We start from the raw sequence: 71,541 nt of genomic DNA, 5'->3' as shown, positions 1-71,541 counted from the left end.
TTACTCTGTATCTAACCTGTGCTGTACCTGCCCTGGGAGTGTTTGATGGGACAGTGTGGAATGTGCTGTATATCTATTATCGGTAGTGTAACTGTTAATGGTTATGTTTTAATAAAAATAATTCTGTATATATTGATTGAAACTGTAGGCAGTGGGAGTTTTAAAATGGAGGATTAGCTACTGATTGCAATGATTTTCTTGCCATTTTGTCTCAGAGCTTGGCGGCAGAGAGGATATATTGTTCAATCTGGAGGCATCAGATGCCAATTGGACTGCTTGATGATGGGGATGTCTTGCTGATGTCTGATGTGTAATGTTTCACAAGAGTAGCCCTGCTCCCAGACAGGAGATTCAATATTAGTCTGGAGCCCAATATAATGAGCAGTGCACCAGGCAGCCGGAGCACTTGTTTATCTGCTGCTATCCACACTGATAGAAGTCATCAATATTGTTTACTGGGCTGTTGAGGAAGAGTTTGTGTTTTCGTCTCAGACACTAGGCTGTTGTGTCAGGACTCAAGCCTGTGATAGGCTGGATCACGGCATTCTTTCCTTATATTTCGAGCTCGTGTTGCTGCACTGGAATTATGTCCTAACAGCAGGCCCATGGATCAGGAGTGCCCATGTTGTGTCGGTCAAATATGCAGATAACGAACTCTTAAGAATTCCAAAACATTTTGTTATCTTGGTTTCAGAGAATGGTTTAAAATATTGGTAAAAGTTAAGTAATATACTGCTCTTCATCAGCTAGTTTTATTTTTTTTCTTCTGTATAAATTTACACTTGGCAATAAACCTACTCTATAGTTTAGCCTGATTATATATTGCCAGTTAACCAGTTTTATCACCTATTGGAGCTATGGGCACACAATATGGGCAGCTGGTCCATCTCTCTAGTGTTTAACTCCAGGGAAGGGTCATTGATAGTCCTGTGACTGGCTGAGATATTAACTCCATGAGCTGTACCGATTGGAGGATGCGATGTCTGCAAGGAGTCAGCAGAAGAGGGAGGGGATCATTTTAAAGGGGGTGGAGAGGGCAGAGAGAGGCTAGTTTTGCTGTGGTTAGTTCTTGTTATCTGTGGCATCACTACAAGCTCGTGGACAGGTACACTAAATCATTCAAAAGGCTAATGGAATGTTGGAATTTATCTCCAGGGGCTGGAATACAAAGGGCAGGAAGTGCTACTCCAGTTGTGTAAAGCTCGGCTCAGACCCCATCTGGGCAGTGCACCTCCGGAAGGATATATTGGTCTTGGCGAGGGAGCAGCGCAGATTCACCAGAATGATACCGGGGCTAAAAGGGTTACATTATGAGGACAGGCTGCATAGAAAATAGGTGCAGGAGTAGGCCATTCGGCCCTTCGAGCCTGCACCGCCATTCAATGAGTTCATGGCTGAACATGCAACTTCAGTACCCCATTCCTGCTTTCTCTCCATACCCCTTGATCCCCCGAGTAGTAAGGACTACATCTAACTCCTTTTTGAATATATTTAGTGAATTGGCTTCAACTACTTTCTGTGATAGAGAATTCCACAGGTTCACCACTCTCTGGGTGAAGAAGTTCCTCCTCATCTCGATCCTAAATGGCTTACCCCTTATCCTTAGACTGTGACCCCTGGTTCTGGACATCCCCAACATCGGGAACATTCTTCCTGCATCTAACCTGTCCCGTCCCGTCAGAAGCATGGACTAGTCTTGTGTTTCCTTGAGTTTAGAAGATTAATCAGCATTCAAGATGATAAAGGAGTTAATGGGGTTGATAGAGAGAAACTAGCTCCTCTGGTGGGAGAGTCCAGAACATAGAAACATAGAAACATAGAAAATAGGTGCAGGAGCAGGCCATTCAGCCCTTCTAGCCTGCACCGCCATTCAATGAGTTCATGGCTGAACATGAAACTTCAGTACCCCCTTCCTGCTTTCTCGCCATAACCCTTGATCCCCCGAGTAGTAAGGACTTCATCTAACTCCCTTTTGAATATATTTAGTGAATTGGCCTCAACTACTTTCTGTGGTAGAGAATTCCACAGGTTCACCACTCTCTGGGTGAAGAAGTTTCTCCTCATCTCGGTCCTAAATGGCTTACCCCTTATCCTCAGACTGTGACCCCTGGTTCTGGACTTCCCCAACATTGGGAACATTCTTTCTGCATCTAACCTGTCTAAACCCGTCAGAATTTTAAACGTTTCTATGAGGTCCCCTCTCATTCTTCTGAACTCCAGTGAATACAAGGGGACATAACCTTAAAATTAGAGCCAGGCCGTTCAGGGGTGATGTCAGGAAGCACTTCCTCTCTGGAACACTCTCTCCCCCAAAAAGCTGTTAAGGCCGGAGGTCAGTTGGTAATTTCAAGACTGAGATTGATCAATTTTTGGGGGTAAGGGTATCGAGGGATGTGGTGCATAGATGGGTAGATCGGATTGAGGTGCGGATCAGCCACGATCAAGGGGTATGGGGAAAAAACGGGAATATGCTGTTGAGATAGAGGATCAGCCATGATCATATTGAATGGTGGTGCAGACTCGAAGGGCCGAATGGCCTACTCCTGTTATTTTCTATGTTTCTATGATCTGATTGAATGGTGGCAGAGTTACGATGGACCGAATGGCCTCGTTCTGTGCTGTCGTACCGAGCCATTTATTAGGGAGGGCTGCAGAGGAGGGAGGGCTGATTGTAAAATGGGGGAGGGAGGTTTTGCTGTGCTGGATTCCTGGTATCTTGTCGTATAAACTAACTTTGCGTCCCGGTGTTGGTGTGCAGATTTTGCAGGCTCTCGGGAAGTCCTATCACCCGGGCTGCTTCCGCTGTGTGGTGTGCAACGAGTGCTTGGATGGTGTGCCCTTCACCGTGGATGTGGACAATAACATTTACTGCGTCAAAGATTACCACACGTGAGGGTCTCACTCGCGCGCTCTCGCTCTCTCTCTCGTCCACCCTCTCCCCCTCCCCCTCCAGCGTTTCGGGCCCACGGTTTCACGGGCTTGGCACCTTGTACAAGTGATTGTGCTTCATACAGTGAGTGCTAGCTGGCTATTCTACCACGGGGGGTGGCAGGAGCCTGTTCCCGCTCTCTCCCGCAATCCGACCCGACGCGCACTTTCCAGCAGGTTTGCGATCAGGAACCATAGAATCTTACAGCACAGGAGCCCATTGTTCCTGTACAAGGTCCTTGAATGGGTGATCGGATTAGTCCCACTCCCCCGCTCTTTCCCCATAGCCCTGCAAATTTACCCCCTTTAAGTATTTATCCAATTCCAGTGCATTCCAGATCATCATAACTCGCTGCGTTAAAAAAAATTCTCCTCATTCCCCCCTCCCCCTCTTTCCCCCCCCCCCCCCCCCCCGGTTCTTTTGCCGATTATCGTCAATCTGTGTCCCTTTGGTTACCGACCCTCCTGCCCCTGGAAACAGTTTTTCCTTAGTAACTCCATTGAAAAGCCTTCATGGTTTTGAACAGCTCTGTTGAATCTCCCCTGATCCGTCTCTGCTCAAAGGAGAACAATGGCAACTTCTCCAACAGGAATAGTCACCTGGCAGGTTTGGTTTGACCTCTCGGGTTCTCTTCTCTCCGACGTCAGTTGGTGCAGCCCACGCAAAGCGAAGATTTGTGTTTGTATTGCACGTTATCTGATCCTCAGAGACCCACCGCCCCCCAAAGTGCCTCACACGCAATGAACAACAGTGCCCGCTGGCCACACACAGCAGGAAGGTGAATGGCCCGTGTACTATTGGTTGAAAGACTTACATTTCTATAACACCTTTCACGACTCCCCAGTTGATGACCCCCCCCCCCCCCATTCATCAAGATCCACGGTGCGGCCCTGGACAATGTGGATCATTTCCCGTACCTCGGGAGCCTCCTATCAACAAAAGCAGACATTGATGTGGAGGTTCAACACCGCCTCCAGTGCGTTAGTGCAGCCTTCGGCTGCCTGAGGAAAAGTGTGTTTGAAGACCAGGCCCTCAAATCTGCCACCAAGCTCATGGTCTACAGGGCTGTAGTGATACCCGCCCTCCTGTATGGCTCAGAGACATGGACCATGTACAGTAGACACCTCAAGTCGCTGGAAAAATATCACCAACGATGTCTCCGCAAGATCCTACAAATCCCCTGGGAGGACAGACGCACCAACATTAGCGTCCTCGTCCAGGCTAACATCCCCAGCATTGAAGCACTGACCACACTCGATCAACTCCGCTGGGCAGGGCCACATTGTCCACATGCCCAACACGAGACTCCCAAAGCAAGCGCTCTACTCGGAGCTCCTACACGGCAAGCAAGCCAAAGGTGGGCAGAGGAAACGTTACAAGGACACCCTCAAAGCCTCCCTGATAAAGTGCAACATCCCCACTGACACCTGGGAGTCCCTGGCCAAAGACCACCCTAAGTGGAGGAAGTACATCCGGGAGGGCGCTGAGCACCTCGAGTCTCATCGCCGAGAGCGTGCAGAAAACAAGCGCAGGCAGCGGAAGGAGCATGCGGAAAACCTCCCCTTCCCTCAACCACTATCTGTCCCACCTGTGACAGAGACTGTGGCTCTCGGATTGGACTGTTCAGCCACCTAAGGACTCATTCTAAGAGTGGAAGCAAGTCTTCCTCGATTCCGAGGGACTGCCTCTGATGATTGGTTGAAAGACTTACATTTCTATAGCACCTTTCACGACCACCGGATGTCACAAAGCACTTTACAGCCAATGAAGTATTTAGAAATGTAGTCTCTATTCTAATGTGGGAAACTCGACAGCCAATTTGCTCACAAACAGCAATGTGATAATGACCAGATAATCTGTTTCTGTTATGTTGATTGAGGGATTAATATTGGCCAGGACACCGGGGATAACTCCCAGCAAAATAGTGCCGTAGGATCTTTTATGTCCATCTGAGAGAGCAGACAAGGCCTCAGTTTAACGTCTTATCCGAAAGACAGCACCTCCGACAGTGCAGCACTCCCTCAGTACTAATCTGGAGTGTGAGGCTAGATTTTTTTTGCTCAAGTCACTGGAGTGGGACTTGAGCCCACAATCTTCTGACTCCGAGGTGTGAGTGCTACCCACTTAGCCACAGCTGAGGGAGGAATGTGGGCGAGGACATGAGGAGACCGCTCTTCTCTTCAAACCATGTCCTGTTATCTTTTACAGCCACCAGAGAGATCAGACGGGACCTCGGTTTAACGTCTTATCCGAAAGACGGCGCCTCCAGCAGTACTCCCTCGGCGCTGCCCCTCCGGCGGTGCGGCGCCCCCTCGGCGCTGCCCCTCCGGCGGTGCGGCGCTCCCTCGGCGCTGTCCCTCCGGTGCGGCCCTCCCTCGGCGCTGTCCCTCCGGTGCTGCGCTCCCTCGGCGCTGTCCCTCCGGCGGTGCTGCGCTCCCTCGGCGCTGTCCCTCCGGCGGTGCGGTGCTCCCTCGGCGCTGCCCCTCCGGCGGTGCTGCGCTCCCTCGGCGCTGTCCCTCCGGCGGTGCGCCGCTCCCTCGGCGCTGTCCCTCCGGCGGTGCGGCGCTCCCTCGGCGCTGTCCCTCCGGCGGTGCGGCCCTCCCTCGGCGCTGTCCCTCCGGCGGTGCGCCGCTCCCTCGGCGCTGTCCCTCCGGCGGTGCGGTGCTCCCTCGGCGCTGTCCCTCCGGCGGTGCGGTGCTCCCTCGGCGCTGTCCCTCCGGCGGTGCGCCGCTCCCTCGGCGCTGTCCCTCCGGCGGTGCGGTGCTCCCTCGGCACTGCACTGAATGTGTCAGACTGAATCAATAAGCCCCCCCCCGCTTCAAGCCCAGCCTAAAATGAAACTCGGGAGATAAACGGCACAGATCCATACTGCGTGATCCAAACCCCTCGATTAGATTCCAGCCTGTAACCCACTCCCGGGTATCTGTCACTGTGTGATCTGATTCTATTGTTGTGTGTATATTTTACTTGTGTCTAATTTGTGGCAAATCTTTTCCTGTTCCAGGGTATTTGCACCAAAATGTGCATCCTGTGGACATCCCATTCTCCCAGCACAGGTACCAACTCTGCCTCCCTCTCCCTCCCACTCTGTCTCCCATCCCCGCCTCCCTCCTTCTCTCCACACTCTCCATCTCTCTCTCTCTACCTCTCTCAATCTTTCTCTCTGTTTGTGTCTCCCTCTCTCCGTTTTCTTTCATCTCTCTCCGACTCCCTCTCTCTCACTATGTTTGTGTGTCTCTCTCTCTCTCTCTGCCTCCCCGTCTCACTCTCTCTCTCCCTCTCTCTCTCTCTCTCTCTCTCTCTCCATTTTTCTCTTTCTCTCTCTCTCTCCTCGTATCTCACTCCGTCTGTCCCATTTTCTCTCCCCCCTCCCACTCTCTCTCCCCAGCCTCTCTTTCCTTTTCCCTTTTATGATGTTTATTTCAGAGTCATTGTATAAGTCAGTGTTTTGAAGAGAACATTAATGAACAGGGAGGAGGTGGGACTAATGGAGGGGAGAGGCGGGAGAGGGGACTGCTGCACCCGTGGGAGGATTTACCTGAATGTGTTTCATTTTTATTTGCAGGGTTCTGAGGAGACTATACGAGTGGTGTCGATGGACAAGGATTATCACGTGGAATGTTATCACTGCGAGGTGAGGCCCTGACACTGGCTCAGTTCAAAGGCTTTAATTTCCCTCCATGCTGGAGGGAAAAGGGGAGGGGGGTGAGGGAGGAGTGTGGGGGGGGGTGAGGGAGGGAGGAGTGGGGGGGGGGGTGAGGGAGGAGTGGGGGGGGTGAGGGAGGAGTGTGGGGGGGGTGAGGGAGGAGTGTGGGGGGGGGAGGGAGGGAGAAGGGTGGGGGGAGGGAGGGAGGAAGGAGTGTGGGGGAGGGAGGGAATAGTGGGGGGGGGGAGGGAGGGAGGAGTGTGGGGGGGGGGAAGGGAGGGAGGAGTGTGGGGGGGGAAGGGAGGGAGGAGTGTGGGGGGGGAAGGGAGGGAGGAGTGTGGGGGGGGAAGGGAGGGAGGAGTGTGGGGGGGGAAGGGAGGGAGGAGTGGGGGGGGTGTGTGGGGGGGGGGTGAGGGAGGAGAAGGGGGGGTGAGGGAGGATTGTGGGGGGAGGAGGGGGGAGGGTGGGGTGGAGGGGGGATGGGAGGGGAGTGTGGGGTGGAGGGGGATAGGAGGTGAGGGGAGTGTGGGGACAGAAGAGGTGGGGTGGGAGGGAAGAGTGTGGGGGGGGAGGAGGAGGGATGAAGGAGATGGGGAGGGGGAGGGGGGGGAAAGGCGTGAAGTGGAGGGAGGGAGGTGGGGATGGCGGGGTGGGGAGGGGAGGCTGAGGTTGGCCCACCCTGTCCGCGATGCCCCAAGGCCCGGCTAACCCTTGCCTTGTTGTCCCCAGGACTGTGGGCTCCAGTTGAATGACGAGGAAGGCCAGCGCTGTTACCCGCTGGAGGGGCATCTCCTGTGCCACAGTTGTCACATCCGGCGGATCAACATCCCCCTGTCGCCACACCCGCTGCCCGGTTACCAGCTGCACGTCACCGAGCTGTGACGGCTGGACTCTTGCGTTGAAGACCAGAGCAGCGAGCGAGAGGTTAATGGCCCGAGCGGTGGCAGCTCCGCCCCCCTCACCCCTCTGGTGTAGTCACCTGAATCTAGAAGCTTCCTGGCGTTTCTTCCGACGATGAGGGGGGAAAGGGGGGGAGTGTCCACGCTTACCATGAGGAGCCAGTCTGTCGGCCAAAGCCCTGGTGATCTTCAGGAAAAAAAGACTTGCATTTCTATAGCGCCTTTCACGACCTGCGGACGTCTCAAAGCGCTTCACAGCTTTGGAGTGTGGTCGCTGTTGCGATGTGGGAGGGAGAGGAGACTGCCTCGGGGAGGGGAGCTCGAGTGACCGATCCTCAGCAGGCCAGGCCTCCCAGTGGCGACTGACCAACCCTCGAACCGGCGTGTCTCCATCTCACTCCGGCCAAAGCGGACGTTCAACACCAGCCTCGATGTGACGCCCATCCAACCCTCCAACAGAACTTCCAAGATGACGGCTCACCCAACACTAATCACGGTTGCTTTTCTGTCAACCTTCACTAAATCGGCAGATATTTCTGGCTCAAGACCCTTTTCTTTTTTTATTACATCGTTCTTGAGTGACCAAAGCCTGGCTGCCCCTCTCAAAAAAAAAAAGGGCTTCTCTCCGATACTTTAAAGCACACAGTGGGACGGTGTCGCCCTCCTAGAGTTTGTAGGCCGAGGTGCGCTCTCATGTAACCAATAGCAACCGTTGAAACTCGACCAAGGCCACTGCTCAATGGGTAATTCAGCACTTATTAACATCCACTTGTTCTAATTAACCTTTTCTGTACAAGTTACGATACACACAGGCATATCGACTATGCAAGGAAACGCAACCATTTTATATGAAACTCTTTGTCGGTTGCAGTGGACAGTGGGCCCAACTCTGTAATTTTTTTAATAGCTTTTTTTTAAATGTACATTTTGTTTTCTAATTGAATAACGCAGTACATATTTTTTTGTACTGATTATTCAACAGACTCCTCGCCCTGACCCGATCCCATACGTTTTCTAATTTTCCGGGAAGATAATGGAAAGGTTCATGTTGCTGATGGCTGATGGACGCTCGGGTTAGTGAGCATTGAGTGGATCTTGAGTACACAGGGTTCTCCTTGCCTTGTGAGGGGCCCTCTCGCCCTTCTGAAGGGGGAGCGGGAAGGCTCTTCCGAATGGGAAGCGTTCCCTTTAGTAACTTGGGCCGTCCTTTCCCAGTTGGTGCATGGTTGCCGGTGGTTGAACTGCACATTCTAGGCTTGGTCAACAGCGTTGGTTCACTTTGGACTGGAGACCTTGAAAGCTTGGCAGATGATGTCCACTCCACTCTTCTCCCCCCTCCTCCCAACTTATTTATTTTCCAAAATGTTCCCGTCCCTCCCCGCCACCCCTTCTGCGCCCCCACCCCACCCCACCCTCCCTTCACCTTCTCTGTCTGTGACTGGGTTCTCCCACAGCCGGGGATCGCTGGGGCCTCAGGTTCCCATTGACTGGCTTCTTTCAAACACCCCCCTGCCACCAAACGCAGCCCTTTTGCTGCTCATTGTGTCAATGCTCCTCGCGAGCAAAGGCGCAAGTGCCTTCCTTCCTGCTGCCCCTGGAGGTAGACTGTGTCCATCATTGGGCAAAAGTGTCTTCCTGTTGCCTTGGGCTCCACTTGATGGAGAGTATGTGACACCAACGCCCCGGTGGAATGTTCTAGCATTGGCACACTCGTCGTTGTTTGGCTACCCTGGGAGGCTCCTCCTTTGGCCCTCGACCGAGAGGCAGAAATTACTTCCCTAATGAAGACTGGCCATCTGGGTGGCCATCTAGGCAGTGTCCAGCACCCGTGGAACCAGCAAGAGGTGGCACCTTTGGGGGAGGGGAGGGGGGGTCGAGGTGATAAGTAACAGAGAGGAAGAAAAAGTTTTCCCTAAAACCCGGGGTTGCGACCTGTCGATCTCTCTCTGTGGGGTTGAAAGATTCCTTGATTCTGTTGAGGCAAATGAAAGTCATGCAGATCTATTTATCTTTTTAAAAAAAAAAAGCCACATAATATCAACCTAAATTATTAAACGTGTAAATGTCGAAGGTGTCATTTAACCGTAGATATAATCTGCCTTTTGTTTTCAAATAAAAAAAAGTTTTTGTAGTTAACTTTGACTTTTGTGCTCTGTCTGTGATTGGGCGGGAGGAAGTGATGTTGTGGGGCTGAGGGATCGTGGGAAGTACTGGACAACATGCAAGAAATAATTGAGTGAAACGAGGCTTGATGTTTTAGATTTGGGAGTAGGAGGAGGCCATTCAGCCCCTCGAGCCTGTAGTGCCATTCAGTGAGATCGTGGCTGACCTGTACCTTACTAACATCTTGCACACTTTATTTATCTGTAACTAGTGGAGGAGAGTTGGCCAACCCAGTTCATCCAAGGCCAAGCGGAGGTGCGTTTGCATCTCCCATCAGCCTTGGCTCCACACCGCTCGGTTTAACATCTCGTGCAGCTGTCAGATTGTCGTAAAAACCCAACTGGTTCACGAGTGCCCTTTAGGGAAGGAAACCTGCCAGCCTTACCCGGTCTGGGCCTAAATGTGGCCCCAGTCCCACACCAACATGGTTGACTTAATTGCCCTCTATGGTGGCCCAGCAACACACTCCATTGTACCAAACTGCTACTTGTGCTTCAATAAGACCCGGCACCCCCTCCTCGGGGGAACCGAGCCCAGCAATCTCCACCCCGAGAATTAAATAAACTCCAGGTTGAGTTGAAGGTTTCACTTGGGCTGTGTGTGTGGGACGGAGTCAGTGGCAATGGAACAGGCTGCAAACAATGTCCAGTGCGAGGATATTTTTAACTTGTCCACTTCTAGTCCAATAACTTGAAGTACGAAGGTAGTCTTGGGGTCAACACCATTGAGGACAAAGCAGCCCGCTTGATCGGCTCCCCATCCACCACCTTCAACACTCACTCCCTCCACCACCGGCGAACCGTGGCTGCAGTGTGTACCATCTACAAGATGCACTGCAGCAACTCGCCAAGGCTTCTTCGGCAGCTCCTCCAAACCCGCGACCTCTACCACCTAGAAGGACAAGGGCAGCAGGTACATGGGAACACCCCCACCTCCACGTTCCCCTCCCAGTCACACACCATCCTGACTTGGAAATATATCGGCCGTTCCTTCATCGTCGCTGGGTCACAATCCTGGAACTCCCTCCCTAACAGCACTGTGGGAGCACCTTCACCACACGGACTGCAGCGGTTCAAGTGGGTAATTAAGGATGGGCAATAAATGCCAGTTTTGCCAGGGACGAACACACCCCGTGAATGAATACATTTTTTTAAAAAGGTAGCCATCAGGGGAGTTCTCCCCGGTGTCTTGCCAATAGTTAATCCCTCAATCAACATCAAAAAAACATTATCTGGTCATTATCACATTATTGTTTGTGGGAGCTTGCTGTGCGCAAATTGGAGCACCCTGAACACTGTCCCTCCGACAGTGCAGCGCTCCCTCAGTACTGCCCCTCTGACAGTGCAGCGCTCCCTCAGTACTGCCCCTCTGACAGTGCAGCGCTCCCTCAATGATGCACTGGGAGCATCGGCCTAGATTTTTGTGCTCAAATCTCTGGGGTGGGACTTGAACCCACAACCTTCTGATGGCCGACACATACACATGTACGTCCAACATCCCATGAACAGGAATGAGATGAATCACCAGCTAATGTGGAGTTATTGGAGGGTGGAAGCCTGGCCCAGGACACCAGGGGTGGGGCCATGGAATCTTCCGCACCCACCAAACCCACAGCAACCCAGCCTGGGGTTTAACCGCTTTACCCTCCAGCTCTGCAGAAAATTCCCTCATTATGACGGGGCGGGGGGGGGAAGAGTGAGGGGGAGGGAGGGGAGTGTGGGTGAGGGGGAGGGAGGGGAGTGTGGGTGAGGGGGAGGGAGGGGAGTGAGGGGGGGGAATGGATGAGACCTCAAGAATCCCGGCAGTACTGGTGCCCATGTCCCAGGAACCAAAACCCATTTCTCCCACACCGATCTTTGAGCCACGTGTTTAACTCTCTGACCTTATTGACCCGATGCAAATTTGCTCGTGGCTCAGGAAGTAATCCAGAGATTATTACCTTTGTGGTTCTGCTTTTTAATTTGGCCCCTAATCCCTCATAATCCCTCAGCAGAACCTCTTTCTTTGTCCTATCTATGTCATTGGTACCCACGTGGACCACGACAACTGGATCTCCCCCCTCCCACTCCAAGTTCCTCTCCAGCCAAGCGGAGATGTCCATAATCCTGGCACCAGGCAGGGAACACAGCCTTCGAGACTCACGCTTCCGGCTGCAGAGAACTGTATCTATTCCCCTAATGATACTTTCCCTTACCACTACAATGTTTCCTTTTACTCCACCTGCTGGAATGGCCCCCTGTACCACGGTGCTGTGGTCAGTTTGCTCATCCTCCCTGCAGTCCCTGCTCTCGTCCACACGGAGCAAGAGCCTCGAACCTGTTGGTCAAGAGCAAGGGCCGAGGCTCCTCCATCATTACCTCCTGGTACCCCATACCTGCCTCACTCGTAGTCACACCCTCCCGTCCCTGACCACGGATCGAATTTGAATTAATTAATCTAATTGGTGTGACTAACTCCTGGATCGCAACGTCCAGGTAACTCTCCCCCTCCCCGATGTGTCGCAGTGTCTGCAGCTCGGACTCCAGCTCATCAACACGGAGCCCAAGTCCCTCGAGCTGCAGACACTTGCTGCAGTTGTGGTCACCGTGGACCTCAATGGGATCAACCAGCTCCCACATGTTGCAGCAGAAACACATCGCCCGCCCTGCCACCTCTAATATATTTAAATAATTAGATTTTGTTTTTAGTCCCGGCTCTTAACTCAAGCAAGAAAAGAGAGAGAAACTCACCAACCAATCACTTCCCTGCTTTCCTGTGATCGAATGTAATCGCCCTGTTCTCCTCTGTCGCCCTCTCTGACTGGTTCACTGCTCCCTGTGGAGGTGGAAGGGCTCCCTGTGTGCGGGGGGGAAGGGGGGCTGCTTCCTGTGGGGGGGGGGAGCTCGCTCTGTTATCCCCGCTGCTGCCGTTGGTATTGTTCCCTCACAGGCCCGGGGGGTGGGCGTCTTGCAGAGGGGAGGGTCTGGGTGCAGCAATGTGGGTGCAGACCCCACCACCTGAAACATCCACGCTTACAAGAGGTAGTCGCTTATATCGGACTAAATGCGGAACAAAAGGGGCTTCGCTTTTTTAAGTTATATTTTTGGATGAGAATTCTTCACCAAAACCTGCAGGAAATTTCACCCCCCCCCCCGCGCCAGCCACAGCTTACCCTCACACCCTCCACCCCCTGCACACAATCCCCCATCCACCCACAGCCCACCAGCCTCCTGTCACAGCCCCCACATAAACCCCCATGGTCTACCGACCCCCGCACACAATCCCACACCCCTCATCCTCAACCTCACCCCACACCCTCATACATCCCTCCGCCACACACACCCCTCACCGCCGTAGCTCCCCACCCCACCCCACCCCACCCCTGGCCCCGCTCGCACCCTCCTAATGTCCGCCGTTCCCTCCTGCTCTCGGCGTGCCTGCAGTGTCACAGAGCTCTGGGCCAATGAATGGAGGGAGCCTGTCGACGTGTCCCGGCTCAGGGGAATTAACCAGCGATTCAATGAGTTCAGCTCCCTGTCCACGAGCTGCAGAATGCCGTGACTCTTCCCAAGGGTTTGGGAGTGGGGTTACTGGGCGGTCCCTGCCCACTGGTGCACTGACTCACACACACACACGGGTCTCTAATCATATCCCAGGCCCTCAATCAGGCCCACTGACCTCCATTGTAAAACTACTCCCTGAACTATGATTTTTAAAATGTCTTACTTTTCATTTAAAAGCTGCTGTTGCTGAGTTTTTAGGTTATTAAATACAGAGCGTTTGTGAGGGAGCGTTGTTGGGAATGTGGCAAGTTTCACTGTGAGGTGATGACTGATCCCAGTGCAGCAAAAAAATCACCAATTATTCTCCCTGACCCTGCCCGAGGTCACAGCAGAACAAGGCCATTTGGCCCCTTGAGCCCCCCCCTGTGCCAGACGAGCTCTTCGATAGAAGCTATCCACTCGCGTTCCATTTCCCGGCCCTTTCCCCCTCTCCTGTTACATTTTTCCTTCTTTCAGGCATCGGCTGTGGCTCACTGGGCAGCACTCTCGCCTCTGAGTCAGAAAGTTGTGGGTTCGAGCCCCACTCCGGAGACTTGAGCACAAAAGTCTACACTAACACTCTCAGTGCGGTATTGAGGGAGCACCTTGCTGTCGGAGAGGCAATAATGAGGGAGTGCTGCACTGTCGGAGGGGCAGTACTGAGGGAGTACTGCACTGTCGGAGGGGCAGTACTGAGGAAGTGCTGCACTGTCGGAGGGGCAGTACTGAGGGAGTACTGCACTGTCGGAGGGGCAGTACTGAGGGAGCGCTGCACTGTCGGAGGGGCAGTACTGAGGGAGCGCTGTACTGTCGGAGGGGCAGTACTGAGGGAGCGCTGTACTGTCGGAGGTGCCATCTTTCAGATGAGATAGAAACGTAGAAACATAGAAAATAGGTGCAGGAGTAGGCCATTCGGCCCTTCGAGTCTGCACCACCATTCAATAAGATCATGGCTGATCATTCACCTCAGTACCCCTTTCCTGCTTTCTCTCCATACCCCTTGATCCCTTTAGCCGTAAGGGCCATATCTAACTCCCTCTTGAATATATCCAATGAACTGGCATCAACAACTCTCTGCGGTGGGGAATTCCACAGGTTCACAACTCTCTGAGTGAAGAAGTTTCTCCTCATCTCAGTCCTAAATGGCCGAACCCTTATCCTAAGACTGTGTCCCCTGGTTCTGGACTTCCCCAACATCGGGAACATTCTTCCCGCATCTAACCTGTCCAGTCCCATCAGAATCTTATGTTTCTATGAGATCCCCTCTCATCCTTCTAAACTCCAGTGTATAAAGGCCCAGTTGATCCAGTCTCTCCTCTTATGTCAGTCCCGTCATCCCGGGAATCAGTCTGGTGAACCTTCGCTGCACTCCCTCAATAGCAAGAATGTCCTTCCTCAGATTAGAAGACCAAAACGGAACACAATATTCCAGGTGAGGCCTCACCAAGGCCCTATACAACTGCATTAAGACTTCCCTGCTCCTGTACTCATATCCCCTAGCTATGAAGACAAACATACCATTTGCCTTCTTCACCGCCTGCTGTACCTGCATGCCAACTTTCAATGACTGATGAACCATGACACCCAGATCTCGTTGCACCTCCCCTTTTCCTAATCTGTCACCATTCAGATAATATTCTGCCTTCGTGTTTTTGCCCCCAAAGTGGATAACCTCACATTTATCCACATTATACTGCATCTGCCATGTATTTGCCCACTCACCTAACCTGTCCAAGTCACCCTGTAGCCTCTTAGCATCCTCCTCACAGCTCACACCGCCACCCAGTTTAATGTCATCTGCAAACTTGGAGATATTACACTCAATTCCTTCATCTAAATCATTAATAAGAACATAAGAATTAGGAACAGGAGTAGGCCATCTAGCCCCTCGAGCCTGCTCCGCCATTCAATAAGATCATGGCTGATCTGGTCGTGGACTCAGCTCCACTTACCCGCCCTCTCCCCGTAACCCTTAATTCCCTTATTGGTTACAATTCTATCTATCTGTGACTTGAAAACATTCAATGAGCTAGCCTCAACTGCTTCCTTGGGCAGAGAATTCCACAGATTCATAATCCTCTGGGAGAAGAAATTCCTTCTCAACTCGGTTTTAAATTGGCTCCTCCGTATTTTGAGGCTGTGCCCCCTAGTTCTAGTCTCCCCTACCAATGGAAACAACCTCTCTGCCTCTATCTTGTCTACCCCTTTCATGATTTTAAATGTTTCTATAAGATCACCCCTCATCTTTCTGAACTCCAACGAGTAAAGACCCAGTCTACTCAATCTATCATCATAAGGTAACCCCCTCATCTCCGGAATCAGCCTAGTGAATCGTTTCTGTACCCCCTCCAAAGCTAGTATATCCTTCCTTAAGTAAGGTGACCAAAACTGCACGCAGTACTCCAGGTGTGGCCTTACCAATACCCTATACAGTTGCAGCAACACCTCCCTGCTTTTGTACTCCATCCCTCTCGCAATGAAGGCCAACATTCCATTTGCCTTCCTGATTACCTGCTGCACCTGCAAACTAACTTTTTGGGATTCATGCACAAGGACCCCCAGGTCCCTCTGCACCGCAGCATGTTGTAATTTCTCCCCATTCAAATAATATTCCCTTTTACTGTTTTTTTTCCCAAGGTGGATGACCTCACACTTTCCGACATTGTATTCCATCTGCCAAACCTTCGCCCATTCGCTTAACCTATCCAAATCTCCTTGCAGCCTCTCTGTGTCCTCGACACAACCCGCTTTCCCACTAATTTTAGTGTCATCTGCAAATTTTGTTGAACTACACTCTGTCCCCTCTTCTAGGTCATCTATGTATATTGTAAAGAGCTGGGGTCCCAGCACTGAGCCCTGCGGCACTCCATTAGTCACTGCCTGCCATTCTGAAAAGGATCCGTTTATCCTGACTCACTGCTTCCTATCTGCCAACCAGTTCTCTATCCACGTCAGTACATTACCCCCAATACCATGTGCTTTGATTTTGCACACCAATCTCTTGTGTGGGACCTTGTCAAAAGCTTTGTGAAAGTCCAAATACACCACATCCACTGGTTCTCCCTTGTCCACTCTACTAGTTACATCCTCAAAAAATTCCAGAAGATTTGTCAAGCATGATTTCCCCTTCATAAATCCATGCTGACTTGGACTGATCCTGTCACTGATTTCCAAATGCGCTGTTATGTCATCCTTAATGATTGATTCCAACATTTTCCCCACTATCAATGTCAGAGTAACCGGTCTATAATTCCCTGTTTTCTCTCTCCCTCCTTTTTAAAAAAGTGGTGTTACATTAGCAACCCTCCAGTCCATAGGGACTGATCCAGAGTCAATAGACTGTTGTTAAACCCTGTCTGCTCTCGCAGCTGGACGTAAAAGATCCCACGACACTATTTCGAAGAAGAGCAGGGGAATTATCCCCGATGCCCTGGCCAATATTTATCCCTTAATTACTATCTCTAAAACAGATTATCTGGTCATTATCACATTACTGTTTGTGGGAGCTTGCTGTGTGAAAATTAGTTGCGCGTTTCCCACATTACAACAGTAACTACACTTCAAATGTACTTCATTGGCTGTAACGTCCTGAGGTTGTGAAAGGCGCTATAGAAATGCACATAAGAGTTAGGAGCAGGAGTGGGCCATACGGTCCTGCTCCGTCATTCAACAAGATCATGGCTGATTTTCTACCTCAACTCCATGTTCTCGCCCTATCCCCATATCCTTCGATTCCCTCAGTACTCAACGACTGAACCTGCACAGCTCTCTGGGGCAGAGAATTCCAAAGATTCACCACTCTGAGTGAAGAAATTCCTCCTCCTCCTCCTCCTCTCAGTCCTAAATGGCCAACCTCTTATCCTGTGGCTATGTCCCCACCCCCCACCCCGCTCTTTCTAGACTCTCGCCAAGGGAAAACATCCTCCTACCCTGTAAATCCCCTTAGGAATTTTTATACGTGTTACTGAGATGAATTAGAGTTGTGTGTGTGTGTGTGTGAGATGGGGGCGAGTGTGCAACTATTAGCCTCAGTACCCCTGGAATAGAGATGGGGGGGGGGGGGAACCCAGCTCTGCTCACTAGTGATTGGCTGTCTGGTGAAGACAGGATTGGGTTGCACTGTGATGCCCCTCTTGCTGTCAGCCTGCTGACCCTCAGTGGCTGTGCTCACACAAGAGGAATGGCCATGAGGATCTGATGGGAGAGTCACCGGGAAGGAGTCATTCCCCTCGGGGCAGAAAAATAATAATAATTCCATAGTCCTGTTACCTTGCCCAATGTTTAAAGCCCGATTGCTGGCTCTGCTCTCGTACACCCCCTGTTGGCTGGTTATGGGACTGCACAGGCCCAGAGCAGGGTTTAATCCCATTGCAAATCACTTCTTTTAACAGATTGAAACCTCGAGTCCTGCAAAAATCCCAGAGTAGAGGAATGAGATTAAAGCAGAGCCCAGGGAGAGGTTGGGGGCTCTATACAGAAATGACGTTTGCTGAACTCACCCCTGCTCTGACCTCTCACTGACCCCCAAGGTCAAGCCCTCAGATCCTGCTCCACTTTTATTAAAAAGTTCCTAATCTGTTGCTTTGATCTTTTCATGGCCCATCTTCAAAGAACCTCGAACTCAGCCAAAATGAGATTAGGGAGTCAGGGTCAATTTTAACCATTGCCGCTGTCAATCATTGGCCCACAGTGGATATTTTAGATTTTCTCTTCTCCCCCCCAGCACATTGAACACACCGAGCATCACAAGCCATTCTTTGCTGCCCAATATTTATCCCTCAATCAACATAACTAAAACAGATTACCCGGTCATTATCACATTGCTGTTTGTGGGAGCTTGCTGTGCGCAAATTGGCTGCTGCATTTCCCACATTACATGTGACTACACTTCAAAAGTACTTCATTGGCTGTAAAGTGCTTTGAGATGTCCGGTGGTCGTGAAAGGCGCTACATAAATGCAAGTCTTTCTTTTGTTAAAGACTGTTCTCCGAGTGATTACCCTCACCCCGTTTCCTCACTCCTATTCTGGGTAGCTCCCCCCCTCTCCTCGAAGGGCCGAATGGCCTACTCCTGCACCTATTTCTATGCCTCATGAAGCTCCAAACCCCCTCCGGCTCCCCGCATTCTTTCGGGGCTGAATTTGTGAGCCATCGCCCCCGGGTCCAGCTCTGGCTCCCCCCGCCCTGCCGCCCCCCACCAAACCCCACCCACAGATGGTTCGAGGGCAGGGAAGGGTTAAATGGAAGATTCCCAGACTTGATCGAGGAGTCGATGGGTAAATACGGAGGGATTATTTCCTCTGGTGGAAGAAATCAAGAGCGAACGGGGCGGTGTTTAAAATTTAGCACCAGGTCGTTCAGGAGTGAATTAAATCAGCAAGGGTTGGTGCTGTCGCCCCCTGCCAGCACACGAGGGAATGGCAGGTGGGGGCAGCACTGGCTCCAGTGTGATGCCTCCTCCGGTACAACAGTCCTGCCGACTAACTGAAGGCATAGTTGGTGTCAAAATGAGGGCTGGGGGCTCCTGCAAAAATTTGCTACAATGACTGACAGTGAGCAGAGGATAAAACAAGACTGCACTTGAAGAGCAACTCATCTCTCACTCCACCTCACACAGGATCCAACCTTCCCCTGCACCCAAACACGGACTCCGCTTCCCACCAGCAAGCAGCATCATGCAATTTCACCAACCTGTGGCAGCTCAGTGGGCAGCACTCTCGCCTTTGAGTCAGAAGGTCGAAGGTTCAAGCCGCACTGTCGGAGGGGCGGCTCTGAGGGGAAGGGGAGTGGGAGAGTGATGCAAAGAGAAAAGAACTACACAAGATTTATGATGAGGTTTTATTTTAAATTTGCTCCAGTTTCTAGATTTTCTCTGTGCGTGAAGGGTGCAGGACCCTGGCACTAAACAATAAAACAATATGAGCTACAGTGCAGACACTCCCGAGACAGAGACACACCGAGACCCAGACACACAGACACACACCCACAGACAAACAGAGACCCAGACACACCACCCCTCCCCTCACCCCAAAGAGACACCAAGACACACACCACGACACCCCCCCCACACCAACAGAGGGACAGAGACACACACCCTCACACTCCCATACCGGCAGAGGGACACTGAAACACTGACACACACCCCCACACTGACACAGACCGACAGAGACACACACCGAGACACAGACGGACTTGATGGCTGTAACTTCACTGTGACCGACGGACTTGCAGTTTGAACAGACGAGTCACTGGTGTCATTTACAACATGAAACGGGCTTCAGCCACGACGAGGAAGTGACCTCTGGCGTTACGGAGAAGATAAAACAAGGGTGCCCGCACAGGACAAGCTCCCGTCACACGGCTACGGTGTGGCTCCTACAAGCGGGATGTGAGTGGGGAAGATCCGGTGCATCCCTCCTTCGGGTGGGGACAGCTTGGGGTTCAGGCGCTGTTCTTCTTGATGAAGTTGATCAGCCCATTGGTGGAGCTGTCGTGAGAGGTCACGAGGTCAGAGGTGGCCAGTTCCGGCTCGATTGCCTTGGCCAGTTGTTTGCCCAGCTCCACTCTGCAATCAACCAGAGACCGTGAGGCACAGCATCACATCAACGGAAACTCTAAATACAGATCACACCCTTCTCCCCAAACCCATTCTCATTCCACAACAGTCTTAAAAGGGTTAAATTATGAGGGCAGGTTGCGTAAACTATTTTTAAAATTCATTCACGGGATGTGGATGTCACTGACAAGGCCAGGATTTATTGCCCAAACTTCAGTTACACGGATAGACTGGAGAGCTCGGCTTGTTCTCCTTAGAGCAGCGAAGGTTATGGGGAGATTTAATAGAGGTATTGAAAATTATGAAGGATTCTAATCGAATAAATAAGGAGAAACTGTTTCCAGCGTCAGGAGGGTGGGTAACCAGAGGACACAGATTCAAGGCGATTGGCAAAAGAACCAGAGGAAAGTTCAGGATAAAGAAATTTACGCAGCGAGTTGTTGTGATTGGGAACGCGCTGCCTGAAAGGGCGGTGGGAGCAGATTCAATAGTAACTTTCAAAAGGGAATTTGATAAATACTTTTTAAAAATTTGTTCTCGGGGATGTGGTCATTGCTGGCAAGCCCAGCATTTATCACCTATCCTGAACAGCCCTTGGTGAGCTGCCATTTCAGGGGGCAGTTAAGAGAGTCAACCACATTGCTGCGAGTCTGGAGTCACATATTGGCCCAGACTGGGTAAGGGCGACAGATTTCCTTCCCTAAAAAAGGACATTAGTGGACCAGATAGTTTTTTTACAGCAATCCGGTAGTTTCATGGTCACCATTACTGATACTAGCTTTTTATTCCAGATTTATTTAATTAACCGAATTTAAATTCCCCAGCTGCCGTGGTGGGATTTGAACTCAGCTCTGGATCATTAGCCCCGGTCTATGGATTATTAGTCCGGTAACATAACCACTGTGCTAGCATAGCCCCCTTGGAGGGGAAAAATTTGCAGGGTGCTGGGGAAAGAGCAGGGGGAGTGGGATTATTGGATCGCTCTTTCACAGAGCTGGCACAGGCACGATGGGCCGAATGGCCTCCCCCTGTACGATTCTAACTAGGCTTGTATTCCCTTGAGTTTAGAAGGTTAAGGGGTGATGTAACTGAGGTGTTTAAGTGATAAAGGGTAGAAACAGAGAAACAATTTCCTCTGGTGGGATGGGGTCCAGGAAAGGGGGCATAATCTTAAAATGAGAGCCAGGCTGTTCAGAGATGATGTCAGGAAGCACTGCTTCACACAAAGGGCAAAGGGAATCTGGAACTCTCCCCCAAAAGCTGTTGAGGCTGGGGGTCAACTGAACTTTAAAGACACAGACTGATTGATGTTTTGTTGGGAAAGGGTATTAAGAGATACGGAACCAAGGCAGATAGGTGGAGTTTAAGATACGCCATGATCTAAGTGAATGACGGAACAGGATCAAGGGGATGAACAGCCTCCTTTTCTTCTGGTGTTGAAGTGAATTGAGCAGCTGCAGGACATTTGGAAAAGCAAAATTCAGTCAGGCAGAGTCAGCATGGATTTATGAAGGGGAAGTCATGTTTGACAAATTTGCTGGAAATTTTTGAGGATGTAACAAACAAGGTGGATAAAGGGGAACCAGTGGATGTGGTGTATTTGGATTTCCAGAAGGCATTTGACAAGGTGCCACATAAGGTTACTGCACAAGATAAAAATTCACGGGGTTGGGGGTAATATATTAGTTAGCCAATCCTCTATCCATGCTAACAGAAAACAGAGTCAGGATAAATGGTTCATTCTCGGGTTGGCAACCAGTAACTAGTGCCGCAGGGATCAGTGCTGGGACCCCAGCTATTTACAATCTATATTAATGACTTGGAATAAGAGACTGAGTGTAACGTAGCCAAGTTTGCTGACGATACAAAGATAGGAGGAAAAGCAATGTGTGAGGAGGACACAAAAAATCTGCAAAAGGACATAGACAGGCTAAATGAGTGGGAAAAAACTTGACAGATGGAGTATAATGTTGGAAAGTGTGAGGTCATGCACTTTGGCAGAAAAAAAACAAAGAGCAAGTTATTATTTAAATGGAGAAAGATTGCAAAGTGCCGCAGTACAGCAGGACCTGGGGGTACTTGTGCATGAAACACAAAAGGATAGTATGCAGGTACAGCAAGTGATCAGGAAGGCCAATGGAATCTCGGCCTTTATTGCAAAGGGGATGGAGTATAAAAGCAGGGAAGTCTTGCTGCAGCTATACAAGATATTGGTGAGGCCACACCTGCAATACTGCGTGCAGTTTTGGTTTCCATATTTACAAAAGGATATACTTGCTTTGGAGGCAGTTCAGAGAAGGTTCACAAGTTTGATTCCAGAGATGAGAGGGTTGACTTGAGGAAAGGTTGAGGAGGTTGGGCCTCTACTCTTTGGAATTCAGAAGAATGAGAGGTGATCTTATCGAAACGTATAAGATAATGAGGGGGCTTGGCAAGGTGGATGCAGAGAGGATGTTTCCACTGATAGGGGAGACTAGAACTAGGGGCACAGTCTCAGATAAGGAGCCGGCCCTTTAAAACTGAGATGTGGAGGAATTTCTTCTCTCAGAGGGTTGTAAATCTGTGGAATTCTCTGCCCCAGAGAGCTGTGGAGGCTGGGTCATTGAATATATAGACAGATTTTTGAGCAAGGGAATAAAGGTTATGGGGAGCGGACAGGGAAGTGGAGTTGAGTCCATGATCAGATCAGCCATGATCTTATTAAATGGCGGAGCAGGCTCGAGGGGCCAAATGGCCAACTCCTGCTCCTATTTCTTATGTTCTCACCCCCATTGGTCGTAGCTGTTGACGTCCCACATGACTCCTTGCACAAAGATCTTGTGTTCATACATAGCTGCCGAGATAAAAGAGTAATGACTTTAGAGCAAAGACTGCCCAATAGGGATCCCGCCCCCCTCTCTCCTCCCTCTCCACCCTGGAGACAGGTCAGTGCGTATATGCAGTGAGGGTCTGGAGTGGAGCCAGACTGGGTCTGTAACACCCGCCCACCACCCCCCCCACCCCCAACCTCTGCACACGATGTTTTGAGCGGGGGCTGGGGGGAGGGGAAGAGAGCAAGTTCCGGGGCTATAAATAGCATCACACCCTTTCGCTAGGAAGGAGGGGGAAATTGAGCACTTTACTCACAACAGTACCCCCAGGGCACACTGCAGCCCTAAATCTAATTGTAGGCAAACTGTCAGCACTCAGAGGCCCGCTGACCCCACCCATGTCTACATTTTTGACCCATTCACAGGATGTGGGCGTCGCTGGCAAGGCCGCCATTTATTACCCATCCCGAAATCACCCTCAAGAAGGTGGTGGTGAGCCGCCTTCTTGAACCGCTGCAGTCCGTGTGGTGAAGGTGCTCCCACAGTGCTGTTAGGGAGGGAGTTCCAGGATTGTGACCCAGCGACGATGAAGGAACGATATTTATACGTGCCCCCTCCCCCCTCCCAGTCAGAGACGTCACTCACCGATCAGAACTCCCAGGATGTACGGAGTCAGCTTCTTGAAGATGATGGAGTTGGTTGGTCGATTCCCCTCAAAGACCTGCGAGGTAAACAGAGACAGACAGAGAGAGAGACACAGAGTTAATCTCCGGAGGAGAGGTGGGGAAGCCTCGGGATCGATTCCCAATCATCGAGACCTCGGCTGGAAAGGGTGCGGGGGGAGGGGGTGCTGAAGAGAGGTTCAAAAAATGATTTAAAAGAATGTTGGCCTTTATCTCGAAGGGCCAAAGGGGAGGAAGTGACACTTCAGTTGTCCAGAGCCTCAATCTGTAGTAACTGCGTTCAGTTCTGGGCTCGACACCTCAGGAAGGATAAGGACATAAGAAATAGGAGCAGGAGTCGGCCATTCGGCCCCTCGAGCCTGCTCCGCCATTTAATAAGATCATGGCTGATCTGATCATGGACTCAGCTCCACTTCCCTGCCTGCTCCCCATAACCCTTGACTCCCTTATTGTTCAAAAATCTGTCTATCTTCACCGTAACTATATTCAATGACCCAGCCTCCACAGCTCTCTGAGGCAGAGAATTTCACAGATTTACAACCAAAAGAAGAAATTCCTGAAAAAAAATTCCTCCTCATCTCAGTTCTAAATGAGCGGCCACTTATTCTTAAACTATGTCCCCTAGTTCTAAATTTCCCCATGAGGGGAAACATCCTCTCTGCATCTACCTTGTCGAGACCCTCATTATCTTTTATGTTTCAATAAAATCACCTCATATTCTTCTAAACTCTAATGAGTATAGGCCCAACCTTTCTTCATAAGTTAACCCCGTCATCTCAGGAATCAACCTCGTGAACCTTCTCTGAACTGTCTCCAATGCAAGTATATCCCTCCTTAAATACGGAGACAAAAACTGTACGCAGTACTCCAGGTGTGGCCTCACCAATACCCTGTACAGTTGTAGCAGGACTGCTCTGCTTTTATATTCTCTCCCCCTTGCAATAAAGGCCAACATTCCATTTGCCTTCCTGATCACTTGCTGTACCTGCATGCTAACTTTTTGTGTTTCATGCACAAGGACCCCCAGGTCTCTCTGTACTGCAGCACTTTATAATTTCACTCCATTCAAATAATAATTTGCTTTTTTATTTTTCCTGCCAAAGTGGATAACCTCACATTTTCCCACATTATACTCATCTGCCAAATGTTTGTCCACTCACTTAGCCTGTCTGTATCCCTTTGCAATTTTGTGTACTCCTCACAATTTGCTTTCCCACCCATCTTTGTATCATCAGCAAACTTGGCTACATTACACTCGGTCCCTTCATCCAAGTCATTAATATAGATTGTAAATAGTTGAGGCCCCAGCACCGATCCCTGCAGCACCCCACTAGTCACTGTTTGCCAACCGGAAAATTACCAATTTATCCCAACTCTCTGTTTTCTGTTAGCCAGCCAATCCTCTATCTATGCTAATATATTACCCCCAACCCAGTGAGCTTTTATCTTGTGCAGTAACCTTTTATGTGGCACCTTATCGAATGCCTTCTGGAAATCCAAATACACCACATCCACTGGTTCCCCCTTATCCATCCTGATATAATGATCGTGGAGGGAGAGCATTGCAGATTTACCAGAATGATACCGGGGGCTAAAAGGGGTGAATAATGATGGCAGATTGCATAGACTAGGCTTATATTCCTTTGAATATAGAAGATTAGGTGGCGATCTGATCGAGGTGTTTAAGATAGTTAAAAGGAGTCGATGGGGTAGAGAGAGAGAAATTTCCTCTGGTGGGGGGAGTCCAGAACAAGGGGGCGTCACCTTAAAATGAGAGCCAGGCCATTCAGGGGTGATATCAGGAAGCACTTCTTCACACAAAGGGCAGTGGGAATCTGGAACTCTCCCCCGGCCTCAACAGCTTTTTGGGGGAGTCAATTGAAAGTTTCAAAATGGAGATTGATGAATGTGTGTTGGGTAAGGGTATTAAGGGTAGGTGGAGTTAGGATAGAGATCCTAACTGAATGGTGGGACAGGCTGGTGGGCAGAATGGCCTCCTCCTGTTGCTACGAGAAAGACAAGAGAACACAAAGTGACGTCAGTCTCTCTCGCTTGCTGTGCCAGTGGGTGTGGTTGAATCCGGAGACCCGAATGCACGCGACGAAGCCCAGCTTACCTTGTGAGGAACCAACTTTTCCAGAGCCTCCTTGCTCAGACCGCTAGACTGCAGGTCCTTGCAAGCCTCTTCCTCCGTCTTCCCCTTCATCAGCGCCTCAGTCTGAGCCAGGAAGTTGGACAGGAGAATCTGAGAAAGAAAAAGTGAAAAAGTTAGGAGAAAGAACTTGCATTTATACGGTGCCTTTCTCATCCTCAGGAGGACCCAAAGTTCTTTACAGCCAATGTTATAGACCTATAACCCCTCCCCCTGCCCCCCACTCTCTTCTCCAAGCCAACCCCTCCCCACCAACCCCTACCCAATGTCACCTCACCAACCTGTTCCACCCCACCCCATCCCCTTCTCCCAGCCAACCCCTCCCCACCAATCTCGGGAAATCCTCCAGTCCCGGACCAGTTGCTATTTCTCACTCACTAGTTTGAACCCGCTTTGAAGCCAGTGGCCCTGCAGGTTTGGACGGAGCGGTCCCAGGCGTGGATGGGATCAGTAACCAGGAGGTCTGATCATTTCTTTCCTGGGATTTTGCTCCTGGAGATTAATTGCGGGAGACTCCAGGGCCTTCCTGGAATGTTGCCCACAACACAAGGAGCAGGTCGTCCGGGAGAAAACCCGTCCTCCTCCGCAAGGAGGGGCTGAGTGCCGACCCCCCCCCCCCAGTCTGGGTCAATGTCCGGAGTCAACCCAACACCGAGGGCAGGGACGTCCAATCCAGGCGATTGAACCGAGTCGCACAATAAAAAAGTGACAAGCTATTTGCTCCCTTAAAAGGAAGTTACAGGAACTGCTCAGCAAACAGTGCCCGCCAGAGGGGGTCCAATTTTGGAATGGAGGTTTATTTTTTTTCTTGCACAGGATCAGACCTCAGTCTGTCCTGAGCCCCTCCCACCATCGTTCCCTCGGAGCTGCACAGTCCGGGACCGACTGTTCCGCGCACGCGTGAAGTTTCACACGGGAACGGTGAATGGGCCGCGCACACCCAAAAATAAAGAATTGCCCCCCCCCACACCATCGCTCCCGGCAGCCAATCAATGCTCTCGTACCTTGTGATGCAGTCCTTTACGGATCGGGTTCTGGGTCTGGACCGGGATGAGAAAGTCGGCAGGAATCATGCGGGTTCCTGTGAGAGGTCAGAGATCAGTTACCGAGCCCAGACCCTGCATTAAACAATCCTCGGCACTCAAACCAATTACCACAGCCTGCTTCAAGACGGCAAATTTATCATCCCCTGCTCACGCCCCCCCCCCCCCTCCAATTATTATCCCCCCCTTCATCTCTCCTGATTTACTTGCTGGGGTGCAGTTTTAAGAGTGTTGCGAGAACAGTTTAGAAGTAAATTACATTTATATAGCACCTTGCACATCCTTGGTGCTTCACATCCAACAACAACTTGCATTTATATAGTGCCTTTAACGTAGTGAAATGTCCCAAGGCGCTTCAGGAGGAGCATTTTCAAACAAAATTTGACACAGAGTCACATTAGGACAGGAAAAAGATAGATTTTAACAAGAGTCTTGAAGGAGGAAAGAGAGGGAGAGAGGCAGAGAGGTTTAGGGAGGGAGTTCCAGAGCTTGGGGCCCAGGCAGCTGAAGGCACGGCCACCAATGGTGGAGCGATTATATTCAGGGATGCTCAAGAGGGCAGAATTGGAGGAGCGCAGAGATCTCGGGGGGTTGTGGGGCTGGAGGAGATTACAGAGATAGGGAGGGGGCAGGGATTTGAAAACAAAGATGAGAATTTAAAAATGAATCCAATGAATTACCATAGAAGTGCAGTCACTGTTGTTACATAGTCACAGAGACGGCAATTGGCACACAGCAAGATCCCACAGGAAAACAAACGAACGATTGAGAAGAGAAGCTGTTATTGGGGTTGACCAGCCCGCCACCACTCCACATAACCCAGAGATCAGTTAACTGCGGCCAAGGCCGGGGACCGCCCTCCTGATTCCGCAACTCACCAGGCAAAGCCCAGAGAGCCATTGGCACAGAGCCCTTGTGAACCTTCGAATGCCAGCACAGTGGGTGGAAGAACCAAAATAGCTACATCTCCTCTCGGTTCCACAGAAAGGCAGGAGCCCAGCCTCCCCCAGCCCCCCAAACCTTGTACAACACCCAACACCCCCCCCCCCCCCCCCATGGAACCCCAACCCCAGCTCCAACAGGAGGAGGGGGCAATTGCGGTTAAAACTCCCACATTTCATCGAATGATACAGCACAGAAGATGGCCACTGGGCCCACCGTGCCTGTGCGAAAGAGTGATCCAATTTGTCCCACTCCCCCGCTCTTTCCCTATAGCCCCGCAAATTTCTCCATTATAAGTATTTATCCAATTCCCTTTTGAAAGTTACTATTGAATCTGCTCCCACCGCCCCTTCAGGCAGCGCGTTCCCGATCACAACTCGCTGCGTAAAATAAATTCTCATGTCACCTTTCGCCAAACACCTTAAATCTGTGCCCTCTGGTTACCGACCCACCTGCCACTGGAAACAGTTTCTCCTTATTCACTCTCTCTCTCATCCCCCTCTCTTCTCCTTTCCCTCCCTCCCTCCCTCTCCACCACCCCCCCCGATGGTACAGTTCCTGGGTCTGGGCTGGGCACCTTATCCGATGACTATGTGCCAGCATGGTGGTGCCCGTGTTGAGACTCACCCTGGTGTATCAGCTGGTAGAAGGCATGTTGCCCATTGGTGCCAGGCTCTCCCCACACGATGGGGCCAGTGTTGTAGTCCACCCGTGTCCCTTTGCTGGTGATGTACTTGCCGTTGGATTCCATGTCACCCTGAAAAAAAAGAGACAGACAGTTAGATTATCCGATTGTTCAACTTTCCACCCGAGGCAGGAACAAGTACGACAACCTGCCTGTATCGAGCCCTACACACAATACCACATGGCCCCGGCCACTCGCCGGGGTAAGACACGGTATTGCCGATGCCCCGCTCCAGGTTTTACCGGCATTTATCGACGCTGCTAAAACTGCCTCAGATCTGCTCCATGCCAACCAACCTCTACCTGACCTCCCTATTGGACAACTACCCTGTCAATCAAACATGGAACACAAGGTTATTATGAGCAGCAGGAGTCAGCCATTCGGCCCCTCGAGCCTGCTCCGCCATTCTCTCAGATCATGGCTGATCTTTGACTTCAACTTCACTTTCCTGCCCGATCCCTAGATCGCTTGATTCCCCGAAGAGTCCAAAAATCTATCGATCTCAGCCTTGAATAAACTCAACAACTGAGCATCCACAGCCCTCTGGGGCAGAGAATTCCAAAGATCCATAACTCTCCAAGTGAAGAAATTTCTCCTCATCTCAGTCCTAAATGTCCGACCCCCTTATCCCGAGACTGTGCCCCTGGTTCTAGATTCCCCATGTCTCGATCCTGTCAATCAATACCGGCCTTGCCAGCGACACCCACACCCAGAGAATGAAATCTAAAGGAAGCCTGGGATCTTTGTGGCTCCGCTGGTCCCTGGGTAAATAAAGACTTGAAGGAATAAAGCACCTAGTGACTTGTCCCCGAGCTCACCCATCACCCGTGCTCGCTCACGCACATTGGCTCCCGGTCTGGTTTTCAAATTCTCCATCTCAGTCCTAAATGGCCGACCCGTTATCCCGAGGCAGATGACCCCAAACACTGGATTGGGCACCAATGAGATTGCTCAAAATCAATCTTACCACAGGTGTGCATCCTGCAGCGAGGGATGAAAGGAGTCTCCTTCGCAAGACCAGCGGTGGTTTAGTCTGATGTACATGCAGCGACCCCACCCCGCTGTCCCCTCAATATCTCCCACCCTCACAACAGGAAACATTCTTAAAAACCCACACGTGACAAAATGGCCGCCGGTATTCGCGAGACATTGGAAAACATTCACGGAAATCAGTCGAATTATTGTTAACATTTCGGCCTTCAGCCAGCCAACAGAGTCTGGATATCAACAGACGCAGACCCTCACGGGTGACATTTAGCGCCAGAGGTGCCAGACACCGAATCACGGCGAGGCTCAACTCACCAAATCTGCCAGACGGAAGGCCAGAGCGAAACCGAGAGGGAGTGTAACGGACCCCACGGGCAGAGGCCGACACACTCGGGGCAACACTCGCGCGCAGAGACACAGTTTGTGAAGAGGTTACCGGGTACCTGTTGGAAGTACGCTGCGAAGCGGTGCATGTACTGATCGTAGGGCAGTAGTGCGTGGGTCTCCACATTGTAGAAGTTGACGTACCAAACCCCCAGCAGAGCCAGCAGGACAGGAGCGTTCTGTTCCAGCGGGGTGCAGTGGAAATGGTGGTCCTTTAAAATAGGAGAGACCGTGAGCAGAGGGAGACAACAACTTGCATTGATATAGCGCCTTTAACACAGTAAAACATCCCTAGGCGCTTCACAGGAACGTTATCAAACACAATTAGACACCGAGCCACATAAGGAGATATTGGGGTAGGTGACCAAAAGCTTGGCCAAAGAGGGAGGTTTTAAGGAGCATCTTAAAAGGAGGAGCGAGGAGGATAGAGGGGTTCAGGGAGGGAGCTCCAGAGCTTGGGGCCCAGGCAACAGAAGGCACGGCCACCGACGGTGGAACGATGGAAATCGGGGATTCTCCAGAGGGCAGAGTTAGAGGAGCGCAGATATCTCGGGGGGGGGGGGGGGGGGGGAGGGGCTGGAGGAGATTTCAGAAATAGGGAGGGGCGAGGCCATGGAGGGATTTGAAAACAAGGATGAGAATTTGAAAATGGAGGCATTGGCGGACCGAGAGGCAGAAAGGCCAGCTGGTGAGCTCAGGGACAAGTCACCATGTGCTTTATTCCTTTCTTTACCCAGGGACCAGCGGAGCCACAAAGGTCCCAGGCTTCCTTTAGATTTCATTCCCGGGATGTGGGCATCGCTGGCAAGGCCGATATTGATCGACAGGGTCGAGGCCGAGGATGTTTCCCCGGGCTGGAGAATCTAGAACCCGGGGTCACAGTCCCGGGATAAGGGGTCGGCCATTTAGGACTGAGATGAGGAGGAATTTCTTCACTCAGAGGGTGGTGAATCTTTGGAATTTTCTACCCGAGAGCGCTGTGGAGGCTGAATCGCATCCGCCGTAGTTCTCAACTCTCCAACGGCTTGATAGAACAGAGCAGCTTGCCAGGGGCACAAGCGCGCCCATCAAACCCGCGCACCGCATCGCACCGACCCCGTGGGCTGGTGTAAAGGAGCATTCACCGAGTGGCCCGACAGGCTGTGGATCGGCGCGCCAATCCTCGCGCTGCGTCACATCGTGCTCCGGCGGAAGAGGGCAAGGACACGCGAGCGAGAGACGGGCAGCGTGGGGGGGGGGGGGGGGGGGGGAAGGGGATCGAGAATCAAACTCTGCGTCCTGCGACACTCACCATCCAGTGCGCTCCCTTCAGCAGCTGTTCAAAGTTCTCAAATCCTGAAACAAGAAACAAGAGTTTACTGTCGGATTCGGGGCCGGGGCCTCCATCATTGGGATGAGAAGAGGAGGAAGCGGGGGAAGATATTTCAGGATGAGGTCGGGGGGGAAGGAGAAGAATAAATTTCAGTCTAGTGCAGAAAGCCTTGGCTTGAACCCCCACCAGCGCCCGTCGTGTTACAGGGCAGGGCCTCAGGCCGGGCCCAGCCTGCCGAGCGATACGTACCCACGTGAAGAGCGATCGAAAGCCCGATGGCCGACCACAGAGAGTAACGTCCTCCGACCCACTGCGGACAACAGAGGGGCAAACGTTAGAGACAGAGACACCGGCAAACGATGTCCCCGCCCTCCCTCTCCACACTGACCCCCGCCCGGGTACTTCTCCTCCTCCCTCTCTCCCCCCCCCACTCCATTGCCTGTGGACGTTAATCCCAGTAAGGGGCCAGGGGAGGGTGCAGTCGAGAGAGGGAGAGGGCGAGAGGGGGGGAGGGGGCGAGATACAACTATCTGAAGTAACCCAATCATTCACCCTGCCGCAATGACCTTCAGCCGTGCCCTTTGAGGAAAGGTCGCAGCCTGAAATAACCCTCGCTCCCAGCAACCCGAGAGCAGCTGCCGGGACATCCTGCACCACAGACACAGCGAGAGCCCCAGCCACTTCGATCCACCCCCGGATCAGATTCACAAACCGGGACAGACACTCAGTGGTGAAGTTTACAAAGACCTGAATCAGCACAGTCTCCGTACGGTGAGCGAGGGGCAGCGAGCGAGCCTGAGGGGGGGGGGGGGAGAAAGAGAGGGGCCACGAGTGAGCAGTGGAGGGAGGGGAGCCTGGACACCACTGGCGGGATACCTGCACAACCAATGCATTTTAGAACGACATTCCCACCAATGCCATTCCTCTTCCCCGCTCGGGCACAGCGCGATCCCGGTGACTGAGCTAAAAACCGAGACAGCCCCTCCCCATCCCCCCAGCAATGATTTTACCTCGGGACGTGCCATCACCGAAGCCTTAAACCCACCCAGCATGAGCCCCTAAAATGTGTAACACTCCACCTGCATGCTGACCCCACCCCCGGCACGCCCCCCCCATCGCGCCCTCTCGCGCCCTTATGGAAACATAGAAACATAGAAAATAGGTGCAGGAGTAGGCCATTCGGCCCTTCTGGCGTGCACCGCCATTCAATGAGTTCATGGCTGAACATGCAACTTCAGTACCCCATTCCTGCTTTCTCGCCATACCCCTTGATCCCCCGAGTAGTAAGGACTTCATCTAACTCCTTTTTGAATATATTCAGTGAATTGGCCTCAACAACTTTCTGTGGTAGAGAATTCCACAGGTTCACCACTCTCTGGGTGAAGAAGTTCCTCCGCATCTCGGTTCTAAATGGCTTACCCCTTATCCTTAGACTGTGTCCCCTGGTTCTGGACTTCCCCAACATTGGGAACATTCTTCCTGCATCTAACCTGTCTAAACCCGTCAGAATTTTAAACGTTTCTATGAGGTCCCCTCTCATTCTTCTGAACTCCAGTGAATACAAGCCCAGTTGATCCAGTCTTTCTTGATATGTCAGTCCCGCCATCCTGGGAATCAGTCTGGTGAACCTTCGCTGCACTCCCTCAATAGCAAGAATGTCCTTCCTCAGGTTAGGAGACCAAAACTGTACACAGTACTCCAGGTGTGGCCTCACCAAGGCCCTGTACAACTGTAGCAACACCTCCCTGCCCCTGTACTCAAATCCCCTCGCCCTTCCCCCACCACTGCCCCTCCATCGGAGGCCTGGAACGGGGGAACAAGCACAATATAGTTTCCTTCTGTCTGTCTGTCCCTGTACATTCGAAAGCTTCTTGTTCTAGAGGGACAGAACTGAAAGGCAGGTTATGTTAAACTTGTGTCGAACCTCGGCTAGATCACACTGAACAGTTCTGGTCTCCATATTAGAAAAAGGATATAGAGGCACTAGAGAGGGTGCAAAACAGATTACAAGGATGATACCAGAACATAAGAAATAGGAGTAGGCCATACAGCCCCTCGAGCCCGCTCCCCAGGTGGGTGGAGTGGAGGGGGAGGACGGAGGTTATACCCAGCAGGAAAGACTGAACCAGTTGGGGCTCTTTTCTCTAGAGAAGAGAGGCTGAGGGGTGACCCGATCATTCTTTAATGATATGATGGGGTTTCAATAAGTTAAACAAGGAGGTGTTTCCACTTGTGGGGGAGACCAGAACTAGGGGCTACCAATATAGGAGAGTTTCTAATAAATCCAATGGGGAAATTAAGAGAAAATTATTTTTCCAGAGTGGTGAGAATGTGGAGCTCGCTGCCACAAGGAGGGGTTGAGGCGAATAGTATCGATGCATTTAAGGGGAAGCTGGATAAACACATGAGGAAGAAAAGGAATAGGATGTGTTGATGGGGGTGAGATGAAGAGGGGTAGGCAGAGGCTGGCGTGGGGCATAAGGCCCAGTATGGACCCATTGGGCCCAATGACCTGTTTCTGTGCTGTACGTTCTCTATATGTAAACATGCAGACATCAGGCGTTACCAGATTCCATGTACTTACGTCCCAGAATCCAAACATATTGTTAGGGTCGATACCGAAGGCCTCCACTTTGGGCTGTAGGTCAGAGAGCAAAGGTCCCATTAAAAACATTTGCCGGTCATCACACACACACACCCCACACATTTATACTCGCAAGGTTTCATAGAGTTGATTTAGAGTCCGAATGTTGTGGGTTCAAGCCCCCACTCCAGCACATAATCCAGGCTGACAGTCCCAGTGCAGTACTGAGGGAGCGTCGCACTGTCGGAGGGGGCAGTGCTGAGGGAGCGCCTCACTGTCGGAGGGGGCAGTGCTGAGGGAGCGCCGCACTGTCGGAGGGGGCAGTGCTGAGGGAGCGCCACACTGTCGGAGGGGGCAGTGCTGAGGGAGCGCCACACTGTCGGAGGGGGCAGTGCTGAGGGAGCGTCACACTGTCGGAGGGGGCAGTGCTGAGGGAGCGCCACACTGTCGGAGGGGGCAGTGCTGAGGGAGCGCCACACTGTCGGAGGGGGCAGTGCTGAGGGAGCGCCACACTGTCGGAGGGGGCATCGTATGGATGGGATGTTAAACCAAGGTAGATGTCAAGGATCCCAGTCTTCAAAGAGGAGCAGGGGTGTTCACCCAGTGTGCGGAGGCCAACTTTCTTCCATCAACCAAAAGACAGGCCTTCATCTCGTGCAGTTGTGGGATCTTGCTATGTGCAAAAAGGCAGCCTTTTGGGGATGGGAGCGAGCTGGGACAGGCGCTGAATCATCATTCCTGTCTGGCCCCATAAGGTGCAGAGTTAGTCCCGGTCAGGAGGGAGAGTCCGACAGCAATAAATGCGGGACGGAGGTAACGCGGGAGCTCGGGAGCGGCTCACAAACACTCAGCGGAGAAAGGGCGCGAGGGTCACTGGTACTCACCGCATTGGTCGACAGGGCAACAAAGTGCTTGGCAACGGCAGAGGGCTGAGGGGAACAAGCGATAAACACATTAAATCTCAATGTAGAAACAGATCACAGTCATCCCATAAATACAACACATACCCCGCGCCTTGCTGCACAGGGGTTGCCAACTCTCCAGGTTAATCTTCAGGTCACTGCTACGAACAAAAACCCGGGAGAAAAATTATAAGGCGGTCAAAAAAAAAGGCTCTTAATTTTCTTCAGCCACTTTTGTTTATGAATTAGAAAAATATTTAGGGGGAAAATCAGTTGTTTGAGTGGCGGGGCTGTTAGAAACCTCCAGGAATTACAACCAAGCAGAGTTGGCAATCCTCTTGCCCCAACTGATGGCAATTGTTTAGGTATCAATGCCTCAGCATTACGTTCAGCCCCGGGGAGGTGGGAGGCCCTCCCAGCTTTACAGAGCCATGTCACAGAGGCAAACTCTCAATGTGCTTGTGGGAGGTCCACAAGAGCCAATCCCCACCAGCCTGCGGCTCAGTGGGCAGCACGCTCACCTCAGAGTCAGAAGGTCGTGGGTTCAAGCCCCGCTTCAGAGACTTGAACTGAGGGAGTGCCGCACTGCACTGTCAGAGGGGCAGTGCTGAGGGAGTGCCGCACTGCACTGTCGGAGGGGCAGTGCTGAGGGAGCGCCGCACTGTCGGAGGGGCAGTGCTGAGGGAGTGCCGCACTGTCGGAGGGGCAGTGCTGAGGGAGCGCCGCACTGTCGGAGGGGCAGTGCTGAGGGAGCGCCGCACTGTCGGAGGGGCAGTACTGTGGGAGTGCTGCAGTGTCGGAGGGGCAGTACTGTGGGAGTGCTGCAGTGTCGGAGGGGCAGTACTGAGGGAGCGCCGCACTGTCGGAGGGGCAGTACTGTGGGAGTGCTGCAGTGTCGGAGGGGCAGTGCTGAGGGAGCGCCGCACTGTCGGAGGGGCAGTGCTGAGGGAGCGCCGCACTGTCGGAGGGGCAGTACTGTGGGAGTGCTGCAGTGTCGGAGGGGCAGTGCTGAGGGAGCGCCGCACTGTCGGAGGGGCAGTACTGTGGGAGTGCTGCACTGTCGGAGGGGCAGTACTGTGGGAGTGCTGCACTGTCGGAGGGGCAGTACTGAGGGAGTGCTGCAGTGTCGGAGGTGCCGTCTTTCGGACGAAATGTTAAACGGAAGCCCAGTCTGCTCTCTCGGGCGGATGTAAAGGAACCCATTGCTCTATTCGAAGAAAAGCAGGGGAGTTATCCCCGGTGTCCTGACCAATATTTATTCCTTAACCAACACCAAACACAGGTGATCTGGTCATTCTCACATTGCGGTTTGTGGGAGCTTGCCGCATTTCCCACCTTACAACAATGTCTACACTTCAAAATAAGTACTTCACTGTCCGTAAAGCACTTTGGGAGATCCTGAGATTGAGAAAGGCGCTATAGAAATGCAAGTTTTTCTTTTCTCAAAGTCATTGTTATTTTTGGAATGATCAATCCCACCCTGGCTGATTGCTCTCGTCCAATCCTAGCCCAGGAACGATGAAATGGGCCAAACCAGCAGCAACTAGGGGTTGTCCACAGTTCCAGGAGACAAGGAGCTACTCCGAGCCAGGGACACAGAATTCTGGGCCGCCCGTGGTGACCCACACGGACCAGAAAGTTCCGTGGAGCCTCAGAGTCAACACAAGGAGTGAAGGCAGTCAGCTGATCCCAGTTGGAGGCATTTTGGGGGGGGGGGGGGGAAAGAGGGGCTACAATTGGCCTCAGTGCCCTAGAGAGCGGACGGAGCCGACTGTGATTCCCCCTCTGGGGTAATAGTCCAACATCCACCTTCTGGCCTCCTAATGGTGGAACAGAATGTGAATACAGCGAGAACCCTGTATTCTTCCTTCCCCTCCACCCCTCCCCCTTCACTCCCTCCCCCAACCCCCTCTTGCTCCTCTTCCCCCCCACCCCCCAATCACCACTTACATTCTTCGCAGCTGCCAGGAACCATTCTTTAGCCGACTCTGCGTTGGTGATGGTCTCCTGGGTGGTGAAGGTCTGGAAAACAAAGATAGTCTGTCAACAACAACCAACACCCTTCATCCCTGGGACAGCCCCTACCAGGACTCCCAGGGCAACGGCCTGTGGAGAAACAGCGAAAGTTTGTCCCCCCGGCGAGCGGGGGCATCGGCCGCAGGCTGACCACGGTTGGGCTCGGACACCTACCTTGGACGCGATGATGAAGAGCGCAGTCTCGGGGTTCAGCTCAGCCAGGGTCTTGGCCATGTGGGTCCCGTCGATGTTGGACACAAACCAGACCTTCGGCCCATCCTTGGCGTAGGGTTTGAGTGCTTCGGTCACCATGAGCGGACCCTGGGACAAAGAACAGCACATGTTTACCAACTTGAGGGATGGAGCAGGACTCGGGCAATCCAGCACCCACTCCGATCGAGTCAGCACGCTCACAGTGCTGGGACCCCTCAAACCAGGGATCAGTTCACCACAGACACATCATTAAAGAGAAACCCCCCCAGGCACAGACTATACACAGTCAATACTTCATCAAAAAGGAGTGAGTGTAACTTCAAAAAGGAACAGGAGGCCATTCAGCCCCTCGAGTCTGTTCCAACATTCAATTAGATCATGGCTCATCTGTATCAACTCCAGCCACATGACTTGTCCCCACCAGTACTGTACCCCAGTATTATACAGTGACAGGCCTGTATCCCAGTGTTAGTGACAGACCTGTACCCACCAGTACTGTACCCCAGTGTTATACAGCGACAGACCTGTACCCACCAGTACTGTACCCCAGTGTTATACAGTGACAGACCTGTACCCACCAGTACTGTACCCCAGTGTTATACAGTGACAGACCTGTACCCACCAGTACTGTACCCCAGTGTTATACAGTGACAGACCTGTACCCACCAGTACTGTACCCCAGTGTTATACAGTGACAGACCTGTACCCACCAGAACTGTACCCCAGTGTTATACAGTGACAGACCTGTACCCACACGTCTATATCCATTTACTCCAAACCAGCTCAATCACAGCCCGCCCTCCCCAACCCCCCACCCCCCACACACACACACATACTAACCCGAGTTCCCCCCGTCCCCCACAGACTGACCCAGTTCAGTCCCCCCACCCCACACGTGTTGCTGATCCTGAAGTTGCGGAAAGTGACGAGGAGAAAGCAGAGGTTTCCCTACCAGGTCCGAGCCACCGATCCCGATATTGACAATGTCGGTGATGGTCTTGCCGGTGAATCCCTTCCAATCTCCCCCGCGAACTTTCTGCAATAGAACGAAATTCAGTGAGACACGTGCCCGAGAGGCTCGGAGTGCCATGATGGTGCGGTCTAACTACCATCCAAACACCAATTACATCCTGGCATTCAGCACAGCCGGCCAATCCAAAACCAACTTTCATTTCCCACATTCCTCAGGTACAAGGGGACCTGATCGTCTCGGTGGCATTCGGCTGGTCATCGCACATCAAATCCCAGGTCACATGATGCCACTCAAGTTCAACCAATCACACCCCACTGCTGGGGTTGTCACTAATCGCGAGCAGGTCAAAGGTGGAACTTTCTCCATAGACCGTGAGGGAGGGCCGTCAATGACATGTACCACTCCCCAAGGTTCTGGGGGTCACATTACACTCAATGCCAAAGGGCATTCCCCCCGGGTTAACTGGCACACCAACAGTCCGGGGCAGAGGCTGGTTACTCCAGAACTGCTGGCTCAACAGCAACCCGCTTCACAGGAGCGATCATCAGACAAGAGTTTGACATCGAGCCACGAGGTGATATTAGGACAGATGACCATAAACTTGGTCAAGAGGCAGGTTGTGTGTGTTCTCTCCCCCCTCCCCCAAAATACAATAAAATATATATTTTTTTTAATTCCCAACAAACTTTTGAGAATTCAATCAGCCCCAAAACTGACTGTACAGTTCAATATTGACAGGGGACCAGCCCAAAGGTTAATAGGTCAGCCACCAGACTCCGAGTCAGAGATATACAAAACAGTAAGCAAAATTATGAAAGGGTTCGACAGAGTAAACATAGAGAAGATGCTTCCAGTTGTGGGGGAGTCCAGAACTAGGGGCCATCAATACAAGGCAGTCACTAATAAATCCAAGAGGGAAATTAGGAGAAACCTCTTCATCCAGAGGGTGGCAAGAATGTGGAACTCGCTGCCACAGGGAGGGGTTGAGGCGAATAGTATCGATGGATTTAAGGGGAAGCTGGATAAAGACAAGAGGGAGATGGAGGAGGGGCGGGAGCAGGAACACCATGACGACCCGTTTCTGTGCTGGAAATGCTGCGTGACTCGGAGTTCCTCCCCCCACCCCCCCAGCCACAGGGGGAGACACACGGGACAATACTCATTCTGGCTGCACCGCGGCTACAGACTCTCAGTTGCGAGCTCTCAGGTTACCTGGCAGAAATGCTTCATCTTTTCCAGCACCGCGTTCACCTCCGGCATCACATCCTTGCCGTCCACCTGGATGGGGATATTGGAGCGGTTCCTCAGTGCGATGTGAAGCACAGCGCGGTTCTGGGGAGAGGGAACGGGAAGCACATTACACCCCGGTCCGCGGCTCCCATCACCCAGTGTCGGCCCGCTCCCTGCGGTTACAGTCGCAACAAAGGGCTGTTAGTCCGGCAACAATAACCGCGGTGGGATTCAGGCCCGAGTGGTGTCTAGACAAGCTTTAATATACAGTGACTAACAGCAGTACTGGACTTATACAACTGTCCGACTGCATTACATTAAATGGTGAGCAATTCATACAACCCGTTTCCTTCTTGACGTTCAAGCTGATCTGACCCGTGACCTTTGCGGGTCACTTATGGTGAATGGGCTCTGACTTTAATAGGAAAACGGCCCCATTCTTCTACTGTTCGGCAACCTTGGGCTGCACAACAGCAGCGTAGGTGTACATTGGAGGGGTACACCGCTTCTAGTTTTTTGCTTCATCTCAGTTCTATGGAGGAGCGGAGGTGAGCGGCCCTGGAGCAGCGTGAAGGCCCCAACCTATGCGAGAACACCAGCGGCAGATCGGGGTCATAAAAGGAGCGGCGAGCAGCGGCCTGGGAGCAGCGCGGAGGTGTACCACTCCAGGGAGCAGCGTGAGCTGGTGCAGGAGGGTGACAGCAGCGAAGCGTGGGCAGGTACAGCAGGGGCGGCGAGAGACTGTGGAGGGATGTGTTCGGGGCCCAGGGGCAGCACGGGCCCAGCCCACACTGCGATATGTGCATGCACTAGGTCCGTGCAACAGAGCAGGTCTCCAGCCTGGTGGCTGGTGTGCAACGGCCACCCCACATTAAAAAAATCTACCCACAGGCATCTTCCACCCTTCAGGACGTAGTTCGGGATCTGGAATATTAGGTCATTCATTGAAACACCTGGGAACGCATCTTGTTTTGGTGAGGAGGCAAGTCATCCTCGATACGAGGGACTGCCTATGATGATGATGATGATGATGATGGCCAGCTTTGCTTTTGGTCCATTAACAGTGCAGCCCATGTGATCTTTCACCATGTGGGGTCCCAGCCTCATGGTGCAGGCCGCCCGGGACCTGGTTGGTCATCATTCTCCATCAGCCGAGTTTCCAAGCTGTCCATTCCCCTTTCCTCCACATTGGAGCTCCGGTTAAAACGAAACACGCTGGCAATACTTCCACCAGTCCATCAGAACGGGTTCCATGTGCCACGCGTGCTCAGTCCCACCCCCCTACTCCCTGCCCCGTGCTAGTATAGCTGTAACAGATGGAATAGCCAGCATTGGTTAATATAAAATATAGATCCACAGGTTAAAGGTCGAATCTGCAGTGGTCAGAAAGGCTTCACAATGCCTGGCCAGGAAGGACAGCAGATTCGGGGGTAGAGTTACTGCTGAGAAAGGAGTGAATAAACTCAGTGTAAAGGTTTACAACGTAGGGACATGCGAGGTGGTGCAATTTGGTCGGAGGAATAAGGAGGCGACTCACGGCTTGGAAAACCAGCGTTATCATGGTAACGGACAGAGGGACAACCCCAAAACGCTTTACAGCCCCAATAATAACTAGTCACTGTTGTAATGTAGGAAACGCAGCAGCCAATTTGTGCATTGCAAGATCCCACAAACAGCAATGTGATAATCACCAGATAATCTGTTTTAGTGATGTTGGTTGATAGTGGCCAGGGTACCAGGTATAACTTCCCTGCTCTTCTTTGAAATAGTGGCCATGGGATCTTTTACGTCCACCTGAGAGAGCAGATGGGGCCTTCGTTTAACGTCTCATCCGAAAGATGGCACCTCGGACAGTGCAGCGCTCCCTCAGTACTGCCCCTCCGACAGTGCGGCGCTCCCTCAGCACTGCCCCACCGACAGTGCGGCATTCCTTCAAGTGTCAGCCTAGATTTTTGTGCTCAAGTCCCTGGAGTGGGACTCGAACCCACAACCTTCTGACCCAGAGGAGAGAGTGCTGCCCACTGAGCCATGGGCTGTAACACTCTCGTTGAACATCAGACGACTGTTAATGATAGCCGACTCTGCTCCACCAGTGGTCCTGTGGCACTGTGTGGTGCCACACTCACGCACCAGCTCCCCGTGGGTACGAGGGGTGGGGGTACCAGTGCCCATGGACCCCTGGGATCAAGGAGACCCCAGCTGTGAGCCACTCGGCTCTGTACCCAGTTCCACCCACGTGCTCAACAACAGCCCAAAAGCCCAAATTTTCAATCTTGCTTCAGGACGAACTCTCCCAGCCGGTTGCACAAATCCAATTTCACAATTTCACAACGCCCCGTTTCACCACATCCTGCCGTGGGCAGCAGGCAGCTGGTTATTGGGACAAGGGTCCTTGCGACACACATAGAGGGAGCCTTGGACTGCAACAGGAATAGGAACACCAGGAGGGAGACTGACCGGACACGGCAAAACTGCAGCACGCCCAGTCCCACCCACCCCGGGCAGCTTGCTCCCCCACAGGGCAACTTCCCCTCTCCTCCTCCTCCTCTCTTCTCCCACCCCCCCCCCCCCCACCCTTCCTCTCCCTTTCTCCACTGCCACCACCACCCCCCCCCCCCGCCCTGCAGCGGGTTGCCTTCTGGTTCCTCACCCAAGCAGCCAATCAATCATTGTGCGCAAGCCCAGTGAGTGGGCTACTCGACTCTGGAAGGCATCAAGGCCGAGTTGGTCCCGGTCCTCACTGGAGCCCCTGCCCACAGGCCTGCACATCCAGCGGGATTGGTGCAGTGCTCATGAGGCTGAACCCTGTACGACCGGCCCCTTCATCACTCGGGTTAACCCCAGGAGGGCTCAAGGCCGACTCGAGCCCTGCTGCCCCGTGGGGAAAATATTCAAACCACGACACACGGGTTAGTAACGAAGACGGGGGAATTAGGGAGAACCGTTTCACCACTCGAATTGTGGAATCATTTCCCAGAGAAAGAGACTAGAAACATAGAAATATAGAAAATAGGTGCAGGAGTAGGCCATTCGGCCCTTCGAGCCTGCACCGCCATTCAATGAATTCATGGTTGAACATGCAACTTCAGTACCCCATACCTGCTTTCTCGCCATACCCCTTGATCCCCCGAGTAGCAAGGACTTCATCTAACTCCCTTTTGAATATATTTAGTGAATTGGCCTCAACTACTTTCGGTGGTTCTGGAGAGAGGCGGGATCGAGGGATTTGGTAAGCAGGTGGGGTTGATCAGAAGGGGGAAGAGTTTGATGGGCCGAATGGAATTTTCCCGTTAGTAAACATCCTGTTGTGTGAAGGGCGGGGTTCACACATTCCTCGTCAGCACCTCCCAAACCCGCGACCTCTATCACCTAGAAGGACAAGGGCAGCAGGCGCATGGGAACACCCCCACCTCCACGTTCCCCTCCCAGTCACACACCATCCTGACTTGGAAATATATCGGCCGTTCCTTCATCGTCGCTGGGTCACAATCCTGGAACTCCCTCCCTAACAGCACTGTGGGAGCACCTTCACCACACGGACTGCAGCGGTTCAAGGCGGCGGCTCACCACCACCTTCTCAAGGGGCAATTAGGGATGGGCAATAAATGCCAGCCTTGTCAGCAACATCTACACACTTTCAGCTCTCAGTAAGATGGGACATGCCTTACCTCTGTGAAGTTAATCTTCTCCCCGGTGAACATACGATCTCTGGCCTTCTCAACACCCCGCGACCTCGCCTGGGGGAAAAAAATACACAAACAGACTTCAAATAATCCTTGGCGAGTTCTGCTGCCATCACACCAGGTTCGAGAGGGTTAACCCCCCAACCCCCACCTTACGGGCATGAATGGCAGGCATTGAGTTATACAACACCTCCCTCCGAACTGCAGTGACTGTTATATAGGCAAATGGGGCCGCTATTCTGTACATAGCAAGATCCCAAATACAGCAGAGACATGAATGGCCGGTTAATTTGTGCTTGGTGATGTTGGTTGTGGGAAGAATGTTGCCCAGGAAGACGCGGCCCCAGACCAGCGGGAAGTCAGGGAGATGAAGTCGCAAAAATATCAGAAAATGAGAGTCTCAAATGCTGGTCTGTGTCGAGTTAAGTCAGAGCTGTGGAAGCAATACAATTGGCCTCAGTACCTTAGCTTGGCAGGGGTGGGGGGCGAGTGCCGAGGGGTAATGACTGAATTCCACTAGAGACAGACCACTGCCTAGAAACACGCGCTGGAGGGCACGCCTGCACGTGTGCATACGATCCGGATCAGGGCAAGCTCCCACAGTCGAATAGCTGACACTCTCAGCCAGTTTTGTGACTCACCCCCTCCCCCCAAACTACAGAAAACCAGAAAAACAAAACAAACAAGCTAGCATTGATCGATCGTGAAGCACTTTGGAACGTGCTGAGGATGGGAAAGGCGCCACACAAACACAATGCTTCCACTACGTTAACAGAGAGTGATCCGTGGCTCAGCGGCACTCACCAGGTCAAGCAGCATCTTCTTCACCTCATCCGTGATGAGATTCTTCGAATAATCCAGCAAAACATCTCCGTCATCCGTTGCAAGGGTTAAACTGTGGGCAGAGAGGAGGCAGTTAGAGCACAGTGACATGCCGGACCTCCGAGAACCAAACCCAACCCCCCCTCGTCTCCAACATGCCCTCCCCCCCCCCCCTCCTCCATCCACTGAATCCACCCCCCACCCTCGTCTCCACCACCCACCCAATCTCCCAATCCCCTTATCTCCACCCCCTTCCCCATCAGCCCCACATCCACATCACCACCCACCCAATCCCCTTATCTCCATCCCCTTCCCCATCAGCCCCACCCACCCATTCAGTCACCTCGTCTCTACCCCCCACCCCCTCTGTGCCGGCTCTTTCGAAGAATGATCCAATTTGTCCCACTCCCCGCTCTTTCCCCATAATCTCTGCAATTTTTTTCTCCTTCAAATATTTATCCAATTCCCATTTGAAGGCTACCAGTGAGTCTGTCTCCACCACCCTATCAGGCCACGCATTCCAGATCCTAACCCCTCGCTGCGAAAAAATGTTTCTCCTCATGTCGCCTCTCACCTTAAATCTGTGTCCTCTGCTTATCGACCCTTCAGCCATTGCCATCCTTACCCGGTCTGGCCTACACATGACTCCAGTCCCCACACTGGAGTCCCCACACATGGTTGCCTCAGTGCAACGGGGGGCAAGCAATAAACGGGACGTATAGAGAGAGATAGAGAGAGATAGAGAGAGATAGAGAGAGATAGAGAGAGATAGAGAGAGATAGAGAGAGATAGAGAGAGATAGAGAGAGATAGAGAGAGATAGAGAGAGATAGAGAGAGATAGAGAGAGATAGAGAGAGATAGAGAGAGATAGAGAGAGATAGAGAGAGATAGAGAGAGATAGAGAGAGATAGAGAGAGATAGAGAGAGATAGAGAGAGATAGAGAGAGATAGAGAGAGATAGAGAGAGATAGAGAGAGATAGAGATAGAGAGATAGAGAGATAGATCGAGATGATTGTTTAACCAGTTCTGAGTTTATAAACTGGGGAGAGAGTTGGAGTATTGACAGGAAATGCTCAGGGGGTTGGGTCCTGAGTGGGAGGCCCATGACCCTCGGGTGACAGGGACTTGGCCCGCTTCGCACTGTCGTGAGCTGGCATCATTGACCCAAAGGCTCTGCCCAGTACACGACCTGGTGCTGTGACAGGGTCGGTCTCTCTGCCGACAACATGAGCTGCAGATTGCTGGGCATCTCAGCTGGCAACGTTCCGATATTTCTAACTGTATCTGCAGTCTGTAAACACAGAAACATAGACAATAGGTGCAGGAGTAGGCCATTCGGCCCTTCGAGCCTGCAGCGCCATTCAATGAGTTCATGGCTGAACATGCAACTTCAGTACCCCATTCCTGCTTTCTCACCATACCCCTCGATTCCCCTAGTAGTAAGGACTACATCTAACTCCTTTTTGAATATATTTAGTGAATTGGCCTCAACAACTTTCTGTGGTAGAGAATTCCACAGGTTCACCACTCTCTGGGTGAAGAAGTTTCTCCGCATCTCGGTCCTAAATGGCTTACCCCTTATCCTTAGACTGTGTCCCCTGGTTCTGGACTTCCCCAACATCGGGAACATTCTTCCTGCATCCAACCTGTCTAAACCCGTCAGAATTTTAAACATTTCTATGAGATCCCCTCTCACTCTTCTGAACTCCAGTGAATACAAGCCCAGTTGATCCAGTCTTTCTTGATAGGTCAGTCCCGCCATCCCGGGAATCAGTCTGGTGAACCTTCGCTGCACTCCCTCAATAGCAAGGCGTTGGCTCGGTGCTTGGCAGAGAGAGGAGCCAATCAGATAACTGGGGGCAGGTTCCACTCAACGCCCACACTCCCTCGCTCCGCACCACAAAGCTGTGCAAGGATTGTTACATTCCCACCACGTTCAATCGGAATGTCAGTTTTCTTCCAGTGCCCGACATTCTCGCCCTCCCCCCACCTCCAGCAACATCCCCGCACTGCAGCGCTCTCCGGGTCAGCTGTGGCTCACTGGGTGCCCCCCCCTCACTTTTCAGTCCCACAGCAGAGACTTAGCACAAAAATCTCAGCGCCGAGCGAGCGCCGCACTGTCGGAGGGGGCGGGGCCGAGCGAGTGCCGCACTGTCGGAGGGGGCGGCGCCGAGCGAGCGCCGCACTGTCGGAGGGGGCGGCGCCGAGCGAGCGCCGCACTGTCGGAGGGGGCGGGGCCGAGCGAGCGCCGCACTGTCGGAGGGGGCGGGGCCGAGCGAGCGCCGCACTGTCGGAGGGGGCGGGGCCGAGCGAGCGCCGCACTGTCGGAGGGGGCGGCGCCGAGCGAGCGCCGCACTGTCGGAGGGGGCGGGGCCGAGCGAGCGCCGCACTGTCGGAGGGGGCGGCGCTGAGCGAGCGCCGCACTGTCGGAGGGGGCGGCGCCGAGCGAGCGCCGCACTGTCGGATGAGACGTTAAACAGAGGCCCCGTCTGCTCTCAGGTGGATGTAAATGATCCCATGGTCACTATTGGAAGAAGAGCAGGGGAGTTCTCCCCGGTGTCCTGGGGCCAATATTTATCCCTCAATCAACATCACAAACAGATTATCTGGTCATTATCACATTGCTGTTTGTGGGAGCTTGCTGTGCACAAATTGGAGGCCACGTTTCCTACATTACAACAGTGACTACACTTCATTGACTGTAAAGCGCTTTGGGATTTCCTGAGGTTGTGAAAGTCGCTATATAAATGCAAGTCTCTCTTTGTTATTGCACCTCCCCCACACACACACAGGCTCTCTAATTCTCTCAAGTCCATGTTCCTCTCTGCCTTCAACAATCTCCTGAGCTCCCTGCTCATTGGTCGAGCCTTTGGATTCTCAACCACCTACTCCTCTCACCCTCCCTTCTGCCCCCTCGGTAATCAGCACTGGGGAAACATTAGGAGGGAGGTTTATGACCAAAGGAACTCCACTGGCTCAGAATGACATTAAAAGAGGCAACATTTTTCAATCAAGTTAGGACATCTTGCTCCAGTTGGACAACTGGCCCATAAGCCTCTACTACGTCAGCCACTGGGTCAAATCTGTTCAGGAATGACAGGGGAGAGGCTGATTTCAGGATGCGGACAAGGCTGGCATGTATTGCCCATCCCCTCGCTGACCCGCGAGATGGTGGGCCTTTTTTTTTAAGAATCGCTGCAGTCTATGTGGTGAAGGTGCTCCCACAGTGTACAAGATCAAATAAATTGATACAGCTCGCTAGGCCACTTCAGAGGGCAGGTCAGAGTCAACCACGTTGGTATGGGACTGGAATCACATATAGGCCCAGACCGGGTAAAGACGGCAGATTTCCTCCCTAAAGAGGACATTAGTGAACCAGGTTCATAGTTGCTTTTAATGCCTAGATTTGTTTTAATTGAATTCAAATTCTTAAATGTTTGAAACTCACATTTTCTGGATTACTAATCCAGTGCCAGAACCACAGACAGCTGTACCAGTCAGGCAACTATCTGACCGACAGTCACAACACTAAAATCTGTTTAAATAAGGAAGTAAGCTCACAAACCAGATGAGACACCTAAACCAGGAAGTACCCACACCAAATATAGATTTATTATACAGTCAAAAAGTAAATGAGGAATTTAGATACATTTTATGATTCAATATTAATAAATGACACTTTAATACTTTCATGAATTTAAATTTATTTAAAATCTGCTTCAGTAGTTCAGTAACTGCAAGCTTAGTTATGGTCAGCCATACAGCCCCTCCCCCGATCTCCACATCACTACAAGTGTCTCAGGATTTAACCCACGCACTCCGCAAAGTCGGAGTGAAAGGAGGGGGCGCGGGATGGGAGAATATCTCCAGAATGTTGCCAGGACTAGAACATTTTTAGTGGTCATGAGGAGAGATTGGATAGGCTGGGGTTGTTTTTTTTGGAACACAGGAGGCTGAGGGGAGACCTGATTGAGGTGTATAAAATTATAAGGGGCCTGGATAGAGTGGATAGGAAGGACCTATTTCCCTTGGCAGAGGGGTCAAGAACCGGGGGCATAGATTTAAAGTAAAGTAACTGGGGGGAGGTTTAGAGGGGAGATGAGGGGAAAAAAAAATTCACCCAGAGGGTTGTGAGGGTCTGGAACTCACTGCCTGAAAGGGTGGTAGAGGCAGAAACCCTCACCACATTTAAAAAGTATTTGGATGTGCACCTGAAGTGCCGTAACCTACAGGGCTACGGACCGAGAGCTGGAAAGTGGGATTAGGCTGGGTAGCTCTTGGTCGGTCAGCGTCGACACGATGGGCCGAATGGCCTCCTGTGTTGTAATTGTCCATGATTTTATCTCCCAAAATTCATCCTAAACTCACAGGAGGCAATGAATCAGCAAATACACACACACACACTCAGTCCATTTCACTCAATGTGCACAGAGGGTTGAGATTACTGCCAGTAAGAAGAGATGCTGGTGAGATTCTGCCAGCTATTCCCAGATCTCCAGACACCCAGTCTATTTCTGGCAATTCACGCCTGGTCAAATTGCATCGGATCACAGTCGCCCGACTGCAGCATTTCCTCGCAGTTCATTGAGCAGAGGAATCCAGAGAGAACATCGGAATTTCTATTTGACAAAAGACCGAGCTCCATCTGGTTCTCCTTCTCCCATCCTGGTAGTCATGCGATATAACGGTATGGTGTTGACCAATCTCTATCAATACGTCTCCAACAGACCCAGACATCAGACGAGGAAAACCCCCAGAGGGGGAGCGCTTTGGGAACCAGATGTCTAAAGTCCCCTGTTCCCCCCCCTCCCCCCCCGAGCTCGGAACACACCACATGTCATGGCTCACATTGCTCAGATACTGGAGCACAAAATGTTATTTTCTGAAAGAAATCCATCGAATTTGCCTTCGAATGAATCAATACTAACTGCGTCCCCTGTCCCATTAGATTGATCACTCGTTCACTGAAATATTGGTTGCACAGATTGGATTTGAATTTGCCCTTCGAGCGCAGGCCGTGACCTCTAGGTCTACTGTTCTGGACACGGTCGACATTATCCCGTTCCTTCAGAACCCTAAAAACAGCAATCGGATTTCTCCATCTTCTCTGTCACAGTCAGAACATGCCCAGTTTACATAATCATAATCCAATCTCTCCATCTGCTCAGTCATTCTGGTCACAATCTGCCCTGTCCTCAATAGCTGCAATATCCTTCCTGTACCGTGCGGGGGCCATGCGCGGAGCCCCGGGGGCGGGGGGCACCAATGATTTATAAAGCAGCAAGATCACCTCACTATTTTGGCTCAATATTGGCCTTTAATACTCCCCAACATCTGATTTACTCACCGACACCGAGCCCGGTTGCAATAGCTTCCATTTATTGTCAATCAGGATGTCCCCCTCCCAGCCGCCCCCCCACCCCGGATCTCTCATTTTCCAGGCACATTATTTTCTTTCCATTGAAGTAATAGTCCCTGCCTGAAACTTTTGTTCCCATGTGAAGCACTTTGCATTTCTTGACATTGAATTTCATCTGCCACCTGTCTGCCCACTTCCATTCAAATCCATCTGCAGCTTATTCTGCTCAACTTCAGAGCCTTCATCAACTTTGCATCTTCTGTGACTCCAAGCGCCAGCGCATTTATGAAGATATTAAACAAAGGAGGTCTTGAAAGCAGACCCAGGTGAGAACCCGCCAGTAACATCCTCCCAGGCTGATGACGATCCCTATACCACCATCCTCTGGGTTCAAACAATTCCAAATCCAGTGTCAAATATTTCCACTGATCCCCGCTGTTGTTACTTTCAGTACTAGCCTTTCCAGAAAAGCTGTATCAAAGGCCTTATTGAAATCCAAGTACACCACAACCACTGCCCAACCCGGAGCAGGCTCCTGTGTCACACCTACAAAGGACACCAGTTGCTTTCATTTTATTTCTATCCAGATGGCCCAAAGATTTTTTTTTGGCCAATCTTTTTCTATCATTCCTCCAATAAATCAACAACTTGTATTTATATAGCGCCTTTAACACAGTAAAACATCCCAAGGCGCTTCACAGGAGCGTTATCAAACACAATTTGACACCGAGCCACATAAGAGATATTAGAGTACAAGGTAGGTTTTAACATAACATAAGAAATAGGAGCAGGAGTAGGCCATTCGGCTCCTCGAGCCTGCTCCGCCATTTAATAAGATCATGGCTGATCTGATCATGGACTCAGCTCCACTTCCCTGCCCGCTCCCCATAACCCTGCACTCCCTTATCGCTCAAAAATCTGTCTATCTCCACCTTAAATATATTCAATGACCCAGCCTCCACAGATTTACAACTCTGAGAAGAAATTCCTCCTCAGTTCTAAATGGGCGACCCCATTTTCTTAAACTATGTCCTCTAGTTCTAGATTCCCCCACAAGTGGAAACATCCTCTCTGCATCTACCCTGTCGAGCCCCCTCAGTAAGAAGGAAAGAGAGGCAGAAATGTTTAGGAGGGAATTCCAGAGCTTAGGGCCCAGGCAGATGCAGGCACGGCCGTCAATGGTGGAGCAAAGGAAATCGGGGTTGCACGAAAGTGCCAGAATTAGAGGGGCGCAGAGATCTCAGGGGGCCGGGGCTGGAGGAGGTTACAGAGATAGGAAGGAACGAGGCCATGGAAGGACTTGAAAACAAGGATGAGAATTTCAAAAATCAAGGCAGAAATGTGTCAGAGGGTCAATCAATCAATTCACATGTGAGATTAGACACAGTGTTAGCAACACGCTCAAACTCAGTGAGTCACTGGATCCTGTTGTTCATACTCTTTAGGGTCACCCCCCCACACCCCCACACCCCCACACACTCCCACCCTCGCTTTCACTCCTCTTCCGGGTTACAAGTATGAAGAAATTCTGAATCGACTAGGCTTATAGTCACTGGAATGTAGATGAATGAGAGGGGATCTCATAGAAACATATAAAATTCTGATAGGATTGGACAGGTTAGATACAGGAAGAATGTTCCCGATGTTGGGGAAGTCCAGAACCAGGGGTCACAGTCTAAGGGGTAAGCCATTTAGGACCGAGATGAGGAGAAAATTCTTCACTCAGAATTGTGAACCTGTGGAATTCTCTACCACAGAAAGTTGTTGAGGCCAGTTCATTAGATATATTCAAAGGGGAATTAGATGTAGCCCTTACGGCTAAAGGGATCAAGGGGTATGGAGAGAAAGCAGGAATGGGGTACTGAAGTTGCATGATCAGCCATGATCATATTGAATGGTGGTGCAGGCTCGAAGGGCCAAATAGCTACTCCTGCACCTATTTTCTATGTTTCTATGTTTGAATGCCTGACGTCCTCCAACAAGTGTGTTTTGGCAGGCTGTTCGTCAGCATGGGGCATCATGGAGTTGCTCCAGCGGACATCAGTTCCAATATTAAGATCACAAATTGTGCCAATTACAGCAAGGCTTCTCCAAGTAAAAGCCGCCCGTAGGAGTTGCCATTCCCCAGAGCCCATTTTCACACGGTCATAAATACCACAGTAATTAATTGCACTGATTAAAGACCGGTTTATAGTTTTGTGTTGCGGGGGGGGGGGGGGGGGGGGGGGAGGGAAAGTGTGGAAAGAGGAGAAAGTCCAAGGGAATGCCCCTGTTGTGTCAGAGGGTCAATCAATCAATTCGCAGTCCATCACTGCCTGCTCTCACCAGCCTTGAGGAGAAACTTCATCTCTGCATCTCCCCCACCTCCAGAACATAATGAGGCCAAATCAGCACAAACTTTATCAAATCTCACAGCACAGGAGGCCATTCAGCCCATGCCAGCTCTTTGAAAGAACAATCCAATTAATTCCACTCCCCTGGCCTGTGACTAGATAGATCACTTTCTTTATTCCAGTTAGTTTCTATTTCCATTGATTGGGGAGTCTAGGGAGCATAGCCTATAAATTAGAGCCAGACCTTTCAGGAGTGAAATTAGGAAACACTTCTACACACACAGGGTGGTAGGAGTTTGGAACTCTCTTCCACAAAATTTTACATTGGAGATTGATAGATTTTTGGTAACCAAAGGTATTAAGGGATACGTGCAACGATGGGTAGATAGAGTTCGGTTGCAGATCAGCCATGATCTCACTGAATGGCAGAACAGACTCGAGGGGCTGCATGGCCTCCTCCTGTTCCTCTGTTCTTATCCAATATCTCTTTTAAAGTTGACTATATAAAGTGGATATCCATGGAGACAGCCCAGTGTCCACCTGGGATTAGCTCAGAGCTCCAACAATTCCTTTTCCGTGAGATTATTGCAGGAAAACATTGGCGGCTTAGCAGGGTGCTGAGTGCTGGCTACCCCCTCCCCACCCCTCTCAGTTGAGGTTTGCGCCCCTGGGTGCTGCAGTTAGACAGGATGCAGAGAGAGAGCGAGGGGGGGGGGGGGGGGGGGGAAATGACTAAGCAGAATGCGATCCCCAGCCCCGTGCCGTACGGCACGTACACACCGAGAGGGCAGGAGGAGAGTCTGGGGCACTGGCCCACCCCACAGGGCGGCCCCACCGGGAATCCAGACTCAAATCGAGATTGCTCCTGGGTGAAGATCCCAGAGTTGGACCTAGATGATCCTGGGACGGTATTTAAAAGGACCCAGACACTTCGACCTTGAGCTGGGGGGGCGGGCAACAATTAAAATAAATGCCCGGGTGGGGTAAATAATCGCAAGCATGTGCTTGGGGAAGTTAATGCCCCTGGGAGACATTAAATCCGAGGGGTTACAGGGGAAACGACCCACCTGAAGCGGCTGAACCGGTCGGACTCGGCTTCGAACATCTTTCGCAGCAGGAGGCCGCAAGAGTTGCGCTTGTGCCAGTCTGCGAGGGCCTTGAAGTTGGCATCGGCAGTGAAAGCGTTGGCCATGGCGAGCGGCGGTGCGGGGCAGAAAGACACTGACACACAAAGCGGCTACAATGTAACTGCAGCACTGAAACTGGCAACACTCATCACTGAAACTGCAACACTGTGTCCGGCCAATCAGCGGCAGGACCCGCCCTCTCCGCCCTCACTGGCGGCGCACCCAGCCAATCGCGGCGCAGGGCAGCGGGTGACATCACAATGCCTGAGCAGAAGTTGCAGTCTCAGGGTTCGGGGCGGCGTGAACAGGGAGACTGGTCCAAATTGGCAATTCGACCGGGGGAGGCTTTCTGTCTGCCTGTCTGTGAGGGCAGTTAATGCGGAGCTGATGTGGGCAGCTGGTTTATCCACCCCGGAGCAGGGTGCGCGGTAACATTTTAAGGGGCGGGGTCGCTTTACCTTGGCTGAAAGAGGAAGAGACGGGGGCGGGACACATGTCTCAAGGTCATAAAGTGCAATCCAATATATGAAGCACAAGAGGGAGTTTGTGCGTTAAGAGGAAAAGTAAAAGTGGAGGGCAGAGAAACCTAAGGCAAAAAGTAAAAAGGGCCACATTACATCAAAATTCTAAAAGGGCAAAGTGTGTTCGAAAGACAAGTCTGAAGGCCCTGTGCCTCAATGCAAGGAGTATTCGGAATAAGGTGGACGAATTAACTGCGCAGATAGCAGTTAATGGGTAGAATGTAATTGGCATCACGGAGACATGGCTCCAGGGTGACCAAGGCTGGGAACTCAACATCCAGGGGTATTCAACATTTAGGAAGGATAGACAGAAAGGAAAAGGAGGCGGGGTGGCATTGCTGGTTAAAGAGGAAATTAATGCAATAGTAAGGAGGGACATTAGCTTGGATGATGTGGAATCGGTATGGGTGGAGCTGCGGAATACCAAGGGGCAGACAACGCTAGTGGGAGTTGTGTACAGGCCACCAAACAGTAGTAGTAAGGTTGGAGACAGCATCAAAAAACAAATAAGGGATGCATGCAATAAAGGTATAGCAGTTATCATGGGTGACTTTAATCTACACATTGATTGGGCTAACCAAACTGGTAGCAATGCTGTGGAGGAGAATTTCCTGGATTAGGGATGGTTTTCTGGACCAATATGTCGAGGAACCAACCAGGGAGCTGGCCATCCTAGACTGGGTAATGTGTAATGAGAAACGACTAATTAGCAATCTTGTTGTGCGAGACCCCTTGGGGAAGAGTAACCATAACATGGTAGAATTCTTTATTATGATGGAGAGTGATACAGTTAATTCAGAAACTAGGGTCCTGAACTTAAGGAAAGATAACTTCGATGGTTTGAAGTGTGAATTGGCTAGAATAGACTGGCAAATGATACTTAAAGGGTTAACAGTGGATAGGCAAAGGCAAACATTTAAAGATCACATGGATGTACTTCAGCAATTGTACATCCCTGTCTGGAGTTTTTAAAAAAATGGGGAAGGTGGCTCAACTGTGGCTAACAAGGAAAATTAAAGATAGTGTTAAATCCAAGGAAGAGGCATATAAATTGGCCAGAAAAAGCAGCAAATCTGGGAGAAATTTAGAATTCAGCAGAGGAGGACAAAGGGTTTAATTAAGAGGGGAAAATGGAGTATGAGACGAAGCTTGCCAGGAACATAAAAACTGACTGCAAAAGCTTCTATAGATATGTGAAGAGAAAACGATTAGTGAAGACAAATGTAGGTCCCTTGCAGTCAGAATCAGGTGAATTTATAATGAGAAACAAAGAAATGACAGACCAATTGAACAAATATTTTGGTTCTGTCTTCACGAAAGAAGACACAAATAACCTTCCGAAAGTACTAGGGGACCGAGGGTCTAGTGAGAAGGAGGAACTGAAGGATATCCTTATTAGGCGGGAAATTGTGTTAGGGAAATTGGTGGGATTGAAGGCTGATAAATCCCTGGGGCCTGATAGTCTGCATCCCAGAGTACTTAAGGAAGTGGCCCTAGAAATAGTGGATGTATTGGTGATCATTTTCCAACAGTCTATCGACTCGGGATCAGTTCCTATGGACTGGAGGGTAGCTAATGTAACACCACTTTTTAAAAAGGGAGGGAGAGAGAAAGCGGGTAATTATAGACCGGTTAGCCTGACATCAGTAGTGGGGAAAATGTTGGAATCAATTATTAAGGATGAAATAGCAGCGCATTTGGAAAGCAGTGACAGGATCGGTCCAAGTCAGCATGGATTTATGAAGGGGAAATCATGCTTGACAAATCTTCTGGAAATTTTGAGGATGTAACTAGTAGAGTGGACAAGGGAGAACCAGTGGATGTGGTGTATTTGGACTTTCAAAAGGCTTTTGACAAGATCCCACACAAGAGATTGGTGTGCAAAATCAAAGCACATGGTATTGGGGGTAATATACTGACGTGGATAGAGAACTGGTTGGCAGACAGGAAGTAGAGAGTCGGGATAAACGGGTCCTTTTCAGAATGGCAGGCAGTGACTAGTGGTGTAAGGTTCTGCAAAACCAACCATGGAGACATGTGGCAGGGAGAATGGGAAGATGCCATGTTTAAATTGACCAACTGCAGCCAACAGCCTGTAAACCGTGGAGGATGATGGGACTCTGGCCACCCTGTACAGTAACAGACAGTGTTGCAGGGGCACGGAACCGGACAGGAGATGAGCCAGTTACCGTAAAGGGGAAGAGTATACATTCGGTTCTTCCAGGAAAATGGATACAAGGCAACTTTATATTTTAAAGGAAATTTCTCCAGCTTTTCGTGTAAAACCCTCACAATGTCCAGGCAAAATCTCCCCAGTAATACACAAAGGGTATCAGTTTGAATAATTAAACAAAGGCCCACAGGTCTGATGCAATCATTCTGGCCAGCCCAGACAGAGTGGCACCTCTGTCGAGATAGTGAACAATTCACCCCATCAGCGAGCGACAGGATACAGGAGGTGTGGCTAATCTCCCATTCCAGACAGATCGATACACATCGAACTGCCATTCACACCCCATTTTATTCAAGGAAGACCCAAGGCAATGGTATGCAGTTTTGCCGCGAAGATGAACGGACGATAAGAAAAGCTGCAAAAACACACAAGGAGGTTGGAGGGGTTGGGAGTTGTAAAGTTGAGTTAAGAAGGTGGGAGTCAGTTTTCGTTGTGGTGGAGTTGAATTAAAGGGGAGTTGAGTCAGCTCTTCACAGGCCCCTCGCTCTGGGGAAGGTGTGCTTAACTCCAGCAGCTTTTTGCTTAGGAGCCAACCGAGAGGCAAATAGAAGAAACCGACACAACATCGAGGAGGAAAACCGAACCGACCGACAACGTAAAATCCACCCCAGAGGGACCCCGAGCTGAAATAAGTGCCCCCAGAACCCCGGAGTTGATAGGATTGTGAGTAAAGTCCAAATCCCCTCACAGACTCAATTTAGGACAGGAATTGGTAAGAAGGGTGGAAGTGGGAGGTGTGGTTGTGTGTGAGTGGAATGTTTAAACCTCTTATTTTCCCCTCCCTGTTGTGAGAATTTTTCGTGTTGTTGAGTGAGATTGTGCCATTACTGCTATTTATGACCTCTTCCTATGCCCTCTATCTTTGTGTTTACTATTCTAAATAAACAACATTAGCCATTTTGTTCTCTTACCCACTGTGTCTGGTGCCTCGTTACTCACCCATCCTCATAAATCACACCAGGACCCCAGGGGAGTGTGGATTCGAACCCACACCCCAAGCTCCCCTTACAGTGGAGTGCTGCAGGGCTCAGTACTGGGACCCCAGCCCTTTACAATATTCATCAATGATTTGGATGAAGGAATTGAGTGCAATATCTCCAAGTTTGCAGATGACACTAAGCTGGGTGGCGGTGTGAGCTGTGAGGAGGACGCTAAGAGGCTGCAGGGTGACTTGGACAGGTTAGGTGAGTGGGCAAATGCATGACAGATGCAGTATAATGTGGATAAATGTGAGGTTATCCACTTTGGGGGCAAAAACGCGAAGACAGAATATTATCTGAATGGTGGCAGATTAGGAAAAGGGGAGGTGCAACGAGACCTGGGTGTTATGGTTCATCAGTCATTGAAAATTGGCATACAGATTCAGCAGGCGGTGAAGAAGGCAAATGGTATGTTAGCCTTCATAGCTAGGGGATTTGAGTATAGGAGCAGGGAAGTCTTACTGCAGTTGTATAGGGCCTTGGTGAGGCCTGACCTGGAATATTGTGTTCAGTTTTGGTCTCCTAATCTAAGGAAGGACATTCTTGCTATTGAGGGAGTGCAGCGAAGGTTCACCAGACTGATTCCAGGGATGGCAGGACTGACATATGAGGAGAGACTGGATCAACTGGGCCTTTATACACTGGAGTTTAGAAGGATGAGAGGGGATCTCATAGAAATATATAAGATTCTGAAGGGACGGACAGGTTAGATGCGGGTAGATTGTTCCCGATGTTGGGGAAGTCCAGAACTAGGGGACACAGTCTTAGGATAAGGGGTAGGCCATTTAGGACTGAGATGAGGAGAAACTTCTTCACTCAGAGAGTTGTTAACCTGTGGAATTCCCTGCTGCAGAGAGTTGTTGAGGCCAGTTCATTGGATATATTCAAGAGGGAGTTAGATATGGCCCTTACGGCTAACGGGATCAAGGGGTATGGAGAAAAAGCAGGAAAGGGGTACTGAGGGAATGATCAGCCATGATCTTATTGAATGGTGGTGCAGGCTCGAAGGGCCGAATGGCCTACTCCTGCATTTATTTTCTATGTTTCTAAGAAAAATAAATAACTTGCATTTATGTAGCCCCATTTGCCCTCTCAGGTGGATGTAAAAGATCCCACCGCCATGATTTTGAAGAAGAGCAAAATACTGTAGATGCTGGAAATCTGAAATAAAAACAGAAAATGCTGGAAATACTTAATGGGTCAGGCAACATCCGTGGAGAGAGAAACAGAGTTAACGTTTCAGGTCTGAGACCCTTCGTCAGAACATTTCAGGTCGATGACCTATCGTCAGAGTTCTGACAAAGGGGATGGAGTATAAAAGCAGGGAAGTCTTGCTACAGCGATATAAGGTATTGGTGAGGCCACACCTGGAATACTGCGTGCAGTTTTGGTTTCCATATTTACGAAAGGATATACTTGCTGTGGAGGCAGTTCAGAGAAGGTTCACTAGGTTGATTCCGGGGATGAGGGGGTTGACTTATGAGGAAAGGTTGAGTAGGTTGGGCCTCATTGGAATTCAGAAGAATGAGAGGTGATCTTATCGAAACGTATAAGATTATGAGGTGTCTTGATAAGGTGGATGCAGAGAGGATGTTTCCACTGACGGGGGAGACTAGAACTAGAGGGCATGATCTTAGGATAAGGGGCAGCCCATTTAAAACAGAGATGAGGAGGAATTTCTTCTCTCAGAGGGCTGTAAATCTGTGGAATTCGCTGCCTCAGAGAGCTGGAGGCTGGGACATTGAATAAATTTAAGACAGAAATAGACAGTTTCTTAAATGATAAGGGGATAAGGGGTTATGGGGAATAGGTGGGAAAGTGGAGCTGAGTCCATGATCGGATCAGCCATGATCTTATTAAATGGCGGAGCAGGCTCGAGGGGCCAAATGGCCGACTCCTGCTCCTATTTCTTATGTTCTTATTGTTTGTAAAAGGTCATTGACCTGAAATGTTAACTTTGTTTCTCTCTCCACAGACGCTGGCTGAGCTGCTGAGTTCTCCCCGGTGTCCTGGGCTAATATTTATCCCCCAACCAACATCACTAAAACTGATTATCTGGTCATTATCACATTGCTGCTTGTGGGAGCTTGCTGTGCACAAAATGCCTTGTTTCCTACATTACAACAGTATCTACACTTCAAAAAATTACTTCACTGTCTGTAAAGCGTTTTGGGACGTCCTGAGGTGGTGAAAGGTGCTATAGAAATGCAAGTCTTTTAGACGTTCGTGTGATTGCCTATCCAACAAGCTTTCCCTTGTATCGTGTCCCAGGGTGGAGGTGGAATGGGGCGGGATGGGGTTTGTCGAGTCTCCCCAGATATGGGGGAAGGATTCAAGTGTTGGATGGACTTGGGATTCACCGAGAGTGACCGGTTGTTGAGGGGACAAGATGTGCTTGGCTCAAATGAGGAAACCGAGCTTGGAGACAGATTTAGTTTCGTGGGCCCAGCAGCAGAAGACCCATTCCAATCTCAGTCCTGCCAAGAATTTGTAGTCGTTGTAAGGTCACATTCTGACTCAAATGTCTTGAGAAGCTATTCCGTGGATAACAGAAGTAGGAGGTGGGGGAGGGGAGCTGCCAAATCTAAATGAGGGGGAACCGGATGAATGAATATTATTGGACACGTTATATTCAATTTTTTAAAGAAACTTATTTAACAATAATGTCTCTGAGGGTGCTGACTCCTTGTAGTGTCTTCCCAGTGTGGGGGCATAAGGGTGAGTGTCAGAGGGCTATTCCACCACAAAGGGAATCACAGCTGAGGCCAGTCCTGTCCTTAGCAACAACAACTTGCATTTATATAATGCCTTTAATGTAGCAAAATGTCCCAGGGCACTTCACCGAAGCGATTATCAAACAAAATGCATCACCAAGCCACAGAAGGAAATATTAGGCCTAAAAGCTTCATCAAAGAGGTAGGTTTTAAGGAGCATCTTAAAGAAGGGATAGGTAGAGCGGTGGAGAGGTTCAGGGAGGGAGTTCCATAGCTTAGGTACCAAAACCCACACTTGGGCACTCCAGCAAAGGCCGCTGGAGCAATTTCTCCCATGCTTTACCAATGAATGGTAGTCTAGTGGTAATCGCCACGCCCGTGACCAACAATCCAGAAGTTGTGACTTAAATACCACCAGGGCAAGTTGTGAAATTGACTTTAATAAATCTGGTAATTTGTGGGTCCGGCACCAGATAAAATGACCATAAAAGTTGCTGGATTGTCATTAAGAACCCAACTGGTTCACTAACGCCCTTGAGGGAAGGGAACCTGCCGTCCTTACCCAGTCTGGGATTATACGTGACTCCAGTCCCAGATCTAATGCCCTCAGAGCAACACAGGATGAGCAATAAATGGGGACAATAATAGAGAATGATGTTGTGCTGTTGACATACTGCGGCAGAGATTGTGGGAATACTGGATGTGCCATCGTTACACCACGCCTTGTTAATCTGGAAAATCCCATCATTACTTCACACAACCTGGGATGAGCAATAAATGTGACCTCATCCACACCCTGTTGGTACATGAGGGACAGAGATACCCTGGCCTAGAAACAGTCGAGCGAGAGCGAGAGAGAAAAAATTACTGATCACCCTAGCAACAGCTAGTGTTCAAGATTGATGTAAAACCTTGGGATGCTTCCAGCAGTGCCATAATAGAACGTTTGGATTATAACTGTTACGGTCACAACAACAAGGGCACTGCAACTTATGTGAAAGGATGTGAATGTATGTGTGTTGTAGAGAAATGTAAACTTGTGTGTGTAAGAATCGGCGGAAGGACTGTGCATTGACCAGGGACTACCATATAAGGCAACGCCAGTTCCAATTTGAAAAACAGTGCTTAAAAAAAGCTTTTGTGTTAAGTTTTGGAAGAGAAAAAAGTACGTGCCTATGTTCAAATCTGCTGACAAAAATCTGCTTGTAAATTGCGCTATACTCTGAAGAAATTATACTCTGCCTTTAGATTGTTTCTTATGTTATAGAAACATAGAAACATAGAAAATAGGTGCAGGAGTAGGCCATTCGGCCCTTCTAGCCTGCACCGCCATTCAATGAGTTCATGGCTGAACATGCAACTTCAGTACCCCATTCCTGCTTTCTCACCATACCCCTTGATTCCCCTAGTAGTAAGGACTTCATCTAACTCCTTTTTGAATATATTTAATGAATTGGCCTCAACAACTTTCTGTGGTAGAGAATTCCACAGGTTCACCACTCTCTGGGTGAAGAAATTCCTCCTCATCTCGGTCCTAAATGGCTTCCCCCTTATCCTTAGACTGTGTCCCCTGGTTCTGGACTTCCCCAACATTGGGAACATTCTTCCTGCATCTAACCTGTCTAACCCCGTCAGAATTTTAAACGTTTCTATGAGGTCCCCTCTCATTCTTCTGAACTCCAGTGAATACAAGCCCAGTTGATCCAGTCTTTCTTGATAGGTCAGTCCCGCCATCCCGAGAATCAGTCTGGTGAACCTTCGCTGCACTCCCTCAATAGCAAGAATGTCCTTCCTCAGGTTAGGAGACCAAAACTGTACACAATACTCCAGGTGTGGCCTCACCAAGGCCCTGTACAATTGTAGCAACACCTCCCTGCCCTTGTACTCAAATCCCCTCGCTATGAAGGCCAACATGCCATTTGCTTTCTTAACCGCTTGCTGTACCTGCATGCCAACCTTCAATGACTGATGTACCATGACACCCAGGTCTCTTTGCACCTGCCCTTTTCCTAATCTGTCACCATTCAGATAATAGTTTGTCTCTCTGTTTTTACCACCAAAGTGGATAACCTCACATTTATCCACATTATACTTCATCTGCCATGCATTTGCCCACTCACCTAACCTATCCAAGTCGCTCTGCAGCCTCATAGAATCCTCCTTGCAGCTCACACTGCCACCCAACTTAGTGTCATCCGCAAATTTGGAGATACTACATTTAATCCCCTCGTCTAAATCATTAATGTACAGTGTAAACAGCTGGGGCCCCAGCACAGAACCTTGCGGTACCCCACTAGTCACTGCCTGCCATTCTGAAAAGTCCCCATTTACTCCTACTCTTTGCTTCCTGTCTGACAACCAGTTCTCAATCCATGTCAGCACACTACCCCCAATCCCATGTGCTTTAACTTTGCACATTAATCTCTTGTGTGGGACCTTGTCGAAAGCCTTCTGAAAGTCCAAATATACCACATCAACTGGTTCTCCCTTGTCCACTCTACTGGAAACATCCTCAAAAAATTCCAGAAGATTTGTCAAGCATGATTTCCCTTTCACAAATCCATGCTGACTTGGACCTATCATATTACCTCTTTCCAAATGCACTGCGATGACATCCTTAATAATTGATTCCATCATTTTACCCACTACCGATGTCAGGCTGACCGGTCTGTAATTCCCTGTTTTCTCTCTCCCTCCTTTTTTAAAAAGTGGGGTTACATTGGCTACCCTCCACTCCATAGGAACTGATCCAGAGTCAATGGAATGTTGGAAAATGACTGTCAATGCATCCACTATTTCCAAGGCCACTTCCTTAAGTACTCTGGGATGCAGTCCATCAGGCCCTGGGGATTTATCGGCCTTCAATCCCATCAATTTCCCCAACACAATTTCCCGACTAATAAGGATTTCCCTCAGTTCCTCCTCCTTACTAGACCCTCCGACCCCTTTTATATCCGGAAGGTTGTTTGTGTCCTCCTCAGTGAATACCGAACCAAAGTACTTGTTCAATTGGTCCGCCATTTCTTTGTTCCCCGTTATGACTTCCCCTGATTCTGACTGCAGGGGACCTACGTCTGTCTTTACTAACCTTTTTCTCTTTACATATCTATAGAAACTTTTGCAATCCGTCTTAATGTTCCCTGCAAGCTTCTTCTCGTACTCCATTTTCCCTGCCCTAATCAAACCCTTTGTCCTCCTCTGCTGAGTTCTAAATCTGAGTTCTAAATCTGTTAATCTGAGGAAAGACGTTCTTGCTATCGAGGGAGTGCAGCGAAGGTTCACCAGACTGATTCCGGGGATGGCTGGACTGACATATGAGGAGAGACTGGATTGACTGGGCCTGTATTCACTGGAATTTAGAAGAATGAGAGGGGATCTCATAGAAACATATAAAATTCTGACGGGACTGGACAGGTTAGATGCAGGAAGAATTTTCCCGATGTTGGGGAAGTCCAGAACCAGGGATCACAGTCTAAGGATAAGAGGTAAGCCATTTAGGACTGAGATGAGGAGGAACTTCTTCACTCAGAGAGTTGTTAACCTGTGGAATTCTCTACCGCAGAAGGTTGTTGATGCCAGTTCATTGGATATATTCAAGAGAGAGTTAGATACGGCCCTTATGGCTAAAGGGATCAAGGGGTATGGAGAGAAAGCAGGAAAGGGGTACTGAGGTGAATGATCAGCCATGATCTTATTGAATGGCGGTGCAGGCTCGAAGGGCCGAATGGCCTACTCCTGCACCTATTTTCTATGTTTCTATGTTAAACTAGAAAAAAATAAAGTGATTATAACCATAAGACTGAATTCATTACTATTCAAATGAACAACGAACCAACACATCCCGAGAATTAATAATAAAAAAATAAACTAATTATGGCCCCCTCCCCTCGTGCTACAGTCCAAGAGGTGAAGGTGCTCCCATAGTGCAGTTAGGGAGGGATACTTCTTTGCAATAATTAAGTGTCTTGTTGGGCCATTTCAGAGGCCAGTTAAGAATCAACCACAATGCTGTGGGCCTGGAGTTACATATAGGCCCAGACCAGATAAGGACGGCAGATTTCCTTCCCTAAAGGTCACCATTAGTGATTCCAGATTAATTTAATGATTTGAATTTAAATCCCCCAGCTGCCGTTGTGGGATTTGAACTCAAGTCCCTCGGATCATTAGTCCAGGCTTCTGGATTACTAGTCCGATAACATAACCACTATGCTATATCAAAAAGTATGACAGTAGACAAGCAATGGCTAGCATTTACAGAATTAATACATAATTTACAACAAATATACATTCCTTTAAGGCACAAGAACCCCAAAATAAATGTGGGCCAACTGTGGCTCACAAGAGAAGCTAAAGATAGTATTAGATCAAAGGAAGAGGCTTATAATGTTGCCAAAAAGAGTAGCAAGCCTGAGGATTGGGAGGATTTTAGAATTCAGCAAAGAAGGACCAAGAAATTGATAAAGAAAGGGAACATAGAATGAGAGAAAACTAGCGAGAGACATAAAAACAGACTGTAAAAGCTTCTATAGGTATGTAAAAAGGAAAAGATTAGCGAAAGTAAATGTGGGTCCCTGACAGGCTGAGACAGGAGAAATTATAATTGAGAATAAGGAAATGGCAGAGAAATTAAACAAATACTTTGTGTCTGTCTTCATGGAAGAAGACTCAAAAAACCTCCTGGAAATAGCGGAGAACCAAGGGTCTAGTGAGAATGAAGAACTTAAAGAAATTAGTATTAGTAAAAAAATAGACCTGGAGAAATTAATGGGACTGAAAGCCGATAACTCCCCTGGACCTGACGGCCTACATCCTCGGGTTTTGAAAGAGGTGGCTATAGAGATAGTGGATGCATTGGTTGTCATCTTCCAAAATTCCATAGATTCTAGAATGGTTCCCGCAGATTATAAGGTAGCAAATGTAGCCCCACTATTTAAGAAAGGGGGGAGAGAGAAAATGGGGAATGACGGCCAGTTACCCTGACATCAGTAATAGAGAAAATGCTAGAATCTATTATTAAAGACTTGGTAACAGGGCACTGAGAAAATAATAATAGGATTGGGCAGAGTCTACACGGATTTATGAAAGGGAAATCATGTTTGACAAATCTGTCAACTAGCAGAATAGATAAGGGGGAACCAGTGGATGTGGTGTATTTGGATTTTCAGAAGGCATTCGATAAGGTGCCACACAAGGAGTTATTAAAGAAAATTAGGGCTCCTGGGATTGGGGGTAATATATGAGCATGGATTGAAAACAGAGAATAGGAATAAATGGGTCATTCTCGGGTTGGCACGCTGTAACTAGTGGGGTACCGCAAAGATCAATACTTGGACCTCAGCTAGTCATAATTTATATCAATGATTTGGATGAGGGGACCAAATATAATATATCCAAGTTTGCTGATGATACAAAGCTCGGTGGGAATGTAAGTTGTGAGGAGGATGCAAGGAGGCTTCAAGGGGATATAGACAGGCTAAGTGAGTGGGCAAGTACATGGCAAATGGAATATAATGTGGAGAAATATGAAGGTATCCACTTTGGTAGAAAAAATAGAAAAGCAGAGTACTTTTTAAATGGAGAGAGATTGGGCAATGTTGGTGTTCAGAGGGACCTGGGTGTCCTTGTACACCAATCATTGAAAGTTAACACGCAGGTACAGCAAGTGATTAAGAAAGCAAATGGTATGTTGGCCTTTATTACAAGAGGATTTGAGTCTGAGTAAAGACATCTTACTGCAATTATATCGGGTCCTGGTGAGACCGCACCTGGAGTATTGTGTACAGTGTCGGTCTCCTTACCTAAGGAAGGATATATTTACCACAGAGGAGTGCAACAAAGGCTCGCCAGACTGATTCCTGGGATGGGGGACTGCCCTATGAGGAGAGATTGAGTAGACTAGGTTTATATTCTCTATAGTTTAGAAGAATGAGGCGTGATCTCATTGAAATATATAAAATTCTTGCAGGGCTTGACAGGGTAGATGCAGGGAGGATGTTTCCCCCGGGCTGGGGAGTCTAGAACCAGGGGTCACAGTCTCAGGATAAGGGGTCGGCCATTTAGGACTGAGGTGAGGAGAAATTTCTTCACTCAGAGGGTGGTGACTCTTTGGAATTCACTACCCAGAGGGCTGTGGAGGCTCAGTCGTTGAGTATATTCAAAGCTGAGATCGATAGATTTTTGGATATTCAGGGAATCAAGGGATATGGAGACAGTGCAGGAAAGTGGAGTTGAGGTTGAAGATCAGTCATGATCTTATTGAATGGCGGAGCAGGCTTGATGGGCCGAATGGCCTACTGCTCCTAATTGTTATGTTCTTATGTACCCATTGTGGATTGCAAAGGATCACTCACTGTGTAACGGTACAGAGTTACTGTTTATACAACAAGGTAAGGATTACTCACTTGCCCTTTTACTCCCTCCCTTCCCACTGTCCCAGGCCCCAAACACTCCTTCCAGGTGAAACAGCGATTTACTTACACTTTTTTCAATGTAATATACTGTATTCGCTGCTCACGATGTGGTCTCCTCTACATTGGGGAGACCAAACGCAGATTGGGTGACCGCTTTGCGGAGCACCTCTGTTCAGTCCGTGAGCGGGACCCTGAGCTTCCGGTCGCCTGTCACTTTAATTCCCCGCTCCATTCCCACTCTGACCTCTCCATCCTCGGCCTCCTGCACTGTTCCAATGAAGCTCAAAGCAAGCTCGAGGAACATCACCTTATCTTTCGTTTAGGCACTTTACAGCCTTCTGGACTCAACATCCAGTTCAACAATTTGAGATTATAACCTTTGCCTCCATGTTTTCCGACGGCAATTGTGGATGATTCTGCTGTTGTTATTTACATCTTCTCCAGACCCAACTTTTGCTTCTTAACTTGTCCCATTACCATCTCCATTTGCATCGCACCATCATCGCTTTTCCAATTTAATCTCTCCTGCTCGCCATCCTATCACAGACCTTCCCTTTTGTTCTTTTCTCCCCACCTCACCCTTTCCCCGCCTTTGCTTAAAACCTGTTACCTCTCTAACTTTTTCCAGTTCTGATGAAAGGTCACCGACCTGAAACGTTAACTCTTTTTCTCTCTCCGCAGGTGATGAGATTGGCCAGAAACACTTTCTGTTTACAGTTCTGATTTCCAGCAATTATGGATGAAAGTAAAGTAATGCTGCCCTCTGTTGGTGAGAATGCAATGGTGTCAATTGGATGGCCTCCTGACACAGACCTGGATCGAGTAGAGATTCCTCCGTAGTGCATTTAGTTGATGAATAAAGTACGAACGCTTACGATTTTGAATGGTGCTGTGACCCCCACTCCCGTGCCCCGTCTGTGCTGGCCTTGCTGATCTGCCCCTGGGCTAGAGAGGGTCTCAATGCCCCTGATTTGGGGAGGGTGAAAAATCTATCCATGGTTCCCAGCCCCAATTAGCAGCCAGTGTCGGGTGTTCAGTGTTGGTCACCACCGGAGGGAAACATTTTACTGAAGGCCCGGTGCAAAAAGGTAAGGTTTGGGGCCCCTATGAGATACTTAAATGGGCACAGTGGTAAAATAAAAGAAGACTTGCATATATATCGCACCTTTCACAACCACCAGATATCTCAAAGCGCTTTACAGCCAATGAAGTACTTTTGGAGTGTAGTCACTGTTGTAATGTGGGAAACGCAGCAGCCAATTTGTGCACAGCAAGCTCCCACAAACAGCAATGTGATAATGACTAGATAATTTGTTTTAGTGATGTTGATTGAGGGATAAATATTAGCCAGGACACCGGGGAGAACTCCCCTGCTCTTCTTCGAAATGGTGCCATGGAATCTTTTAGTGGTAATGTTACTGGGCTAGTAATCTGGAGGCCTGGATTTATTATCCAGCGAATGTGAACTCGAATCCCATCATGGCACTCTGAGAATTTAAATCCAAATTTAAAAAAAATAATAATCTGGAAGTAAAGAGCTGGTGTCAGTTAAAGTGACCATGAAACTACCGGATTGTCGTAAACCCATCTGGTTCACTAATGTCCTTTAGGGAAGGAAATCTGGCGCCCTTACCCGGTCTGGCCTATATGTGACTCCAGACCCATACCAACATGGTTGATGATTAACTGCCCTCTGAAATGGCCACTCAGTTGTATCAAAAACCCGCTCCCAGCGGTTCAAGAAGACCCTCACCACGTTCTCAGGGCAATAGGGGATGGGCAATAAATGCCAGCCTAGCCAGAAATGCCCACATCCTGAGAATGAATGAAAAATCGTTTGGACACCTGTCCGAGTGTGGTTCGGTGTCAATGTTTGTCTGATAACACTACTGTGAAGTGCTTTGGGATATTTCACTATGTTAAAGGTGCTATATAAATACATGCTGTTGGTGTAGTTGTTAATCTGATGTCAAATCTGCACACATGCGGTTGTGAAAAGACATGTTTGCAAAAATAATATTTAAAAGATGTGAAGTCACTAATGTCGGATAAAGTCACAATCGGTTTACCTCAATCTTTAAACTTAGGGCCATTGATTGGTTCGGGGTCATTGATTGGCTCGGGGGGGATTGATTGATTGATTGGCTTGGGACCATTGATTGGCTCGGGGGGGGTGGGAATTGATTGATTGATTGGCTTGGGACCAGTGATTGGCTCGGGGGGGGGGAATTGATTGATTGATTGGCTTGGAACCATTGATTGGCTCGGGGGGGTAATTGATTGTCTCGGGGCCATTGATTGGCTGGGGGGTATTGATTGGCTTGGGACCATTGATTGGCTGGGGGCCATTGATTGGCTCGGGGTCAGTGATTGGCTGGGGCCATTGAGTGCTCGGGGGGGGAATTGATTGTCTCGGGGCCATTGATTGGCTGGGGGGTATTGATTGGCTTGGGACCATTGATTGGCTGGGGGCCATTGATTGGCTCGGGGTCAGTGATTGGCTGGGGCCATTGAGTGGTTCGGGGGCCTGGGTTGAATGCCCTGTTTTTAAGCCCAGGATGGGGAGCAGATCAAAGGCACAAGGCTGAGACCTCCTGGCAGAGGATTGGTTTATGAGGAAGGACAGACGAAACCATGAGTCTTTAGAAACATAGAAAATAGGAGCAGTAGTAGGCCATTCGGCCCTTCGAGTCTGCACCACCATTCAATATGATCATGACTGATCCTCTATCTCAACACCATATTCCTGCTTTTTCCCCATACCCCTCGATGCCTTTTGTGTCTAGAAATCTATCTATCTCCGTCTTAAATATATTCAGTGACTTGGCCTCCACAGCCTTCTGTGGTAGAGAATTCCACAGGTTCACCACCCTCTGAGTGAAAACATTTCTCCTCATCTCGCTCCTAAATTTCCAATCCCCTATCCTCAGACTGTGAGCCCTTGTTCTGGACTTCCCAGCCCAGTGGAAACATCCTCCCTGCATCCATTCTATCCAACCCAGTCAGAATTTTATATGTTTCAATAAGATCCCCTCTCATTCTTTTAAATTCTAATGAATACAGGCCTAGTCGATCCAATCTCTCCTCATACGACAGTCCTGCCATCCCAGGAATCAGTCTGGTGAACCTTCGCTGCACTCCCTCTATGGCAAGTATATCCTTTCTTACTCCAAGGCCCTGTATAACTGTAGCAATACATCCTTGCTCCTGTACTCAAATCCTCTTGCAATGAAGGCCAACATACCATTTGCCCCTAACTGCTTGCTGCATGTTTGCTTTCACTGACTGGTGTACAAGGACACCCAGGTCCCTCTGTACATCGACACTTCCCAAGCCATCACCATTGAAATAATACTTGTCCTTATGTTTTTCCTACCAAAATGGATAACTTCACATTTATCCACATTATACTGCATCTGCCATGTGTTTGCCCACTCACTCAACCGATCTAAATCGCCTTGCAGCATCTTTGCATCCTCCTCACAACTCACAATCCCACCTAGGTTTGTGTCGTCAGTAAACTTGGAAATATTACATTTGGTTCCCTCATTTAAATCATTTATATATATTGTGAATAGCTGGGGCCCAAGCACTGATCCCTGTGGTACCCCACTAGTCACTGCCCGCTACCCCGAAAAAGACCTGTTTATTCCTACTCTCTGTTTCCTGTCAGGTAACCAATTTTCAATCCATGCCAATACATTACCCCCAATCCTATGTGCTTTAATTTTGCACACTAACCTCTTATGTAGGACTTTATCAAAGGCCTTCTGAAAATCCAAATACACTACATCCACTGGTTTTCCCTTATCTATTCTATCAGTTACATCCTCAAAAAAACTCCAGTAGGTTTGTCAAATAATGATTTTCCTTTCATAAATCCATGTTGACTTTGTTTAATCCTGTTGATATTATCTAAGTGTGCCATTATCACATCCTTTATAATAGACTCCAGCATTTTCCCTACTACTGATGTCAGGCTAACCTTAGCCCTGAAACGGGACATTGTTAGAAGTTAGAAGATATTTTAGGGCATTAGAAAGTTACTTGGAATCGCAGCTTCAGCCACATCAGGATGTGGAATGAGGAGCCATAGGTTAAAACTGCTGAAAGGAAAGGTTATGGTAAAGACTGATGATCGCTGGGAAGGGTTGTGGGGGGTAGGTCATTTATCTGGCTGGATGAAGATGGGCTGAATGGCCTTTCTTATTGATCTTGTGACCCCCTGTTGGAGGCTGAAGAAGAAAAAAAGCTTGCATTTATATAGCGCCTTTCACAACCTCAGGACGTCCCAAAGCACTTTACAGCCGATTAAGTACTTTTTGAAGTGTAGTCAGTGTTGTAAAGTAGGAAACGCGGCAGATAATTTGCACACAGCAAGCTCCCACAAATAACAATGTGATAACGACCAGATAATTTTTTTTTAAGGATGAGGGATAAATATTGGCCAGGACATGGGGGATAACTCCCCTGCTTTTCAATCGAAATAGTGCCATGGGATATTTTATGTCCACCCGAGAGAACAGACAGGGCCTCGGTTTAATGTCTCATCTGACAGCATCTCAGCACTGCACTGGTGTGTCAGCCTGGATTTTTGTGCTCAAGTCTCTGGAGTGGGATTTGAACCCACTCCTTCTGACCCACTGAGCTACAGCTGACACAAGTGCCTAAGCCAAACAGAACCAGCTTAACTTTCTAGTCTGTGCGGAGTTATCTTCAGGACAGCAGTTGGGGAGTGAAAATTAGCCTCCAGGTCCTGGGTAAGGAAGGGGAACTATCAGTTCCCTCTGATGCCCCTTACCCCAGATTTGAGGGCCTGATCTTCGAACACTCTCTTCCTCAGGCAGCCAAAGGCTGTGCTGGCGCACTGGAGGCAGTGTTGAATCTCATCGTCGATGTCTGCCCTTGCTGATAACAGGCTCCCGAGGTGTGGAACGTGATCCACGGTGTCCAGGGTCACGCCGTGGATCTTGATGACTGTAGGGCAGTGCTATGTGGTGGGGTCAGGTTGCTGGAGGACCTTTGTCTTACGGATGTTTAGTGTAAGACCTATGCTTTCATATGCCTCGGTGAAGCTGTTGACTATGACTTGGAGTTCAGCCTCTGAATGTGCGTAGACACAAGCGTCGTCCGCGTACTGTAGTTCGACGACAGGGGATGGGACGTTCTTGGATCCGGCTACACTAGCCAGCAGAGGTCACCAGCGAGTGAGCTGGAGGGAAAACTGACTGACTGTTCCCAGTCCCTCGTCTGGGAGGACCAAGATCAGAGAAACTCTTTTTGGAGTTCACCTGCAAAAACATAAAACATTAAACGGTGCCACCCGACCTGGGTGACACACCAGACATTTACAAGGCCCTTTTTTTTTTGTGGTTTTTTTTTGAGTTTTTTCCTTTTTTTTTTGGGCACTAAAATCACAATTTTCCAGTGCCCCCTATAAAAGGGAAGGGGACACTAAAAGCACCGGCAATTAAAACAAATTAAACTTTAAAACGTAAAATCAAATTAAAATTTGGTTGCCGGGCGTGATGATGCACTCCAGTCCCTCCGGTGCCCACCTCTCGCGGAAGGCCGCGAGCGTACCGGTGGACACCGCGTGCTCCATCTCCAAGGACACCCTGGACCGGATGTAAGAGCGGAAGAGAGGCAGGCAGTCAGGTTGAACGACCCCCTCGACCGCCCGCTGCCTGGACCGGCTGATGGCCAAGATCAGAGAATCCTCGAATGTTACAGCACAGAAGGAGGCAATTCACCACAGCTCTCTGCTTTCTGTCCCTTAGCCAATTTTGCATCCATGCTACCACTGGCCCTTTAATCTCATGGGCTTCAATTTTGCAAACAGAAAGCAGAGAGTCGTGGTGAACGATTGTTTTTTTAGACCGAAGGGAAGTTCCCCAGAGTCGGTACTAGGACCACTGCACTTTGATATATATTATGGAGTGACTCCTGCCAATGAACCAGAGGCTGTGCAGGGCGTTCTGCACATAGCTGTCAGACTCCAAATTTAAACAAATAACGTTCACAACAGACGGAGATCTGCGTAAATGCCAACTCGAGCGTCTTTTTCCCTTGTTGGAAATAATTTTATTATAAATAAATGCAAATAAAATTTAAAACACGCATCATTTTCCCATTAGCAACTGGATTTATAAGCATGCACCTAGCCGGATAATGTTTACGCCCTTTTCTGCCCGACTGCCTTTTTGAATTAGAGACGGTTCCCCATTGAACATCGCCGAGATTCTTCCGCCAAAAGCTGCTGGCTCAACTTTAGCTCACTTTTTATATGTTTCTCTTTTTTTAAAAAAAAAAGATCTTTCCGATTATCTAAGCAAGTTGCACGCTCAACCTCGCCGATAAACCTGCAAATATTGACATCGAATCGTGGTCATCAGCATTTTACACACATTCGGATTTTATGAACAGTTACTGTCCTTTCCTAAACCTTTTGGGGGACTGTGGCCACATTCGAGAAGCAGGGCTGTGAATTATTCCCGTGACCGGCAAAACGAACACCATGTGTCCATTCTATCAAAATGACTGCTGACAACGAAGTCCGGCAAGAGCAACCCAGAGACCACTGGAACTGCGCACACGCAACGCCTTTACGTCGTTGGCAGCAGGCACGCCCTTTATATTAATGACCGGGACTTGGGTACACAGGACATCATTTCAAAGTTTGCAGGTGACACGAAGCTCGGAAATGTAGTAAACAGCGAGGAGAATAG

At 49.9% G+C, this 71,541-nt stretch overlaps 2 protein-coding genes across 2 annotated transcripts in view; one reads left to right on the top strand and one right to left on the bottom strand.

Annotated features, from left to right (window-relative positions):
- The window catches only part of LOC139278374 (Wilms tumor protein 1-interacting protein homolog), a 22,598-nt gene extending 13,030 nt beyond the window's left edge, over positions 1–9,568 (top strand). Inside the window, exons 4-7 of the mRNA XM_070897049.1 lie at positions 2,759–2,889; positions 5,934–5,985; positions 6,495–6,563; positions 7,305–9,568. Of these exons, the coding sequence (XP_070753150.1) occupies positions 2,759–2,889; positions 5,934–5,985; positions 6,495–6,563; positions 7,305–7,457 (405 nt within the window). The 3' untranslated portion in view covers positions 7,458–9,568. The remainder of the gene's footprint in view (positions 1–2,758; positions 2,890–5,933; positions 5,986–6,494; positions 6,564–7,304) is intronic.
- A 9,413-nt stretch (positions 9,569–18,981) lies between these two features.
- On the bottom strand, positions 18,982–52,109 carry gpib (glucose-6-phosphate isomerase b). The gene is made up of 18 exons (XM_070898322.1): positions 51,896–52,109; positions 43,117–43,207; positions 42,298–42,366; positions 38,612–38,731; positions 37,379–37,462; positions 36,388–36,534; positions 36,148–36,219; positions 34,180–34,224; positions 33,296–33,349; positions 30,961–31,021; positions 30,691–30,734; positions 29,459–29,611; positions 27,971–28,100; positions 26,363–26,439; positions 25,323–25,451; positions 23,169–23,244; positions 22,480–22,546; positions 18,982–19,722 (listed from the first exon to the last, which is right to left on the bottom strand). The coding sequence occupies exons 1-18, from the start codon at positions 52,018–52,020 to the stop codon at positions 19,599–19,601; spliced, it is 1,668 nt and encodes a 555-aa protein (XP_070754423.1). The 5' UTR covers positions 52,021–52,109; the 3' UTR covers positions 18,982–19,598.
- Positions 52,110–71,541: the final 19,432 nt, after the last annotated feature.

Source organism: Pristiophorus japonicus, chromosome 13 (assembly GCF_044704955.1).
Source record: "Pristiophorus japonicus isolate sPriJap1 chromosome 13, sPriJap1.hap1, whole genome shotgun sequence".
NCBI lineage: Eukaryota > Metazoa > Chordata > Chondrichthyes > Pristiophoridae > Pristiophorus > Pristiophorus japonicus.
Note: the sequence above shows the minus strand (reverse complement) of the source record. Positions and strands in the feature narration are given on the sequence as shown.

Excerpts from the sequence above, each read along its gene's own strand:
- gpib (XM_070898322.1), bottom strand. The coding sequence starts at position 52,020 with ATGGCCAACGCTTTCACTGCCGATGCCAACTTCAAGGCCCTCGCAGAC. Across the intron at positions 36,535-37,378 it reads GGATCGGTGGCTCGGACCTG|GGTCCGCTCATGGTGACCGA; the intron begins GTAGGGAAACCT and ends TCTTTGTCCCAG. Across the intron at positions 22,547-23,168 it reads CATCCTGGGAGTTCTGATCG|CTATGTATGAACACAAGATC; the intron begins GTGAGTGACGTC and ends TTATCTCGGCAG.